Raw genomic sequence first — 72,089 nt, 5'->3', positions numbered from 1 at the left:
TTAGGGTTAGGGATGAAAGCACATAGGAGAAAGAGATATTCTTGAATAACTTTTTTTGTGAAGGTCGGAGAGACTTGGAAAGTGGTTGCATCTGGACTAATTTGGGTCCTGCGGATCGATTGGTACCATCCCCGAGCTTGTACGACCTTCGGAAGAGGTCGACCGACGAAATTCCCCCAAATCTGAGGAGATATTCTTGAATAACTTTTTTTGTGAAGGTCGGAGAGACTTGCAAGTAGGCTCTACCCCCACTAAATGGGGTAGCGCGCATCGATCGGTACCATCCTTGAGCTTCTCCGACTTTCGGAAGGGTTAGGGTTAGGGTTAGGGATGAAAGCACATAGGAGAAAGAGATATTCTTGAATAACTTTTTTTGTGAAGGTCGGAGAGACTTGCAAGTAGGCTCTACCCCCACTAAATGGGGTAGCGCGCATCGATCAGTACCATCCTTGAGCTTCTCCGACTTTTGGAAGGGTTAGGGTTAGGGTTAGGGATGAAAGCACATAGGAGAAAGAGATATTCTTGAATAACTTTTTTTGTGAAGGTCGGAGAGACTTGCAAGTAGGCTCTACCCCCACTAAATAGGGTAGCGCGCATCGATCGGTACCATCCTTGAGCTTCTCCGACTTTCGGAAGGGTTAGGGTTAGGGATGAAAGCACATAGGAGAAAGAGATATTCTTGAATAACTTTTTTTTTGAAGGTCGGAGAGACTTGCAAGTAGGCTCTACCCCCACTAAATGGGGTAGCGCGCATCGATCGGTACCATCCTTGAGCTTCTCCGACTTTCGGAAGGGTTAGGGTTAGGGTTAGGGATGAAAGCACATAGGAGAAAGAGATATTCTTGAATAACTTTTTTTGTGAAGGTCGGAGAGACTTGCAAGTAGGCTCTACCCCCACTAAATGGGGTAGCGCGCATCGATCGGTACCATCCTTGAGCTTCTCCGACTTTCGGAAGGGTTAGGGTTAGGGATGAAAGCACATAGGAGAAAGAGATATTCTTGAATAACTTTTTTTGTGAAGGTCGGAGAGACTTGAAAAGTGGTTGCATCTGGACTAATTTGGGTCCTGCGGATCGATTGGTACCATCCCCGAGCTTGTACGACCTTCGGAAGAGGTCGACCGACGAAATTCCCCCAAATCTGAGGAGATATTCTTGAATAACTTTTTTTGTGAAGGTCGGAGAGACTTGCAAGTAGGCTCTACCCCCACTAAATGGGGTTGCGCGCATCGATCGGTACCATCCTTGAGCTTCTCCGACTTTCGGAAGGGATAGGGTTAGGGTTAGGGATGAAAGCACATAGGAGAAAGAGATATTCTTGAATAACTTTTTTTGTGAAGGTCGGAGAGACTTGGAAAGTGGTTGCATCTGGACTAATTTGGGTCCTGCGGATCGATTGGTACCATCCCCGAGCTTGTACGACCTTCGGAAGAGGTCGACCGACGAAATTCCCCCAAATCTGAGGAGATATTCTTGAATAACTTTTTTTGTGAAGGTCGGAGAGACTTGCAAGTAGGCTCTACCCCCACTAAATGGGGTAGCGCGCATCGATAGGTACCATCCTTGAGCTTCTCCGACTTTCGGAAGGGTTAGGGTTAGGGTTAGGGATGAAAGCACATAGGAGAAAGAGATATTCTTGAATAACTTTTTTTGTGAAGGTCGGAGAGACTTGCAAGTAGGCTCTACCCCCACTAAATGGGGTAGCGCGCATCGATCAGTACCATCCTTGAGCTTCTCCGACTTTCGGAAGGGTTAGGGTTAGGGTTAGGGATGAAAGCACATAGGAGAAAGAGATATTCTTGAATAACTTTTTTTGTGAAGGTCGGAGAGACTTGCAAGTAGGCTCTACCCCCACTAAATGGGGTAGCGCGCATCGATCGGTACCATCCTTGAGCTTCTCCGACTTTCGGAAGGGTTAGGGTTAGGGTTAGGGATGAAAGCACATAGGAGAAAGAGATATTCTTGAATAACTTTTTTTGTGAAGGTCGGAGAGACTTGCAAGTAGGCTCTACCCCCACTAAATGGGGTAGCGCGCATCGATCGGTACCATCCTTGAGCTTCTCCGACTTTTGGAAGGGTTAGGGTTAGGGTTAGGGATGAAAGCACATAGGAGAAAGAGATATTCTTGAATAACTTTTTTTGTGAAGGTCGGAGAGACTTGCAAGTAGGCTCTACCCCCACTAAATGGGGTAGCGCGCATCGATCAGTACCATCCTTGAGCTTCTCCGACTTTCGGAAAGGTTAGGGTTAGGGTTAGGGATGAAAGCACATAGGAGAAAGAGATATTCTTGAATAACTTTTTTTGTGAAGGTCGGAGAGACTTGCAAGTAGGCTCTACCCCCACTAAATGGGGTAGCGCGCATCGATCGGTACCATCCTTGAGCTTCTCCGACTTTCGGAAGGGTTAGGGTTAGGGTTAGGGATGAAAGCACATAGGAGAAAGAGATATTCTTGAATAACTTTTTTTGTGAAGGTCGGAGAGACTTGCAAGTAGGCTCTACCCCCACTAAATGGGGTAGCGCGCATCGATCGGTACCATCCTTGAGCTTCTCCGACTTTCGGAAGGGTTAGGGTTAGGGTTAGGGATGAAAGCACATAGGAGAAAGAGATATTCTTGAATAACTTTTTTTGTGAAGGTCGGAGAGACTTGGAAAGTGGTTGCATCTGGACTAATTTGGGTCCTGCGGATCGATTGGTACCATCTCCGAGCTTGTACGACCTTCGGAAGAGGTCGACCGACGAAATTCCCCCAAATCTGAGGAGATATTCTTGAATAACTTTTTTTGTGAAGGTCGGAGAGACTTGCAAGTAGGCTCTACCCCCACTAAATGGGGTAGCGCGCATCGATCGGTACCATCCTTGAGCTTCTCCGACTTTCGGAAGGGTTAGGGTTAGGGTTAGGGATGAAAGCACATAGGAGAAAGAGATATTCTTGAATAACTTTTTTGTGAAGGTCGGAGAGACTTGCAAGTAGGCTCTACCCCCACTAAATGGGGTAGCGCGCATCGATCGGTACCATCCTTGAGCTTCTCCGACTTTTGGAAGGGTTAGGGTTAGGGTTAGGGATGAAAGCACATAGGAGAAAGAGATATTCTTGAATAACTTTTTTTGTGAAGGTCGGAGAGACTTGGAAAGTGGTTGCATCTGGACTAATTTGGGTCCTGCGGATCGATTGGTACCATCCCCGAGCTTGTACGACCTTCGGAAGAGGTCGACCGACGAAATTCCCCCAAATCTGAGGAGATATTCTTGAATAACTTTTTTTGTGAAGGTCGGAGAGACTTGCAAGTAGGCTCTACCCCCACTAAATGGGGTTGCGCGCATCGATCGGTACCATCCTTGAGCTTCTCCGACTTTCGGAAGGGTTAGGGTTAGGGTTAGGGATGAAAGCACATAGGAGAAAAAGATATTCTTGAATAACTTTTTTTGTGAAGGTCGGAGAGACTTGCAAGTAGGCTCTACCCCCACTAAATGGGGTAGCGCGCATCGATCGGTACCATCCTTGAGCTTCTCCGACTTTCGGAAGGGTTAGGGTTAGGGTTAGGGATGAAAGCACATAGGAGAAAGAGATATTCTTGAATAACTTTTTTTGTGAAGGTCGGAGAGACTTGCAAGTAGGCTCTACCCCCACTAAATGGGGTAGCGCGCATCGATCAGTACCATCCTTGAGCTTCTCCGACTTTTGGAAGGGTTAGGGTTAGGGTTAGGGATGAAAGCACATAGGAGAAAGAGATATTCTTGAATAACTTTTTTTGTGAAGGTCGGAGAGACTTGCAAGTAGGCTCTACCCCCACTAAATAGGGTAGCGCGCATCGATCGGTACCATCCTTGAGCTTCTCCGACTTTCGGAAGGGTTAGGGTTAGGGATGAAAGCACATAGGAGAAAGAGATATTCTTGAATAACTTTTTTTTTGAAGGTCGGAGAGACTTGCAAGTAGGCTCTACCCCCACTAAATGGGGTAGCGCGCATCGATCGGTACCATCCTTGAGCTTCTCCGACTTTCGGAAGGGTTAGGGTTAGGGTTAGGGATGAAAGCACATAGGAGAAAGAGATATTCTTGAATAACTTTTTTTGTGAAGGTCGGAGAGACTTGCAAGTAGGCTCTACCCCCACTAAATGGGGTAGCGCGCATCGATCGGTACCATCCTTGAGCTTCTCCGACTTTCGGAAGGGTTAGGGTTAGGGATGAAAGCACATAGGAGAAAGAGATATTCTTGAATAACTTTTTTTGTGAAGGTCGGAGAGACTTGAAAAGTAGTTGCATCTGGACTAATTTGGGTCCTGCGGATCGATTGGTACCATCCCCGAGCTTGTACGACCTTCGGAAGAGGTCGACCGACGAAATTCCCCCAAATCTGAGGAGATATTCTTGAATAACTTTTTTTGTGAAGGTCGGAGAGACTTGCAAGTAGGCTCTACCCCCACTAAATGGGGTTGCGCGCATCGATCGGTACCATCCTTGAGCTTCTCCGACTTTCGGAAGGGATAGGGTTAGGGTTAGGGATGAAAGCACATAGGAGAAAGAGATATTCTTGAATAACTTTTTTTGTGAAGGTCGGAGAGACTTGGAAAGTGGTTGCATCTGGACTAATTTGGGTCCTGCGGATCGATTGGTACCATCCCCGAGCTTGTACGACCTTCGGAAGAGGTCGACCGACGAAATTCCCCCAAATCTGAGGAGATATTCTTGAATAACTTTTTTTGTGAAGGTCGGAGAGACTTGCAAGTAGGCTCTACCCCCACTAAATGGGGTAGCGCGCATCGATCGGTACCATCCTTGAGCTTCTCCGACTTTCGGAAGGGTTAGGGTTAGGGATGAAAGCACATAGGAGAAAGAGATATTCTTGAATAACTTTTTTTGTGAAGGTCGGAGAGACTTGAAAAGTGGTTGCATCTGGACTAATTTGGGTCCTGCGGATCGATTGGTACCATCCCCGAGCTTGTACGACCTTCGGAAGAGGTCGACCGACGAAATTCCCCCAAATCTGAGGAGATATTCTTGAATAACTTTTTTTGTGAAGGTCGGAGAGACTTGCAAGTAGGCTCTACCCCCACTAAATGGGGTTGCGCGCATCGATCGGTACCATCCTTGAGCTTCTCCGACTTTCGGAAGGGATAGGGTTAGGGTTAGGGATGAAAGCACATAGGAGAAAGAGATATTCTTGAATAACTTTTTTTGTGAAGGTCGGAGAGACTTGGAAAGTGGTTGCATCTGGACTAATTTGGGTCCTGCGGATCGATTGGTACCATCCCCGAGCTTGTACGACCTTCGGAAGAGGTCGACCGACGAAATTCCCCCAAATCTGAGGAGATATTCTTGAATAACTTTTTTTGTGAAGGTCGGAGAGACTTGCAAGTAGGCTCTACCCCCACTAAATGGGGTAGCGCGCATCGATCGGTACCATCCTTGAGCTTCTCCGACTTTCGGAAGGGTTAGGGTTAGGGTTAGGGATGAAAGCACATAGGAGAAAGAGATATTCTTGAATAACTTTTTTTGTGAAGGTCGGAGAGACTTGCAAGTAGGCTCTACCCCCACTAAATGGGGTAGCGCGCATCGATCAGTACCATCCTTGAGCTTCTCCGACTTTCGGAAGGGTTAGGGTTAGGGTTAGGGATGAAAGCACATAGGAGAAAGAGATATTCTTGAATAACTTTTTTTGTGAAGGTCGGAGAGACTTGCAAGTAGGCTCTACCCCCACTAAATGGGGTAGCGCGCATCGATCGGTACCATCCTTGAGCTTCTCCGACTTTCGGAAGGGTTAGGGTTAGGGTTAGGGATGAAAGCACATAGGAGAAAGAGATATTCTTGAATAACTTTTTTTGTGAAGGTCGGAGAGACTTGCAAGTAGGCTCTACCCCCACTAAATGGGGTAGCGCGCATCGATCGGTACCATCCTTGAGCTTCTCCGACTTTTGGAAGGGTTAGGGTTAGGGTTAGGGATGAAAGCACATAGGAGAAAGAGATATTCTTGAATAACTTTTTTTGTGAAGGTCGGAGAGACTTGCAAGTAGGCTCTACCCCCACTAAATGGGGTAGCGCGCATCGATCAGTACCATCCTTGAGCTTCTCCGACTTTCGGAAAGGTTAGGGTTAGGGTTAGGGATGAAAGCACATAGGAGAAAGAGATATTCTTGAATAACTTTTTTTGTGAAGGTCGGAGAGACTTGCAAGTAGGCTCTACCCCCACTAAATGGGGTAGCGCGCATCGATCGGTACCATCCTTGAGCTTCTCCGACTTTCGGAAGGGTTAGGGTTAGGGTTAGGGATGAAAGCACATAGGAGAAAGAGATATTCTTGAATAACTTTTTTTGTGAAGGTCGGAGAGACTTGCAAGTAGGCTCTACCCCCACTAAATGGGGTAGCGCGCATCGATCGGTACCATCCTTGAGCTTCTCCGACTTTCGGAAGGGTTAGGGTTAGGGTTAGGGATGAAAGCACATAGGAGAAAGAGATATTCTTGAATAACTTTTTTTGTGAAGGTCGGAGAGACTTGGAAAGTGGTTGCATCTGGACTAATTTGGGTCCTGCGGATCGATTGGTACCATCTCCGAGCTTGTACGACCTTCGGAAGAGGTCGACCGACGAAATTCCCCCAAATCTGAGGAGATATTCTTGAATAACTTTTTTTGTGAAGGTCGGAGAGACTTGCAAGTAGGCTCTACCCCCACTAAATGGGGTAGCGCGCATCGATCGGTACCATCCTTGAGCTTCTCCGACTTTCGGAAGGGTTAGGGTTAGGGTTAGGGATGAAAGCACATAGGAGAAAGAGATATTCTTGAATAACTTTTTTTGTGAAGGTCGGAGAGACTTGCAAGTAGGCTCTACCCCCACTAAATAGGGTAGCGCGCATCGATCGGTACCATCCTTGAGCTTCTCCGACTTTCGGAAGGGTTAGGGTTAGGGATGAAAGCACATAGGAGAAAGAGATATTCTTGAATAACTTTTTTTTTGAAGGTCGGAGAGACTTGCAAGTAGGCTCTACCCCCACTAAATGGGGTAGCGCGCATCGATCGGTACCATCCTTGAGCTTCTCCGACTTTCGGAAGGGTTAGGGTTAGGGTTAGGGATGAAAGCACATAGGAGAAAGAGATATTCTTGAATAACTTTTTTTGTGAAGGTCGGAGAGACTTGCAAGTAGGCTCTACCCCCACTAAATGGGGTAGCGCGCATCGATCGGTACCATCCTTGAGCTTCTCCGACTTTCGGAAGGGTTAGGGTTAGGGATGAAAGCACATAGGAGAAAGAGATATTCTTGAATAACTTTTTTTGTGAAGGTCGGAGAGACTTGAAAAGTAGTTGCATCTGGACTAATTTGGGTCCTGCGGATCGATTGGTACCATCCCCGAGCTTGTACGACCTTCGGAAGAGGTCGACCGACGAAATTCCCCCAAATCTGAGGAGATATTCTTGAATAACTTTTTTTGTGAAGGTCGGAGAGACTTGCAAGTAGGCTCTACCCCCACTAAATGGGGTTGCGCGCATCGATCGGTACCATCCTTGAGCTTCTCCGACTTTCGGAAGGGATAGGGTTAGGGTTAGGGATGAAAGCACATAGGAGAAAGAGATATTCTTGAATAACTTTTTTTGTGAAGGTCGGAGAGACTTGGAAAGTGGTTGCATCTGGACTAATTTGGGTCCTGCGGATCGATTGGTACCATCCCCGAGCTTGTACGACCTTCGGAAGAGGTCGACCGACGAAATTCCCCCAAATCTGAGGAGATATTCTTGAATAACTTTTTTTGTGAAGGTCGGAGAGACTTGCAAGTAGGCTCTACCCCCACTAAATGGGGTAGCGCGCATCGATCGGTACCATCCTTGAGCTTCTCCGACTTTCGGAAGGGTTAGGGTTAGGGATGAAAGCACATAGGAGAAAGAGATATTCTTGAATAACTTTTTTTGTGAAGGTCGGAGAGACTTGAAAAGTGGTTGCATCTGGACTAATTTGGGTCCTGCGGATCGATTGGTACCATCCCCGAGCTTGTACGACCTTCGGAAGAGGTCGACCGACGAAATTCCCCCAAATCTGAGGAGATATTCTTGAATAACTTTTTTTGTGAAGGTCGGAGAGACTTGCAAGTAGGCTCTACCCCCACTAAATGGGGTTGCGCGCATCGATCGGTACCATCCTTGAGCTTCTCCGACTTTCGGAAGGGATAGGGTTAGGGTTAGGGATGAAAGCACATAGGAGAAAGAGATATTCTTGAATAACTTTTTTTGTGAAGGTCGGAGAGACTTGGAAAGTGGTTGCATCTGGACTAATTTGGGTCCTGCGGATCGATTGGTACCATCCCCGAGCTTGTACGACCTTCGGAAGAGGTCGACCGACGAAATTCCCCCAAATCTGAGGAGATATTCTTGAATAACTTTTTTTGTGAAGGTCGGAGAGACTTGCAAGTAGGCTCTACCCCCACTAAATGGGGTAGCGCGCATCGATCGGTACCATCCTTGAGCTTCTCCGACTTTCGGAAGGGTTAGGGTTAGGGTTAGGGATGAAAGCACATAGGAGAAAGAGATATTCTTGAATAACTTTTTTTGTGAAGGTCGGAGAGACTTGCAAGTAGGCTCTACCCCCACTAAATGGGGTAGCGCGCATCGATCAGTACCATCCTTGAGCTTCTCCGACTTTCGGAAGGGTTAGGGTTAGGGTTAGGGATGAAAGCACATAGGAGAAAGAGATATTCTTGAATAACTTTTTTTGTGAAGGTCGGAGAGACTTGCAAGTAGGCTCTACCCCCACTAAATGGGGTAGCGCGCATCGATCGGTACCATCCTTGAGCTTCTCCGACTTTCGGAAGGGTTAGGGTTAGGGTTAGGGATGAAAGCACATAGGAGAAAGAGATATTCTTGAATAACTTTTTTTGTGAAGGTCGGAGAGACTTGCAAGTAGGCTCTACCCCCACTAAATGGGGTAGCGCGCATCGATCGGTACCATCCTTGAGCTTCTCCGACTTTTGGAAGGGTTAGGGTTAGGGTTAGGGATGAAAGCACATAGGAGAAAGAGATATTCTTGAATAACTTTTTTTGTGAAGGTCGGAGAGACTTGCAAGTAGGCTCTACCCCCACTAAATGGGGTAGCGCGCATCGATCAGTACCATCCTTGAGCTTCTCCGACTTTCGGAAAGGTTAGGGTTAGGGTTAGGGATGAAAGCACATAGGAGAAAGAGATATTCTTGAATAACTTTTTTTGTGAAGGTCGGAGAGACTTGCAAGTAGGCTCTACCCCCACTAAATGGGGTAGCGCGCATCGATCGGTACCATCCTTGAGCTTCTCCGACTTTCGGAAGGGTTAGGGTTAGGGTTAGGGATGAAAGCACATAGGAGAAAGAGATATTCTTGAATAACTTTTTTTGTGAAGGTCGGAGAGACTTGCAAGTAGGCTCTACCCCCACTAAATGGGGTAGCGCGCATCGATCGGTACCATCCTTGAGCTTCTCCGACTTTCGGAAGGGTTAGGGTTAGGGTTAGGGATGAAAGCACATAGGAGAAAGAGATATTCTTGAATAACTTTTTTTGTGAAGGTCGGAGAGACTTGGAAAGTGGTTGCATCTGGACTAATTTGGGTCCTGCGGATCGATTGGTACCATCTCCGAGCTTGTACGACCTTCGGAAGAGGTCGACCGACGAAATTCCCCCAAATCTGAGGAGATATTCTTGAATAACTTTTTTTGTGAAGGTCGGAGAGACTTGCAAGTAGGCTCTACCCCCACTAAATGGGGTAGCGCGCATCGATCGGTACCATCCTTGAGCTTCTCCGACTTTCGGAAGGGTTAGGGTTAGGGTTAGGGATGAAAGCACATAGGAGAAAGAGATATTCTTGAATAACTTTTTTTGTGAAGGTCGGAGAGACTTGCAAGTAGGCTCTACCCCCACTAAATGGGGTAGCGCGCATCGATCGGTACCATCCTTGAGCTTCTCCGACTTTTGGAAGGGTTAGGGTTAGGGTTAGGGATGAAAGCACATAGGAGAAAGAGATATTCTTGAATAACTTTTTTTGTGAAGGTCGGAGAGACTTGGAAAGTGGTTGCATCTGGACTAATTTGGGTCCTGCGGATCGATTGGTACCATCCCCGAGCTTGTACGACCTTCGGAAGAGGTCGACCGACGAAATTCCCCCAAATCTGAGGAGATATTCTTGAATAACTTTTTTTGTGAAGGTCGGAGAGACTTGCAAGTAGGCTCTACCCCCACTAAATGGGGTTGCGCGCATCGATCGGTACCATCCTTGAGCTTCTCCGACTTTCGGAAGGGTTAGGGTTAGGGTTAGGGATGAAAGCACATAGGAGAAAAAGATATTCTTGAATAACTTTTTTTGTGAAGGTCGGAGAGACTTGCAAGTAGGCTCTACCCCCACTAAATGGGGTAGCGCGCATCGATCGGTACCATCCTTGAGCTTCTCCGACTTTCGGAAGGGTTAGGGTTAGGGTTAGGGATGAAAGCACATAGGAGAAAGAGATATTCTTGAATAACTTTTTTTGTGAAGGTCGGAGAGACTTGCAAGTAGGCTCTACCCCCACTAAATGGGGTAGCGCGCATCGATCAGTACCATCCTTGAGCTTCTCCGACTTTTGGAAGGGTTAGGGTTAGGGTTAGGGATGAAAGCACATAGGAGAAAGAGATATTCTTGAATAACTTTTTTTGTGAAGGTCGGAGAGACTTGCAAGTAGGCTCTACCCCCACTAAATAGGGTAGCGCGCATCGATCGGTACCATCCTTGAGCTTCTCCGACTTTCGGAAGGGTTAGGGTTAGGGATGAAAGCACATAGGAGAAAGAGATATTCTTGAATAACTTTTTTTTTGAAGGTCGGAGAGACTTGCAAGTAGGCTCTACCCCCACTAAATGGGGTAGCGCGCATCGATCGGTACCATCCTTGAGCTTCTCCGACTTTCGGAAGGGTTAGGGTTAGGGTTAGGGATGAAAGCACATAGGAGAAAGAGATATTCTTGAATAACTTTTTTTGTGAAGGTCGGAGAGACTTGCAAGTAGGCTCTACCCCCACTAAATGGGGTAGCGCGCATCAATCGGTACCATCCTTGAGCTTCTCCGACTTTCGGAAGGGTTAGGGTTAGGGATGAAAGCACATAGGAGAAAGAGATATTCTTGAATAACTTTTTTTGTGAAGGTCGGAGAGACTTGAAAAGTGGTTGCATCTGGACTAATTTGGGTCCTGCGGATCGATTGGTACCATCCCCGAGCTTGTACGACCTTCGGAAGAGGTCGACCGACGAAATTCCCCCAAATCTGAGGAGATATTCTTGAATAACTTTTTTTGTGAAGGTCGGAGAGACTTGCAAGTAGGCTCTACCCCCACTAAATGGGGTTGCGCGCATCGATCGGTACCATCCTTGAGCTTCTCCGACTTTCGGAAGGGATAGGGTTAGGGTTAGGGATGAAAGCACATAGGAGAAAGAGATATTCTTGAATAACTTTTTTTGTGAAGGTCGGAGAGACTTGGAAAGTGGTTGCATCTGGACTAATTTGGGTCCTGCGGATCGATTGGTACCATCCCCGAGCTTGTACGACCTTCGGAAGAGGTCGACCGACGAAATTCCCCCAAATCTGAGGAGATATTCTTGAATAACTTTTTTTGTGAAGGTCGGAGAGACTTGCAAGTAGGCTCTACCCCCACTAAATGGGGTAGCGCGCATCGATAGGTACCATCCTTGAGCTTCTCCGACTTTCGGAAGGGTTAGGGTTAGGGATGAAAGCACATAGGAGAAAGAGATATTCTTGAATAACTTTTTTTGTGAAGGTCGGAGAGACTTGCAAGTAGGCTCTACCCCCACTAAATGGGGTAGCGCGCATCGATCAGTACCATCCTTGAGCTTCTCCGACTTTCGGAAGGGTTAGGGTTAGGGTTAGGGATGAAAGCACATAGGAGAAAGAGATATTCTTGAATAACTTTTTTTGTGAAGGTCGGAGAGACTTGCAAGTAGGCTCTACCCCCACTAAATGGGGTAGCGCGCATCGATCGGTACCATCCTTGAGCTTCTCCGACTTTCGGAAGGGTTAGGGTTAGGGTTAGGGATGAAAGCACATAGGAGAAAGAGATATTCTTGAATAACTTTTTTTGTGAAGGTCGGAGAGACTTGCAAGTAGGCTCTACCCCCACTAAATGGGGTAGCGCGCATCGATCGGTACCATCCTTGAGCTTCTCCGACTTTTGGAAGGGTTAGGGTTAGGGTTAGGGATGAAAGCACATAGGAGAAAGAGATATTCTTGAATAACTTTTTTTGTGAAGGTCGGAGAGACTTGCAAGTAGGCTCTACCCCCACTAAATGGGGTAGCGCGCATCGATCAGTACCATCCTTGAGCTTCTCCGACTTTCGGAAAGGTTAGGGTTAGGGTTAGGGATGAAAGCACATAGGAGAAAGAGATATTCTTGAATAACTTTTTTTGTGAAGGTCGGAGAGACTTGCAAGTAGGCTCTACCCCCACTAAATGGGGTAGCGCGCATCGATCGGTACCATCCTTGAGCTTCTCCGACTTTCGGAAGGGTTAGGGTTAGGGTTAGGGATGAAAGCACATAGGAGAAAGAGATATTCTTGAATAACTTTTTTTGTGAAGGTCGGAGAGACTTGCAAGTAGGCTCTACCCCCACTAAATGGGGTAGCGCGCATCGATCGGTACCATCCTTGAGCTTCTCCGACTTTCGGAAGGGTTAGGGTTAGGGTTAGGGATGAAAGCACATAGGAGAAAGAGATATTCTTGAATAACTTTTTTTGTGAAGGTCGGAGAGACTTGGAAAGTGGTTGCATCTGGACTAATTTGGGTCCTGCGGATCGATTGGTACCATCTCCGAGCTTGTACGACCTTCGGAAGAGGTCGACCGACGAAATTCCCCCAAATCTGAGGAGATATTCTTGAATAACTTTTTTTGTGAAGGTCGGAGAGACTTGCAAGTAGGCTCTACCCCCACTAAATGGGGTAGCGCGCATCGATCGGTACCATCCTTGAGCTTCTCCGACTTTCGGAAGGGTTAGGGTTAGGGTTAGGGATGAAAGCACATAGGAGAAAGAGATATTCTTGAATAACTTTTTTTGTGAAGGTCGGAGAGACTTGCAAGTAGGCTCTACCCCCACTAAATGGGGTAGCGCGCATCGATCGGTACCATCCTTGAGCTTCTCCGACTTTTGGAAGGGTTAGGGTTAGGGTTAGGGATGAAAGCACATAGGAGAAAGAGATATTCTTGAATAACTTTTTTTGTGAAGGTCGGAGAGACTTGGAAAGTGGTTGCATCTGGACTAATTTGGGTCCTGCGGATCGATTGGTACCATCCCCGAGCTTGTACGACCTTCGGAAGAGGTCGACCGACGAAATTCCCCCAAATCTGAGGAGATATTCTTGAATAACTTTTTTTGTGAAGGTCGGAGAGACTTGCAAGTAGGCTCTACCCCCACTAAATGGGGTTGCGCGCATCGATCGGTACCATCCTTGAGCTTCTCCGACTTTCGGAAGGGTTAGGGTTAGGGTTAGGGATGAAAGCACATAGGAGAAAAAGATATTCTTGAATAACTTTTTTTGTGAAGGTCGGAGAGACTTGCAAGTAGGCTCTACCCCCACTAAATGGGGTAGCGCGCATCGATCGGTACCATCCTTGAGCTTCTCCGACTTTCGGAAGGGTTAGGGTTAGGGTTAGGGATGAAAGCACATAGGAGAAAGAGATATTCTTGAATAACTTTTTTTGTGAAGGTCGGAGAGACTTGGAAAGTGGTTGCATCTGGACTAATTTGGGTCCTGCGGATCGATTGGTACCATCCCCGAGCTTGTACGACCTTCGGAAGAGGTCGACCGACGAAATTCCCCCAAATCTGAGGAGATATTCTTGAATAACTTTTTTTGTAAAGGTCGGAGAGACTTGCAAGTAGGCTCTACCCCCACTAAATGGGGTTGCGCGCATCGATCGGTACCATCCTTGAGCTTCTCCGACTTTCGGAAGGGTTAGGGTTAGGGTTAGGGATGAAAGCACATAGGAGAAAGAGATATTCTTGAATAACTTTTTTTGTGAAGGTCGGAGAGACTTGCAAGTAGGCTCTACCCCCACTAAATGGGGTAGCGCGCATCGATCGGTACCATCCTTGAGCTTCTCCGACTTTCGGAAGGGTTAGGGTTAGGGTTAGGGATGAAAGCACATAGGAGAAAGAGATATTCTTGAATAACTTTTTTTGTGAAGGTCGGAGAGACTTGCAAGTAGGCTCTACCCCCACTAAATGGGGTAGCGCGCATCGATCGGTACCATCCTTGAGCTTCTCCGACTTTCGGAAGGGTTAGGGTTAGGGTTAGGGATGAAAGCACATAGGAGAAAGAGATATTCTTGAATAACTTTTTTTGTGAAGGTCGGAGAGACTTGGAAAGTGGTTGCATCTGGACTAATTTGGGTCCTGCAGATCGATTGGTACCATCCCCGAGCTTGTACGACCTTCGGAAAAGGTCGACCGACGAAATTCCCCCAAATCTGAGGAGATATTCTTGAATAACTTTTTTTGTGAAGGTCGGAGAGACTTTCAGGTAGGCTCTACCCCCACTAAATGGGGTAGCGCGCATCGATCGGTACCATCCTTGAGCTTCTCCGACTTTCGGAAGGGTTAGGGTTAGGGTTAGGGATGAAAGCACATAGGAGAAAGAGATATTCTTGAATAACTTTTTTTGTGAAGGTCGGAGAGACTTGGAAAGTGGTTGCATCTGGACTAATTTGGGTCCTGCAGATCGATTGGTACCATCCCCGAGCTTGTACGACCTTCGGAAAAGGTCGACCGACGAAATTCCCCCAAATCTGAGGAGATATTCTTGAATAACTTTTTTTGTGAAGGTCGGAGAGACTTTCAGGTAGGCTCTACCCCCACTAAATGGGGTAGCGCGCATCGATCGGTACCATCCTTGAGCTTCTCCGACTTTCGGAAGGGTTAGGGTTAGGGTTAGGGATGAAAGCACATAGGAGAAAGAGATATTCTTGAATAACTTTTTTTGTGAAGGTCGGAGAGACTTGCAAGTAGGCTCTACCCCCACTAAATGGGGTAGCGCGCATCGATCGGTACCATCCTTGAGCTTCTCCGACTTTCGGAAGGGTTAGGGTTAGGGTTAGGGATGAAAGCACATAGGAGAAAGAGATATTCTTGAATAACTTTTTTTGTGAAGGTCGGAGAGACTTGGAAAGTGGTTGCATCTGGACTAATTTGGGTCCTGCGGATCGATTGGTACCATCCCCGAGCTTGTACGACCTTCGGAAGAGGTCGACCGACGAAATTCCCCCAAATCTGAGGAGATATTCTTGAATAACTTTTTTTGTGAAGGTCGGAGAGACTTGCAAGTAGGCTCTACCCCCACTAAATGGGGTAGCGCGCATCGATCGGTACCATCCTTGAGCTTCTCCGACTTTCGGAAGGGTTAGGGTTAGGGATGAAAGCACATAGGAGAAAGAGATATTCTTGAATAACTTTTTTTGTGAAGGTCGGAGAGACTTGCAAGTAGGCTCTACCCCCACTAAATGGGGTAGCGCGCATCGATCGGTACCATCCTTGAGCTTCTCCGACTTTCGGAAGGGTTAGGGTTAGGGTTAGGGATGAAAGCACATAGGAGAAAAAGATATTCTTGAATAACTTTTTTTGTGAAGGTCGGAGAGACTTGCAAGTAGGCTCTACCCCCACTAAATGGGGTAGCGCGCATCGATCGGTACCATCCTTGAGCTTCTCCGACTTTCGGAAGGGTTAGGGTTAGGGTTAGGGATGAAAGCACATAGGAGAAAGAGATATTCTTGAATAACTTTTTTTGTGAAGGTCGGAGAGACTTGCAAAGTGGTTGCATCTGGACTAATTTGGGTCCTGCGGATCGATTGGTACCATCCCCGAGCTTGTACGACCTTCGGAAGAGGTCGACCGACGAAATTCCCCCAAATCTGAGGAGATATTCTTGAATAACTTTTTTTGTGAAGGTCGGAGAGACTTGCAAGTAGGCTCTACCCCCACTAAATAGGGTAGCGCGCATCGATCGGTACCATCCTTGAGCTTCTCCGACTTTCGGAAGGGTTAGGGTTAGGGATGAAAGCACATAGGAGAAAGAGATATTCTTGAATAACTTTTTTTTTGAAGGTCGGAGAGACTTGCAAGTAGGCTCTACCCCCACTAAATGGGGTAGCGCGCATCGATCGGTACCATCCTTGAGCTTCTCCGACTTTCGGAAGGGTTAGGGTTAGGGTTAGGGATGAAAGCACATAGGAGAAAGAGATATTCTTGAATAACTTTTTTTGTGAAGGTCGGAGAGACTTGCAAGTAGGCTCTACCCCCACTAAATGGGGTAGCGCGCATCGATCGGTACCATCCTTGAGCTTCTCCGACTTTCGGAAGGGTTAGGGTTAGGGATGAAAGCACATAGGAGAAAGAGATATTCTTGAATAACTTTTTTTGTGAAGGTCGGAGAGACTTGAAAAGTGGTTGCATCTGGACTAATTTGGGTCCTGCGGATCGATTGGTACCATCCCCGAGCTTGTACGACCTTCGGAAGAGGTCGACCGACGAAATTCCCCCAAATCTGAGGAGATATTCTTGAATAACTTTTTTTGTGAAGGTCGGAGAGACTTGCAAGTAGGCTCTACCCCCACTAAATGGGGTTGCGCGCATCGATCAATACCATCCTTGAGCTTCTCCGACTTTCGGAAGGGATAGGGTTAGGGTTAGGGATGAAAGCACATAGGAGAAAGAGATATTCTTGAATAACTTTTTTTGTGAAGGTCGGAGAGACTTGGAAAGTGGTTGCATCTGGACTAATTTGGGTCCTGCGGATCGATTGGTACCATCCCCGAGCTTGTACGACCTTCGGAAGAGGTCGACCGACGAAATTCCCCCAAATCTGAGGAGATATTCTTGAATAACTTTTTTTGTGAAGGTCGGAGAGACTTGCAAGTAGGCTCTACCCCCACTAAATGGGGTAGCGCGCATCGATAGGTACCATCCTTGAGCTTCTCCGACTTTCGGAAGGGTTAGGGTTAGGGTTAGGGATGAAAGCACATAGGAGAAAGAGATATTCTTGAATAACTTTTTTTGTGAAGGTCGGAGAGACTTGCAAGTAGGCTCTACCCCCACTAAATGGGGTAGCGCGCATCGATCAGTACCATCCTTGAGCTTCTCCGACTTTCGGAAGGGTTAGGGTTAGGGTTAGGGATGAAAGCACATAGGAGAAAGAGATATTCTTGAATAACTTTTTTTGTGAAGGTCGGAGAGACTTGCAAGTAGGCTCTACCCCCACTAAATGGGGTAGCGCGCATCGATCGGTACCATCCTTGAGCTTCTCCGACTTTCGGAAGGGTTAGGGTTAGGGTTAGGGATGAAAGCACATAGGAGAAAGAGATATTCTTGAATAACTTTTTTTGTGAAGGTCGGAGAGACTTGCAAGTAGGCTCTACCCCCACTAAATGGGGTAGCGCGCATCGATCGGTACCATCCTTGAGCTTCTCCGACTTTTGGAAGGGTTAGGGTTAGGGTTAGGGATGAAAGCACATAGGAGAAAGAGATATTCTTGAATAACTTTTTTTGTGAAGGTCGGAGAGACTTGCAAGTAGGCTCTACCCCCACTAAATGGGGTAGCGCGCATCGATCAGTACCATCCTTGAGCTTCTCCGACTTTCGGAAAGGTTAGGGTTAGGGTTAGGGATGAAAGCACATAGGAGAAAGAGATATTCTTGAATAACTTTTTTTGTGAAGGTCGGAGAGACTTGCAAGTAGGCTCTACCCCCACTAAATGGGGTAGCGCGCATCGATCGGTACCATCCTTGAGCTTCTCCGACTTTCGGAAGGGTTAGGGTTAGGGTTAGGGATGAAAGCACATAGGAGAAAGAGATATTCTTGAATAACTTTTTTTGTGAAGGTCGGAGAGACTTGCAAGTAGGCTCTACCCCCACTAAATGGGGTAGCGCGCATCGATCGGTACCATCCTTGAGCTTCTCCGACTTTCGGAAGGGTTAGGGTTAGGGATGAAAGCACATAGGAGAAAGAGATATTCTTGAATAACTTTTTTTGTGAAGGTCGGAGAGACTTGCAAGTAGGCTCTACCCCCACTAAATGGGGTAGCGCGCATAGATCGGTACCATCCTTGAGCTTCTCCGACTTTCGGAAGGGTTAGGGTTAGGGTTAGGGATGAAAGCACATAGGAGAAAGAGATATTCTTGAATAACTTTTTTTGTGAAGGTCGGAGAGACTTGGAAAGTGGTTGCATCTGGACTAATTTGGGTCCTGCGGATCGATTGGTACCATCCCCGAGCTTGTACGACCTTCGGAAGAGGTCGACCGACGAAATTCCCCCAAATCTGAGGAGATATTCTTGAATAACTTTTTTTGTAAAGGTCGGAGAGACTTGCAAGTAGGCTCTACCCCCACTAAATGGGGTTGCGCGCATCGATCGGTACCATCCTTGAGCTTCTCCGACTTTCGGAAGGGTTAGGGTTAGGGTTAGGGATGAAAGCACATAGGAGAAAGAGATATTCTTGAATAACTTTTTTTGTGAAGGTCGGAGAGACTTGCAAGTAGGCTCTACCCCCACTAAATGGGGTAGCGCGCATCGATCGGTACCATCCTTGAGCTTCTCCGACTTTCGGAAGGGTTAGGGTTAGGGTTAGGGATGAAAGCACATAGGAGAAAAAGATATTCTTGAATAACTTTTTTTGTGAAGGTCGGAGAGACTTGCAAGTAGGCTCTACCCCCACTAAATGGGGTAGCGCGCATCGATCGGTACCATCCTTGAGCTTCTCCGACTTTCGGAAGGGTTAGGGTTAGGGTTAGGGATGAAAGCACATAGGAGAAAGAGATATTCTTGAATAACTTTTTTTGTGAAGGTCGGAGAGACTTGCAAAGTGGTTGCATCTGGACTAATTTGGGTCCTGCGGATCGATTGGTACCATCCCCGAGCTTGTACGACCTTCGGAAGAGGTCGACCGACGAAATTCCCCCAAATCTGAGGAGATATTCTTGAATAACTTTTTTTGTGAAGGTCGGAGAGACTTGCAAGTAGGCTCTACCCCCACTAAATGGGGTTGCGCGCATCGATCGGTACCATCCTTGAGCTTCTCCGACTTTCGGAAGGGTTAGGGTTAGGGTTAGGGATGAAAGCACATAGGAGAAAGAGATATTCTTGAATAACTTTTTTTGTGAAGGTCGGAGAGACTTGCAAGTAGGCTCTACCCCCACTAAATGGGGTAGCGCGCATCGATCGGTACCATCCTTGAGCTTCTCCGACTTTCGGAAGGGTTAGGGTTAGGGTTAGGGATGAAAGCACATAGGAGAAAGAGATATTCTTGAATAACTTTTTTTGTGAAGGTCGGAGAGACTTGCAAGTAGGCTCTACCCCCACTAAATGGGGTAGCGCGCATCGATCGGTACCATCCTTGAGCTTCTCCGACTTTCGGAAGGGTTAGGGTTAGGGTTAGGGATGAAAGCACATAGGAGAAAGAGATATTCTTGAATAACTTTTTTTGTGAAGGTCGGAGAGACTTGGAAAGTGGTTGCATCTGGACTAATTTGGGTCCTGCAGATCGATTGGTACCATCCCCGAGCTTGTACGACCTTCGGAAAAGGTCGACCGACGAAATTCCCCCAAATCTGAGGAGATATTCTTGAATAACTTTTTTTGTGAAGGTCGGAGAGACTTTCAGGTAGGCTCTACCCCCACTAAATGGGGTAGCGCGCATCGATCGGTACCATCCTTGAGCTTCTCCGACTTTCGGAAGGGTTAGGGTTAGGGTTAGGGATGAAAGCACATAGGAGAAAGAGATATTCTTGAATAACTTTTTTTGTGAAGGTCGGAGAGACTTGGAAAGTGGTTGCATCTGGACTAATTTGGGTCCTGCGGATCGATTGGTACCATCCCCGAGCTTGTACGACCTTCGGAAGAGGTCGACCGACGAAATTCCCCCAAATCTGAGGAGATATTCTTGAATAACTTTTTTTGTGAAGGTCGGAGAGACTTGCAAGTAGGCTCTACTTCCACTAAATGGGGTAGCGCGCATCGATCGGTACCATCCTTGAGCTTCTCCGACTTTCGGAAGGGTTAGGGTTAGGGTTAGGGATGAAAGCACATAGGAGAAAGAGATATTCTTGAATAACTTTTTTTGTGAAGGTCGGAGAGACTTGCAAGTAGGCTCTACCCCCACTAAATGGAGTAGCGCGCATCGATCGGTACCATCCTTGAGCTTCTCCGACTTTCGGAAGGGTTAGGGTTAGGGTTAGGGATGAAAGCACATAGGAGAAAGAGATATTCTTGAATAACTTTTTTTGTGAAGGTCGGAGAGACTTGGAAAGTGGTTGCATCTGGACTAATTTGGGTCCTGCGGATCGATTGGTACCATCCCCGAGCTTGTACGACCTTCGGAAGAGGTCGACCGACGAAATTCCCCCAAATCTGAGGAGATATTCTTGAATAACTTTTTTTGTGAAGGTCGGAGAGACTTGCAAGTAGGCTCTACCCCCACTAAATGGGGTAGCGCGCATCGATCGGTACCATCCTTGAGCTTCTCCGACTTTCGGAAGGGTTAGGGTTAGGGTTAGGGATGAAAGCACATAGGAGAAAGAGATATTCTTGAATAACTTTTTTTGTGAAGGTCGGAGAGACTTGCAAGTAGGCTCTACCCCCACTAAATGGGGTAGCGCGCATCGATCGGTACCATCCTTGAGCTTCTCCGACTTTCGGAAGGGTTAGGGTTAGGGATGAAAGCACATAGGAGAAAGAGATATTCTTGAATAACTTTTTTTGTGAAGGTCGGAGAGACTTGGAAAGTGGTTGCATCTGGACTAATTTGGGTCCTGCGGATCGATTGGTACCATCCCCGAGCTTGTACGACCTTCGGAAGAGGTCGACCGACGAAATTCCCCCAAATCTGAGGAGATATTCTTGAATAACTTTTTTTGTGAAGGTCGGAGAGACTTGCAAGTAGGCTCTACTTCCACTAAATGGGGTAGCGCGCATCGATCGGTACCATCCTTGAGCTTCTCCGACTTTCGGAAGGGTTAGGGTTAGGGTTAGGGATGAAAGCACATAGGAGAAAGAGATATTCTTGAATAACTTTTTTTGTGAAGGTCGGAGAGACTTGCAAGTAGGCTCTACCCCCACTAAATGGAGTAGCGCGCATCGATCGGTACCATCCTTGAGCTTCTCCGACTTTCGGAAGGGTTAGGGTTAGGGTTAGGGATGAAAGCACATAGGAGAAAGAGATATTCTTGAATAACTTTTTTTGTGAAGGTCGGAGAGACTTGGAAAGTGGTTGCATCTGGACTAATTTGGGTCCTGCGGATCGATTGGTACCATCCCCGAGCTTGTACGACCTTCGGAAGAGGTCGACCGACGAAATTCCCCCAAATCTGAGGAGATATTCTTGAATAACTTTTTTTGTGAAGGTCGGAGAGACTTGCAAGTAGGCTCTACCCCCACTAAATGGGGTAGCGCGCATCGATCGGTACCATCCTTGAGCTTCTCCGACTTTCGGAAGGGTTAGGGTTAGGGTTAGGGATGAAAGCACATAGGAGAAAGAGATATTCTTGAATAACTTTTTTTGTGAAGGTCGGAGAGACTTGCAAGTAGGCTCTACCCCCACTAAATGGGGTAGCGCGCATCGATCGGTACCATCCTTGAGCTTCTCCGACTTTCGGAAGGGTTAGGGTTAGGGTTAGGGATGAAAGCACATAGGAGAAAGAGATATTCTTGAATAACTTTTTTTGTGAAGGTCGGAGAGACTTGGAAAGTGGTTGCATCTGGACTAATTTGGGTCCTGCGGATCGATTGGTACCATCCCCGAGCTTGTACGACCTTCGGAAGAGGTCGACCGACGAAATTCCCCCAAATCTGAGGAGATATTCTTGAATAACTTTTTTTGTGAAGGTCGGAGAGACTTGCAAGTAGGCTCTACCCCCACTAAATGGGGTAGCGCGCATAGATCGGTACCATCCTTGAGCTTCTCCGACTTTCGGAAGGGTTAGGGTTAGGGTTAGGGATGAAAGCACATAGGAGAAAGAGATATTCTTGAATAACTTTTTTTGTGAAGGTCAGAGAGACTTGCAAGTAGGCTCTACCCCCACTAAATGGGGTAGCGCGCATCGATCGGTACCATCCTTGAGCTTCTCCGACTTTCGGAAGGGTTAGGGTTAGGGTTAGGGATGAAAGCACATAGGAGAAAGAGATATACTTGAATAACTTTTTTTGTGAAGGTCGGAGAGACTTGGAAAGTGGTTGCATCTGGACTAATTTGGGTCCTGCAGATCGATTGGTACCATCCCCGAGCTTGTACGACCTTCGGAATAGGTCGACCGACGAAATTCCCCCAAATCTGAGGAGATATTCTTGAATAACTTTTTTTGTGAAGGTCGGAGAGACTTGCAAGTAGGCTATACCCCCACTAAATGGGGTAGCGCGCATCGATCGGTACCATCCTTGAGCTTCTCCGACTTTCGGAAGGGTTAGGGTTAGGGTTAGGGATGAAAGCACATAGGAGAAAGAGATATTCTTGAATAACTTTTTTTGTGAAGGTCGGAGAGACTTGGAAAGTGGTTGCATCTGGACTAATTTGGGTCCTGCAGATCGATTGGTACCATCCCCGAGCTTGTACGACCTTCGGAAGAGGTCGACCGACGAAATTCCCCCAAATCTGAGGAGATATTCTTGAATAACTTTTTTTGTGAAGGTCGGAGAGACTTGCAAGTAGGCTCTACCCCCACTAAATGGGGTAGCGCGCATCGATCGGTACCATCCGTGAGCTTCTCCGACTTTCGGAAGGGTTAGGGTTAGGGTTAGGGATGAAAGCACATAGGAGAAAGAGATATTCTTGAATAACTTTTTTTGTGAAGGTCGGAGAGACTTGCAAGTAGGCTCTACCCCCACTAAATGGGGTAGCGCGCATCGATCGGTACCATCCTTGAGCTTCTCCGACTTTCGGAAGGGTTAGGGTTAGGGATGAAAGCACATAGGAGAAAGAGATATTCTTGAATAACTTTTTTTGTGAAGGTCGGAGAGACTTGCAAGTAGGCTCTACCCCCACTAAATGGCGTAGCGCGCATCGATCGGTACCATCCTTGAGCTTCTCCGACTTTCGGAAGGGTTAGGGTTAGGGATGAAAGCACATAGGAGAAAGAGATATTCTTGAATAACTTTTTTTGTGAAGGTCGGAGAGACTTGCAAGTAGGCTCTACCCCCACTAAATGGGGTAGCGCGCATCGATCGGTACCATCCTTGAGCTTCTCCGACTTTCGGAAGGGTTAGGGTTAGGGTTAGGGATGAAAGCACATAGGAGAAAGAGATATTCTTGAATAACTTTTTTTGTGAAGGTCGGAGAGACTTGCAAGTAGGCTCTACCCCCACTAAATGGGGTAGCGCGCATCGATCGGTACCATCCTTGAGCTTCTCCGACTTTCGGAAGGGTTAGGGTTAGGGTTAGGGATGAAAGCACATAGGAGAAAGAGATATTCTTGAATAACTTTTTTTGTGAAGGTCGGAGAGACTTGGAAAGTGGTTGCATCTGGACTAATTTGGGTCCTGCGGATCGATTGGTACCATCCCCGAGCTTGTACGACCTTCGGAAGAGGTCGACCGACGAAATTCCCCCAAATCTGAGGAGATATTCTTGAATAACTTTTTTTGTGAAGGTCGGAGAGACTTGCAAGTAGGCTATACCCCCACTAAATGGGGTTGCGCGCATCGATCGGTACCATCCTTGAGCTTCTCCGACTTTCGGAAGGGATAGGGTTAGGGTTAGGGATGAAAGCACATAGGAGAAAGAGATATTCTTGAATAACTTTTTTTGTGAAGGTCGGAGAGACTTGGAAAGTGGTTGCATCTGGACTAATTTGGGTCCTGCGGATCGATTGGTACCATCCCCGAGCTTGTACGACCTTCGGAAGAGGTCGACCGACGAAATTCCCCCAAATCTGAGGAGATATTCTTGAATAACTTTTTTTGTGAAGGTCGGAGAGACTTGCAAGTAGGCTCTACCCCCACTAAATGGGGTTGCGCGCATCGATCGGTACCATCCTTGAGCTTCTCCGACTTTCGGAAGGGTTAGGGTTAGGGTTAGGGATGAAAGCACATAGGAGAAAGAGATATTCTTGAATAACTTTTTTTGTGAAGGTCGGAGAGACTTGCAAGTAGGCTCTACCCCCACTAAATGGGGTAGCGCGCATCGATCGGTACCATCCTTGAGCTTCTCCGACTTTCGGAAGGGTTAGGGTTAGGGTTAGGGATGAAAGCACATAGGAGAAAGAGATATTCTTGAATAACTTTTTTTGTGAAGGTCGGAGAGACTTGCAAGTAGGCTCTACCCCCACTAAATGGGGTTGCGCGCATCGATCGGTACCATCCTTGAGCTTCTCCGACTTTCGGAAGGGTTAGGGTTAGGGTTAGGGATGAAAGCACATAGGAGAAAGAGATATTCTTGAATAACTTTTTTTGTGAAGGTCGGAGAGACTTGGAAAGTGGTTGCATCTGGACTAATTTGGGTCCTGCGGATCGATTGGTACCATCCCCGAGCTTGTACGACCTTCGGAAGAGGTCGACCGACGAAATTCCCCCAAATCTGAGGAGATATTCTTGAATAACTTTTTTTGTGAAGGTCGGAGAGACTTGCAAGTAGGCTCTACCCCCACTAAATGGGGTAGCGCGCATCGATCGGTACCATCCTTGAGCTTCTCCGACTTTCGGAAGGGTTAGGGTTAGGGTTAGGGATGAAAGCACATAGGAGAAAGAGATATTCTTGAATAACTTTTTTTGTGAAGGTCGGAGAGACTTGGAAAGTGGTTGCATCTGGACTAATTTGGGTCCTGCGGATCGATTGGTACCATCCCCGAGCTTGTACGACCTTCGGAAGAGGTCGACCGACGAAATTCCCCCAAATCTGAGGAGATATTCTTGAATAACTTTTTTTGTGAAGGTCGGAGAGACTTTCAGGTAGGCTCTACCCCCACTAAATGGGGTAGCGCGCATCGATCGGTACCATCCTTGAGCTTCTCCGACTTTCGGAAGGGTTAGGGTTAGGGTTAGGGATGAAAGCACATAGGAGAAAGAGATATTCTTGAATAACTTTTTTTGTGAAGGTCGGAGAGACTTGCAAGTAGGCTCTACCCCCACTAAATGGGGTAGCGCGCATCGATCGGTACCATCCTTGAGCTTCTCCGACTTTCGGAAGGGTTAGGGTTAGGGTTAGGGATGAAAGCACATAGGAGAAAGAGATATTCTTGAATAACTTTTTTTGTGAAGGTCGGAGAGACTTGGAAAGTGGTTGCATCTGAACTAATTTGGGTCCTGCGGATCGATTGGTACCATCCCCGAGCTTGTACGACCTTCGGAAGAGGTCGACCGACGAAATTCCCCCAAATCTGAGGAGATATTCTTGAATAACTTTTTTTGTGAAGGTCGGAGAGACTTGCAAGTAGGCTCTACCCCCACTAAATGGGGTAGCGCGCATCGATCGGTACCATCCTTGAGCTTCTCCGACTTTCGGAAGGGTTAGGGTTAGGGTTAGGGATGAAAGCACATAGGAGAAAGAGATATTCTTGAATAACTTTTTTTGTGAAGGTCGGAGAGACTTGCAAGTAGGCTCTACCCCCACTAAATGGAGTAGCGCGCATCGATCGGTACCATCCTTGAGCTTCTCCGACTTTCGGAAGGGTTAGGGTTAGGGTTAGGGATGAAAGCACATAGGAGAAAGAGATATTCTTGAATAACTTTTTTTGTGAAGGTCGGAGAGACTTGGAAAGTGGTTGCATCTGGACTAATTTGGGTCCTGCGGATCGATTGGTACCATCCCCGAGCTTGTACGACCTTCGGAAGAGGTCGACCGACGAAATTCCCCCAAATCTGAGGAGATATTCTTGAATAACTTTTTTTGTGAAGGTCGGAGAGACTTGCAAGTAGGCTCTACCCCCACTAAATGGGGTAGCGCGCATCGATCGGTACCATCCTTGAGCTTCTCCGACTTTCGGAAGGGTTAGGGTTAGGGTTAGGGATGAAAGCACATAGGAGAAAGAGATATTCTTGAATAACTTTTTTTGTGAAGGTCGGAGAGACTTGGAAAGTGGTTGCATCTGGACTAATTTGGGTCCTGCGGATCGATTGGTACCATCCCCGAGCTTGTACGACCTTCGGAAGAGGTCGACCGACGAAATTCCCCCAAATCTGAGGAGATATTCTTGAATAACTTTTTTTGTGAAGGTCGGAGAGACTTGCAAGTAGGCTATACCCCCACTAAATGGGGTTGCGCGCATCGATCGGTACCATCCTTGAGCTTCTCCGACTTTCGGAAGGGATAGGGTTAGGGTTAGGGATGAAAGCACATAGGAGAAAGAGATATTCTTGAATAACTTTTTTTGTGAAGGTCGGAGAGACTTGGAAAGTGGTTGCATCTGGACTAATTTGGGTCCTGCGGATCGATTGGTACCATCCCCGAGCTTGTACGACCTTCGGAAGAGGTCGACCGACGAAATTCCCCCAAATCTGAGGAGATATTCTTGAATAACTTTTTTTGTGAAGGTCGGAGAGACTTGCAAGTAGGCTCTACCCCCACTAAATGGGGTTGCGCGCATCGATCGGTACCATCCTTGAGCTTCTCCGACTTTCGGAAGGGTTAGGGTTAGGGTTAGGGATGAAAGCACATAGGAGAAAGAGATATTCTTGAATAACTTTTTTTGTGAAGGTCGGAGAGACTTGCAAGTAGGCTCTACCCCCACTAAATGGAGTAGCGCGCATCGATCGGTACCATCCTTGAGTTTCTCCGACTTTCGGAAGGGTTAGGGTTAGGGTTAGGGATGAAAGCACATAGGAGAAAGAGATATTCTTGAATAACTTTTTTTGTGAAGGTCGGAGAGACTTGGAAAGTGGTTGCATCTGGACTAATTTGGGTCCTGCGGATCGATTGGTACCATCCCCGAGCTTGTACGACCTTCGGAAGAGGTCGACCGACGAAATTCCCCCAAATCTGAGGAGATATTCTTGAATAACTTTTTTTGTGAAGGTCGGAGAGACTTGCAAGTAGGCTCTACTCCCACTAAATGGGGTAGCGCGCATCGATCGGTACCATCCTTGAGCTTCTCCGACTTTCGGAAGGGTTAGGGTTAGGGTTAGGGATGAAAGCACATAGGAGAAAGAGATATTCTTGAATAACTTTTTTTGTGAAGGTCGGAGAGACTTGGAAAGTGGTTGCATCTGGACTAATTTGGGTCCTGCGGATCGATTGGTACCATCCCCGAGCTTGTACGACCTTCGGAAGAGGTCGACCGACGAAATTCCCCCAAATCTGAGGAGATATTCTTGAATAACTTTTTTTGTGAAGGTCGGAGAGACTTTCAGGTAGGCTCTACCCCCACTAAATGGCGTAGCGCGCATCGATCGGTACCATCCTTGAGCTTCTCCGACTTTCGGAAGGGTTAGGGTTAGGGTTAGGGATGAAAGCACATAGGAGAAAGAGATATTCTTGAATAACTTTTTTTGTGAAGGTCGGAGAGACTTGCAAGTAGGCTCTACCCCCACTAAATGGGGTAGCGCGCATCGATCGGTACCATCCTTGAGCTTCTCCGACTTTCGGAAGGGTTAGGGTTAGGGTTAGGGATGAAAGCACATAGGAGAAAGAGATATTCTTGAATAACTTTTTTTGTGAAGGTCGGAGAGACTTGGAAAGTGGTTGCATCTGAACTAATTTGGGTCCTGCGGATCGATTGGTACCATCCCCGAGCTTGTACGACCTTCGGAAGAGGTCGACCGACGAAATTCCCCCAAATCTGAGGAGATATTCTTGAATAACTTTTTTTGTGAAGGTCGGAGAGACTTGCAAGTAGGCTCTACCCCCACTAAATGGGGTAGCGCGCATCGATCGGTACCATCCTTGAGCTTCTCCGACTTTCGGAAGGGTTAGGGTTAGGGTTAGGGATGAAAGCACATAGGAGAAAGAGATATTCTTGAATAACTTTTTTTGTGAAGGTCGGAGAGACTTGCAAGTAGGCTCTACCCCCACTAAATGGAGTAGCGCGCATCGATCGGTACCATCCTTGAGCTTCTCCGACTTTCGGAAGGGTTAGGGTTAGGGTTAGGGATGAAAGCACATAGGAGAAAGAGATATTCTTGAATAACTTTTTTTGTGAAGGTCGGAGAGACTTGGAAAGTGGTTGCATCTGGACTAATTTGGGTCCTGCGGATCGATTGGTACCATCCCCGAGCTTGTACGACCTTCGGAAGAGGTCGACCGACGAAATTCCCCCAAATCTGAGGAGATATTCTTGAATAACTTTTTTTGTGAAGGTCGGAGAGACTTGCAAGTAGGCTCTACCCCCACTAAATGGGGTAGCGCGCATCGATCGGTACCATCCTTGAGCTTCTCCGACTTTCGGAAGGGTTAGGGTTAGGGTTAGGGATGAAAGCACATAGGAGAAAGAGATATTCTTGAATAACTTTTTTTGTGAAGGTCGGAGAGACTTGCAAGTAGGCTCTACCCCCACTAAATGGGGTAGCGCGCATCGATCGGTACCATCCTTGAGCTTCTCCGACTTTCGGAAGGGTTAGGGTTAGGGTTAGGGATGAAAGCACATAGGAGAAAGAGATATTCTTGAATAACTTTTTTTGTGAAGGTCGGAGAGACTTGGAAAGTGGTTGCATCTGAACTAATTTGGGTCCTGCGGATCGATTGGTACCATCCCCGAGCTTGTACGACCTTCGGAAGAGGTCGACCGACGAAATTCCCCCAAATCTGAGGAGATATTCTTGAATAACTTTTTTTGTGAAGGTCGGAGAGACTTGCAAGTAGGCTGTACCCCCACTAAATGGGGTAGCGCGCATCGATCGGTACCATCCTTGAGCTTCTCCGACTTTCGGAAGGGTTAGGGTTAGGGTTAGGGATGAAAGCACATAGGAGAAAGAGATATTCTTGAATAACTTTTTTTGTGAAGGTCGGAGAGACTTGCAAGTAGGCTCTACCCCCACTAAATGGAGTAGCGCGCATCGATCGGTACCATCCTTGAGCTTCTCCGACTTTCGGAAGGGTTAGGGTTAGGGTTAGGGATGAAAGCACATAGGAGAAAGAGATATTCTTGAATAACTTTTTTTGTGAAGGTCGGAGAGACTTGGAAAGTGGTTGCATCTGGACTAATTTGGGTCCTGCGGATCGATTGGTACCATCCCCGAGCTTGTACGACCTTCGGAAGAGGTCGACCGACGAAATTCCCCCAAATCTGAGGAGATATTCTTGAATAACTTTTTTTGTGAAGGTCGGAGAGACTTGCAAGTAGGCTCTACCCCCACTAAATGGGGTAGCGCGCATCGATCGGTACCATCCTTGAGCTTCTCCGACTTTCGGAAGGGTTAGGGTTAGGGTTAGGGATGAAAGCACATAGGAGAAAGAGATATTCTTGAATAACTTTTTTTGTGAAGGTCGGAGAGACTTGCAAGTAGGCTCTACCCCCACTAAATGGGGTAGCGCGCATCGATCGGTACCATCCTTGAGCTTCTCCGACTTTCGGAAGGGTTAGGGTTAGGGTTAGGGATGAAAGCACATAGGAGAAAGAGATATTCTTGAATAACTTTTTTTGTGAAGGTCGGAGAGACTTGGAAAGTGGTTGCATCTGAACTAATTTGGGTCCTGCGGATCGATTGGTACCATCCCCGAGCGTGTACGACCTTCGGAAGAGGTCGACCGACGAAATTCCCCCAAATCTGAGGAGATATTCTTGAATAACTTTTTTTGTGAAGGTCGGAGAGACTTGCAAGTAGGCTCTACCCCCACTAAATGGGGTAGCGCGCATCGATCGGTACCATCCTTGAGCTTCTCCGACTTTCGGAAGGGTTAGGGTTAGGGTTAGGGATGAAAGCACATAGGAGAAAGAGATATTCTTGAATAACTTTTTTTGTGAAGGTCGGAGAGACTTGCAAGTAGGCTCTACCCCCACTAAATGGAGTAGCGCGCATCGATCGGTACCATCCTTGAGCTTCTCCGACTTTCGGAAGGGTTAGGGTTAGGGTTAGGGATGAAAGCACATAGGAGAAAGAGATATTCTTGAATAACTTTTTTTGTGAAGGTCGGAGAGACTTGGAAAGTGGTTGCATCTGGACTAATTTGGGTCTTGCGGATCGATTGGTACCATCCCCGAGCTTGTACGACCTTCGGAAGAGGTCGACCGACGAAATTCCCCCAAATCTGAGGAGATATTCTTGAATAACTTTTTTTGTGAAGGTCGGAGAGACTTGCAAGTAGGCTCTACCCCCACTAAATGGGGTAACGCGCATCGATCGGTACCATCCTTGAGCTTCTCCGACTTTCGGAAGGGTTAGGGTTAGGGTTAGGGATGAAAGCACATAGGAGAAAGAGATATTCTTGAATAACTTTTTTTGTGAAGGTCGGAGAGACTTGGAAAGTGGTTGCATCTGGACTAATTTGGGTCCTGCGGATCGATTGGTACCATCCCCGAGCTTGTACGACCTTCGGAAGAGGTCGACCGACGAAATTCCCCCAAATCTGAGGAGATATTCTTGAATAACTTTTTTTGTGAAGGTCGGAGAGACTTGCAAGTAGGCTATACCCCCACTAAATGGGGTTGCGCGCATCGATCGGTACCATCCTTGAGCTTCTCCGACTTTCGGAAGGGATAGGGTTAGGGTTAGGGATGAAAGCACATAGGAGAAAGAGATATTCTTGAATAACTTTTTTTGTGAAGGTCGGAGAGACTTGGAAAGTGGTTGCATCTGGACTAATTTGGGTCCTGCGGATCGATTGGTACCATCCCCGAGCTTGTACGACCTTCGGAAGAGGTCGACCGACGAAATTCCCCCAAATCTGAGGAGATATTCTTGAATAACTTTTTTTGTGAAGGTCGGAGAGACTTGCAAGTAGGCTCTACCCCCACTAAATGGGGTTGCGCGCATCGATCGGTACCATCCTTGAGCTTCTCCGACTTTCGGAAGGGTTAGGGTTAGGGTTAGGGATGAAAGCACATAGGAGAAAGAGATATTCATGAATAACTTTTTTTGTGAAGGTCGGAGAGACTTGCAAGTAGGCTCTACCCCCACTAAATGGAGTAGCGCGCATCGATCGGTACCATCCCTGAGCTTCTCCGACTTTCGGAAGGGTTAGGGTTAGGGTTAGGGATGAAAGCACATAGGAGAAAGAGATATTCTTGAATAACTTTTTTTGTGAAGGTCGGAGAGACTTGGAAAGTGGTTGCATCTGGACTAATTTGGGTCCTGCGGATCGATTGGTACCATCCCCGAGCTTGTACGACCTTCGGAAGAGGTCGACCGACGAAATTCCCCCAAATCTGAGGAGATATTCTTGAATAACTTTTTTTGTGAAGGTCGGAGAGACTTGCAAGTAGGCTCTACCCCCACTAAATGGGGTAGCGCGCATCGATCGGTACCATCCTTGAGCTTCTCCGACTTTCGGAAGGGTTAGGGTTAGGGTTAGGGATGAAAGCACATAGGAGAAAGAGATATTCTTGAATAACTTTTTTTGTGAAGGTCGGAGAGACTTGGAAAGTGGTTGCATCTGGACTAATTTGGGTCCTGCGGATCGATTGGTACCATCCCCGAGCTTGTACGACCTTCGGAAGAGGTCGACCGACGAAATTCCCCCAAATCTGAGGAGATATTCTTGAATAACTTTTTTTGTGAAGGTCGGAGAGACTTGCAAGTAGGCTATACCCCCACTAAATGGGGTTGCGCGCATCGATCGGTACCATCCTTGAGCTTCTCCGACTTTCGGAAGGGATAGGGTTAGGGTTAGGGATGAAAGCACATAGGAGAAAGAGATATTCTTGAATAACTTTTTTTGTGAAGGTCGGAGAGACTTGGAAAGTGGTTGCATCTGGACTAATTTGGGTCCTGCGGATCGATTGGTACCATCCCCGAGCTTGTACGACCTTCGGAAGAGGTCGACCGACGAAATTCCCCCAAATCTGAGGAGATATTCTTGAATAACTTTTTTTGTGAAGGTCGGAGAGACTTGCAAGTAGGCTCTACCCCCACTAAATGGGGTTGCGCGCATCGATCGGTACCATCCTTGAGCTTCTCCGACTTTCGGAAGGGTTAGGGTTAGGGTTAGGGATGAAAGCACATAGGAGAAAGAGATATTCTTGAATAACTTTTTTTGTGAAGGTCGGAGAGACTTGCAAGTAGGCTCTACCCCCACTAAATGGGGTTGCGCGCATCGATCGGTACCATCCTTGAGCTTCTCCGACTTTTGGAAGGGTTAGGGTTAGGGTTAGGGATGAAAGCACATAGGAGAAAGAGATATTCTTGAATAACTTTTTTTGTGAAGGTCGGAGAGACTTGGAAAGTGGTTGCATCTGGACTAATTTGGGTCCTGCGGATCGATTGGTACCATCCCCGAGCTTGTACGACCTTCGGAAGAGGTCGACCGACGAAATTCCCCCAAATCTGAGGAGATATTCTTGAATAACTTTTTTTGTGAAGGTCGGAGAGACTTGCAAGTAGGCTCTACCCCCACTAAATGGGGTAGCGCGCATCGATCGGTACCATCCTTGAGCTTCTCCGACTTTCGGAAGGGTTAGGGTTAGGGTTAGGGATGAAAGCACATAGGAGAAAGAGATATTCTTGAATAACTTTTTTTGTGAAGGTCGGAGAGACTTGCAAGTAGGCTCTACCCCCACTAAATGGGGTAGCGCACATCGATCGGTACCATCTTTGAGCTTCTCCGACTTTCGGAAGGGTTAGGGTTAGGGTTAGGGATGAAAGCACATAGGAGAAAGAGATATTCTTGAATAACTTTTTTTGTGAAGGTCGGAGAGACTTGGAAAGTGGTTGCATCTGGACTAATTTGGGTCCTGCGGATCGATTGGTACCATCCCCGAGCTTGTACGACCTTCGGAAGAGGTCGACCGACGAAATTCCCCCAAATCTGAGGAGATATTCTTGAATAACTTTTTTTGTGAAGGTCGGAGAGACTTGCAAGTAGGCTATACCCCCACTAAATGGGGTTGCGCGCATCGATCGGTACCATCCTTGAGCTTCTCCGACTTTCGGAAGGGATAGGGTTAGGGTTAGGGATGAAAGCACATAGGAGAAAGAGATATTCTTGAATAACTTTTTTTGTGAAGGTCGGAGAGACTTGGAAAGTGGTTGCATCTGGACTAATTTGGGTCCTGCGGATCGATTGGTACCATCCCCGAGCTTGTACGACCTTCGGAAGAGGTCGACCGACGAAATTCCCCCAAATCTGAGGAGATATTCTTGAATAACTTTTTTTGTGAAGGTCGGAGAGACTTGCAAGTAGGCTCTACCCCCACTAAATGGGGTAGCGCGCATCGATCGGTACCATCCTTGAGCTTCTCCGACTTTCGGAAGGGTTAGGGTTAGGGTTAGGGATGAAAGCACATAGGAGAAAGAGATATTCTTGAATAACTTTTTTTGTGAAGGTCGGAGAGACTTGCAAGTAGGCTCTACCCCCACTAAATGGGGTAGCGCGCATCGATCGGTACCATCCTTGAGCTTCTCCGACTTTCGGAAGGGTTAGGGTTAGGGATGAAAGCACATAGGAGAAAGAGATATTCTTGAATAACTTTTTTTGTGAAGGTCGAAGAGACTTGGAAAGTGGTTGCATCTGGACTAATTTGGGTCCTGCGGATCGATTGGTACCATCCCCGAGCTTGTACGACCTTCGGAAGAGGTCGACCGACGAAATTCCCCCAAATCTGAGGAGATATTCTTGAATAACTTTTTTTGTGAAGGTCGGAGAGACTTGCAAGTAGGCTCTACCCCCACTAAATGGGGTAGCGCGCATCGATCGGTACCATCCTTGAGCTTCTCCGACTTTCGGAAGGGTTAGGGTTAGGGTTAGGGATGAAAGCACATAGGAGAAAGAGATATTCTTGAATAACTTTTTTTGTGAAGGTCGGAGAGACTTGGAAAGTGGTTGCATCTGGACTAATTTGGGTCCTGCGGATCGATTGGTACCATCCCCGAGCTTGTACGACCTTCGGAAGAGGTCGACCGACGAAATTCCCCCAAATCTGAGGAGATATTCTTGAATAACTTTTTTTGTGAAGGTCGGAGAGACTTGCAAGTAGGCTATACCCCCACTAAATGGGGTTGCGCGCATCGATCGGTACCATCCTTGAGCTTCTCCGACTTTCGGAAGGGATAGGGTTAGGGTTAGGGATGAAAGCACATAGGAGAAAGAGATATTCTTGAATAACTTTTTTTGTGAAGGTCGGAGAGACTTGGAAAGTGGTTGCATCTGGACTAATTTGGGTCCTGCGGATCGATTGGTACCATCCCCGAGCTTGTACGACCTTCGGAAGAGGTCGACCGACGAAATTCCCCCAAATCTGAGGAGATATTCTTGAATAACTTTTTTTGTGAAGGTCGGAGAGACTTGCAAGTAGGCTCTACCCCCACTAAATGGGGTTGCGCGCATCGATCGGTACCATCCTTGAGCTTCTCCGACTTTCGGAAGGGTTAGGGTTAGGGTTAGGGATGAAAGCACATAGGAGAAAGAGATATTCTTGAATAACTTTTTTTGTGAAGGTCGGAGAGACTTGCAAGTAGGCTCTACCCCCACTAAATGGGGTTGCGCGCATCGATCGGTACCATCCTTGAGCTTCTCCGACTTTCGGAAGGGTTAGGGTTAGGGTTAGGGATGAAAGCACATAGGAGAAAGAGATATTCTTGAATAACTTTTTTTGTGAAGGTCGGAGAGACTTGGAAAGTGGTTGCATCTGGACTAATTTGGGTCCTGCGGATCGATTGGTACCATCCCCGAGCTTGTACGACCTTCGGAAGAGGTCGACCGACGAAATTCCCCCAAATCTGAGGAGATATTCTTGAATAACTTTTTTTGTGAAGGTCGGAGAGACTTGCAAGTAGGCTCTACCCCCACTAAATGGGGTAGCGCGCATCGATCGGTACCATCCTTGAGCTTCTCCGACTTTCGGAAGGGTTAGGGTTAGGGTTAGGGATGAAAGCACATAGGAGAAAGAGATATTCTTGAATAACTTTTTTTGTGAAGGTCGGAGAGACTTGCAAGTAGGCTCTACCCCCACTAAATGGGGTAGCGCACATCGATCGGTACCATCTTTGAGCTTCTCCGACTTTCGGAAGGGTTAGGGTTAGGGTTAGGGATGAAAGCACATAGGAGAAAGAGATATTCTTGAATAACTTTTTTTGTGAAGGTCGGAGAGACTTGGAAAGTGGTTGCATCTGGACTAATTTGGGTCCTGCGGATCGATTGGTACCATCCCCGAGCTTGTACGACCTTCGGAAGAGGTCGACCGACGAAATTCCCCCAAATCTGAGGAGATATTCTTGAATAACTTTTTTTGTGAAGGTCGGAGAGACTTGCAAGTAGGCTATACCCCCACTAAATGGGGTTGCGCGCATCGATCGGTACCATCCTTGAGCTTCTCCGACTTTCGGAAGGGATAGGGTTAGGGTTAGGGATGAAAGCACATAGGAGAAAGAGATATTCTTGAATAACTTTTTTTGTGAAGGTCGGAGAGACTTGGAAAGTGGTTGCATCTGGACTAATTTGGGTCCTGCGGATCGATTGGTACCATCCCCGAGCTTGTACGACCTTCGGAAGAGGTCGACCGACGAAATTCCCCCAAATCTGAGGAGATATTCTTGAATAACTTTTTTTGTGAAGGTCGGAGAGACTTGCAAGTAGGCTCTACCCCCACTAAATGGGGTAGCGCGCATCGATCGGTACCATCCTTGAGCTTCTCCGACTTTCGGAAGGGTTAGGGTTAGGGTTAGGGATGAAAGCACATAGGAGAAAGAGATATTCTTGAATAACTTTTTTTGTGAAGGTCGGAGAGACTTGCAAGTAGGCTCTACCCCCACTAAATGGGGTAGCGCGCATCGATCGGTACCATCCTTGAGCTTCTCCGACTTTCGGAAGGGTTAGGGTTAGGGATGAAAGCACATAGGAGAAAGAGATATTCTTGAATAACTTTTTTTGTGAAGGTCGAAGAGACTTGGAAAGTGGTTGCATCTGGACTAATTTGGGTCCTGCGGATCGATTGGTACCATCCCCGAGCTTGTACGACCTTCGGAAGAGGTCGACCGACGAAATTCCCCCAAATCTGAGGAGATATTCTTGAATAACTTTTTTTGTGAAGGTCGGAGAGACTTGCAAGTAGGCTCTACCCCCACTAAATGGGGTAGCGCGCATCGATCGGTACCATCCTTGAGCTTCTCCGACTTTCGGAAGGGTTAGGGTTAGGGTTAGGGATGAAAGCACATAGGAGAAAGAGATATTCTTGAATAACTTTTTTTGTGAAGGTCGGAGAGACTTGCAAGTAGGCTCTACCCCCACTAAATGGGGTAGCGCGCATCGATCGGTACCATCCTTGAGCTTCTCCGACTTTCGGAAGGGTTAGGGTTAGGGTTAGGGATGAAAGCACATAGGAGAAAGAGATATTCTTGAATAACTTTTTTTGTGAAGGTCGGAGAGACTTGCAAGTAGGCTATACCCCCACTAAATGGGGTTGCGCGCATCGATCGGTACCATCCTTGAGCTTCTCCGACTTTCGGAAGGGATAGGGTTAGGGTTAGGGATGAAAGCACATAGGAGAAAGAGATATTCTTGAATAACTTTTTTTGTGAAGGTCGGAGAGACTTGGAAAGTGGTTGCATCTGGACTAATTTGGGTCCTGCGGATCGATTGGTACCATCCCCGAGCTTGTACGACCTTCGGAAGAGGTCGACCGACGAAATTCCCCCAAATCTGAGGAGATATTCTTGAATAACTTTTTTTGTGAAGGTCGGAGAGACTTGCAAGTAGGCTCTACCCCCACTAAATGGGGTTGCGCGCATCGATCGGTACCATCCTTGAGCTTCTCCGACTTTCGGAAGGGTTAGGGTTAGGGTTAGGGATGAAAGCACATAGGAGAAAGAGATATTCTTGAATAACTTTTTTTGTGAAGGTCGGAGAGACTTGCAAGTAGGCTCTACCCCCACTAAATGGGGTAGCGCGCATCGATCGGTACCATCCTTGAGCTTCTCCGACTTTCGGAAGGGTTAGGGTTAGGGTTAGGGATGAAAGCACATAGGAGAAAGAGATATTCTTGAATAACTTTTTTTGTGAAGGTCGGAGAGACTTGCAAGTAGGCTCTACCCCCACTAAATGGGGTTGCGCGCATCGATCGGTACCATCCTTGAGCTTCTCCGACTTTCGGAAGGGTTAGGGTTAGGGATGAAAGCACATAGGAGAAAGAGATATTCTTGAATAACTTTTTTTGTGAAGGTCGGAGAGACTTGGAAAGTGGTTGCATCTGGACTAATTTGGGTCCTGCGGATCGATTGGTACCATCCCCGAGCTTGTACGACCTTCGGAAGAGGTCGACCGACGAAATTCCCCCAAATCTGAGGAGATATTCTTGAATAACTTTTTTTGTGAAGGTCGGAGAGACTTGCAAGTAGGCTCTACCCCCACTAAATGGGGTAGCGCACATCGATCGGTACCATCCTTGAGCTTCTCCGACTTTCGGAAGGGTTAGGGTTAGGGTTAGGGATGAAAGCACATAGGAGAAAGAGATATTCTTGAATAACTTTTTTTGTGAAGGTCGGAGAGACTTGCAAGTAGGCTCTACCCCCACTAAATGGGGAAGCGCACATCGATCGGTACCATCCTTGAGCTTCTCCGACTTTCGGAAGGGTTAGGGTTAGGGTTAGGGATGAAAGCACATAGGAGAAAGAGATATTCTTGAATAACTTTTTTTGTGAAGGTCGGAGAGACTTGGAAAGTGGTTGCATCTGGACTAATTTGGGTCCTGCGGATCGATTGGTACCATCCCCGAGCTTGTACGACCTTCGGAAGAGGTCGACCGACGAAATTCCCCCAAATCTGAGGAGATATTCTTGAATAACTTTTTTTGTGAAGGTCGGAGAGACTTGCAAGTAGGCTATACCCCCACTAAATGGGGTTGCGCGCATCGATCGGTACCATCCTTGAGCTTCTCCGACTTTCGGAAGGGATAGGGTTAGGGTTAGGGATGAAAGCACATAGGAGAAAGAGATATTCTTGAATAATTTTTTTTGTGAAGGTCGGAGAGACTTGGAAAGTGGTTGCATCTGGACTAATTTGGGTCCTGCGGATCGATTGGTACCATCCCCGAGCTTGTACGACCTTCGGAAGAGGTCGACCGACGAAATTCCCCCAAATCTGAGGAGATATTCTTGAATAACTTTTTTTGTGAAGGTCGGAGAGACTTGCAAGTAGGCTCTACCCCCACTAAATGGGGTAGCGCGCATCGATCGGTACCATCCTTGAGCTTCTCCGACTTTCGGAAGGGTTAGGGTTAGGGTTAGGGATGAAAGCACATAGGAGAAAGAGATATTCTTGAATAACTTTTTTTGTGAAGGTCGGAGAGACTTGCAAGTAGGCTCTACCCCCACTAAATGGGGTAGCGCGCATCGATCGGTACCATCCTTGAGCTTCTCCGACTTTCGGAAGGGTTAGGGTTAGGGTTAGGGATGAAAGCACATAGGAGAAAGAGATATTCTTGAATAACTTTTTTTGTGAAGGTCGGAGAGACTTGGAAAGTGGTTGCATCTGGACTAATTTGGGTCCTGCAGATCGATTGGTACCATCCCCGAGCTTGTACGACCTTCGGAAGAGGTCGACCGACGAAATTCCCCCAAATCTGAGGAGATATTCTTGAATAACTTTTTTTGTGAAGGTCGGAGAGACTTGCAAGTAGGCTCTACCCCCACTAAATGGGGTAGCGCGCATCGATCGGTACCATCCTCGAGCTTCTCCGACTTTCGGAAGGGTTAGGGTTAGGGTTAGGGATGAAAGCACATAGGAGAAAGAGATATTCTTGAATAACTTTTTTTGTGAAGGTCGGAGAGACTTGCAAGTAGGCTCTACCCCCACTAAATGGGGTAGCGCGCATCGATCGGTACCATCCTTGAGCTTCTCCGACTTTCGGAAGGGTTAGGGTTAGGGATGAAAGCACATAGGAGAAAGAGATATTCTTGAATAACTTTTTTTGTGAAGGTCGAAGAGACTTGGAAAGTGGTTGCATCTGGACTAATTTGGGTCCTGCGGATCGATTGGTACCATCCCCGAGCTTGTACGACCTTCGAAAGAGGTCGACCGACGAAATTCCCCCAAATCTGAGGAGATATTCTTGAATAACTTTTTTTGTGAAGGTCGGAGAGACTTGCAAGTAGGCTCTACCCCCACTAAATGGGGTAGCGCGCATCGATCGGTACCATCCTTGAGCTTCTCCGACTTTCGGAAGGGTTAGGGTTAGGGTTAGGGATGAAAGCACATAGGAGAAAGAGATATTCTTGAATAACTTTTTTTGTGAAGGTCGGAGAGACTTGCAAGTAGGCTCTACCCCCACTAAATGGGGTAGCGCGCATCGATCGGTACCATCCTTGAGCTTCTCCGACTTTCGGAAGGGTTAGGGTTAGGGTTAGGGATGAAAGCACATAGGAGAAAGAGATATTCTTGAATAACTTTTTTTGTGAAGGTCGGAGAGACTTGGAAAGTGGTTGCATCTGGACTAATTTGGGTCCTGCAGATCGATTGGTACCATCCCCGAGCTTGTACGACCTTCGGAAGAGGTCGACCGACGAAATTCCCCCAAATCTGAGGAGATATTCTTGAATAACTTTTTTTGTGAAGGTCGGAGAGACTTGCAAGTAGGCTATACCCCCACTAAATGGGGTTGCGCGCATCGATCGGTACCATCCTTGAGCTTCTCCGACTTTCGGAAGGGATAGGGTTAGGGTTAGGGATGAAAGCACATAGGAGAAAGAGATATTCTTGAATAACTTTTTTTGTGAAGGTCGGAGAGACTTGGAAAGTGGTTGCATCTGGACTAATTTGGGTCCTGCGGATCGATTGGTACCATCCCCGAGCTTGTACGACCTTCGGAAGAGGTCGACCGACGAAATTCCCCCAAATCTGAGGAGATATTCTTGAATAACTTTTTTTGTGAAGGTCGGAGAGACTTGCAAGTAGGCTCTACCCCCACTAAATGGGGTTGCGCGCATCGATCGGTACCATCCTTGAGCTTCTCCGACTTTCGGAAGGGTTAGGGTTAGGGTTAGGGATGAAAGCACATAGGAGAAAGAGATATTCTTGAATAACTTTTTTCGTGAAGGTCGGAGAGACTTGCAAGTAGGCTCTACCCCCACTAAATGGGGTAGCGCGCATCGATCGGTACCATCCTTGAGCTTCTCCGACTTTCGGAAGGGTTAGGGTTAGGGTTAGGGATGAAAGCACATAGGAGAAAGAGATATTCTTGAATAACTTTTTTTGTGAAGGTCGGAGAGACTTGCAAGTAGGCTCTACCCCCACTAAATGGGGTTGCGCGCATCGATCGGTACCATCCTTGAGCTTCTCCGACTTTCGGAAGGGTTAGGGTTAGGGTTAGGGATGAAAGCACATAGGAGAAAGAGATATTCTTGAATAACTTTTTTTGTGAAGGTCGGAGAGACTTGGAAAGTGGTTGCATCTGGACTAATTTGGGTCCTGCGGATCGATTGGTACCATCCCCGAGCTTGTACGACCTTCGGAAGAGGTCGACCGACGAAATTCCCCCAAATCTGAGGAGATATTCTTGAATAACTTTTTTTGTGAAGGTCGGAGAGACTTGCAAGTAGGCTCTACCCCCACTAAATGGGGTAGCGCGCATCGATCGGTACCATCCTTGAGCTTCTCCGACTTTCGGAAGGGTTAGGGTTAGGGTTAGGGATGAAAGCACATAGGAGAAAGAGATATTCTTGAATAACTTTTTTTGTGAAGGTCGGAGAGACTTGCAAGTAGGCTCTACCCCCACTAAATGGGGTAGCGCACATCGATCGGTACCATCCTTGAGCTTCTCCGACTTTCGGAAGGGTTAGGGTTAGGGTTAGGGATGAAAGCACATAGGAGAAAGAGATATTCTTGAATAACTTTTTTTGTGAAGGTCGGAGAGACTTGGAAAGTGGTTGCATCTGGACTAATTTGGGTCCTGCGGATCGATTGGTACCATCCCCGAGCTTGTACGACCTTCGGAAGAGGTCGACCGACGAAATTCCCCCAAATCTGAGGAGATATTCTTGAATAACTTTTTTTGTGAAGGTCGGAGAGACTTGCAAGTAGGCTATACCCCCACTAAATGGGGTTGCGCGCATCGATCGGTACCATCCTTGAGCTTCTCCGACTTTCGGAAGGGATAGGGTTAGGGTTAGGGATGAAAGCACATAGGAGAAAGAGATATTCTTGAATAACTTTTTTTGTGAAGGTCGGAGAGACTTGGAAAGTGGTTGCATCTGGACTAATTTGGGTCCTGCGGATCGATTGGTACCATCCCCGAGCTTGTACGACCTTCGGAAGAGGTCAACCGACGAAATTCCCCCAAATCTGAGGAGATATTCTTGAATAACTTTTTTTGTGAAGGTCGGAGAGACTTGCAAGTAGGCTCTACCCCCACTAAATGGGGTAGCGCGCATCGATCGGTACCATCCTTGAGCTTCTCCGACTTTCGGAAGGGTTAGGGTTAGGGTTAGGGATGAAAGCACATAGGAGAAAGAGATATTCTTGAATAACTTTTTTTGTGAAGGTCGGAGAGACTTGGAAAGTGGTTGCATCTGGACTAATTTGGGTCCTGCGGATCGATTGGTACCATCCCCGAGCTTGTACGACCTTCGGAAGAGGTCGACCGACGAAATTCCCCCAAATCTGAGGAGATATTCTTGAATAACTTTTTTTGTGAAGGTCGGAGAGACTTGCAAGTAGGCTATACCCCCACTAAATGGGGTTGCGCGCATCGATCGGTACCATCCTTGAGCTTCTCCGACTTTCGGAAGGGATAGGGTTAGGGTTAGGGATGAAAGCACATAGGAGAAAGAGATATTCTTGAATAACTTTTTTTGTGAAGGTCGGAGAGACTTGAAAAGTGGTTGCATCTGGACTAATTTGGGTCCTGCGGATCGATTGGTACCATCCCCGAGCTTGTACGACCTTCGGAAGAGGTCGACCGACGAAATTCCCCCAAATCTGAGGAGATATTCTTGAATAACTTTTTTTGTGAAGGTCGGAGAGACTTGCAAGTAGGCTCTACCCCCACTAAATGGGGTAGCGCGCATCGATCGGTACCATCCTTGAGCTTCTCCGACTTTCGGAAGGGTTAGGGTTAGGGTTAGGGATGAAAGCACATAGGAGAAAGAGATATTCTTGAATAACTTTTTTTGTGAAGGTCGGAGAGACTTGGAAAGTGGTTGCATCTGGACTAATTTGGGTCCTGCGGATCGATTGGTACCATCCCCGAGCTTGTACGACCTTCGGAAGAGGTCGACCGACGAAATTCCCCCAAATCTGAGGAGATATTCTTGAATAACTTTTTTTGTGAAGGTCGGAGAGACTTGCAAGTAGGCTATACCCCCACTAAATGGGGTTGCGCGCATCGATCGGTACCATCCTTGAGCTTCTCCGACTTTCGGAAGGGATAGGGTTAGGGTTAGGGATGAAAGCACATAGGAGAAAGAGATATTCTTGAATAACTTTTTTTGTGAAGGTCGGAGAGACTTGGAAAGTGGTTGCATCTGGACTAATTTGGGTCCTGCGGATCGATTGGTACCATCCCCGAGCTTGTACGACCTTCGGAAGAGGTCGACCGACGAAATTCCCCCAAATCTGAGGAGATATTCTTGAATAACTTTTTTTGTGAAGGTCGGAGAGACTTGCAAGTAGGCTCTACCCCCACTAAATGGGGTAGCGCGCATCGATCGGTACCATCCTTGAGCTTCTCCGACTTTCGGAAGGGTTAGGGTTAGGGTTAGGGATGAAAGCACATAGGAGAAAGAGATATTCTTGAATAACTTTTTTTGTGAAGGTCGGAGAGACTTGCAAGTAGGCTCTACCCCCACTAAATGGGGTAGCGCACATCGATCGGTACCATCCTTGAGCTTCTCCGACTTTCGGAAGGGTTAGGGTTAGGGTTAGGGATGAAAGCACATAGGAGAAAGAGATATTCTTGAATAACTTTTTTTGTGAAGGTCGGAGAGACTTGGAAAGTGGTTGCATCTGGACTAATTTGGGTCCTGCGGATCGATTGGTACCATCCCCGAGCTTGTACGACCTTCGGAAGAGGTCGACCGACGAAATTCCCCCAAATCTGAGGAGATATTCTTGAATAACTTTTTTTGTGAAGGTCGGAGAGACTTGCAAGTAGGCTATACCCCCACTAAATGGGGTTGCGCGCATCGATCGGTACCATCCTTGAGCTTCTCCGACTTTCGGAAGGGATAGGGTTAGGGTTAGGGATGAAAGCACATAGGAGAAAGAGATATTCTTGAATAACTTTTTTTGTGAAGGTCGGAGAGACTTGAAAAGTGGTTGCATCTGGACTAATTTGGGTCCTGCGGATCGATTGGTACCATCCCCGAGCTTGTACGACCTTCGGAAGAGGTCGACCGACGAAATTCCCCCAAATCTGAGGAGATATTCTTGAATAACTTTTTTTGTGAAGGTCGGAGAGACTTGCAAGTAGGCTCTACCCCCACTAAATGGGGTAGCGCGCATCGATCGGTACCATCCTTGAGCTTCTCCGACTTTCGGAAGGGTTAGGGTTAGGGTTAGGGATGAAAGCACATAGGAGAAAGAGATATTCTTGAATAACTTTTTTTGTGAAGGTCGGAGAGACTTGGAAAGTGGTTGCATCTGGACTAATTTGGGTCCTGCGGATCGATTGGTACCATCCCCGAGCTTGTACGACCTTCGGAAGAGGTCGACCGACGAAATTCCCCCAAATCTGAGGAGATATTCTTGAATAACTTTTTTTGTGAAGGTCGGAGAGACTTGCAAGTAGGCTATACCCCCACTAAATGGGGTTGCGCGCATCGATCGGTACCATCCTTGAGCTTCTCCGACTTTCGGAAGGGATAGGGTTAGGGTTAGGGATGAAAGCACATAGGAGAAAGAGATATTCTTGAATAACTTTTTTTGTGAAGGTCGGAGAGACTTGGAAAGTGGTTGCATCTGGACTAATTTGGGTCCTGCGGATCGATTGGTACCATCCCCGAGCTTGTACGACCTTCGGAAGAGGTCGACCGACGAAATTCCCCCAAATCTGAGGAGATATTCTTGAATAACTTTTTTTGTGAAGGTCGGAGAGACTTGCAAGTAGGCTCTACCCCCACTAAATGGGGTAGCGCGCATCGATCGGTACCATCCTTGAGCTTCTCCGACTTTCGGAAGGGTTAGGGTTAGGGTTAGGGATGAAAGCACATAGGAGAAAGAGATATTCTTGAATAACTTTTTTTGTGAAGGTCGGAGAGACTTGCAAGTAGGCTCTACCCCCACTAAATGGGGTAGCGCACATCGATCGGTACCATCCTTGAGCTTCTCCGACTTTCGGAAGGGTTAGGGTTAGGGTTAGGGATGAAAGCACATAGGAGAAAGAGATATTCTTGAATAACTTTTTTTGTGAAGGTCGGAGAGACTTGGAAAGTGGTTGCATCTGGACTAATTTGGGTCCTGCGGATCGATTGGTACCATCCCCGAGCTTGTACGACCTTCGGAAGAGGTCGACCGACGAAATTCCCCCAAATCTGAGGAGATATTCTTGAATAACTTTTTTTGTGAAGGTCGGAGAGACTTGCAAGTAGGCTATACCCCCACTAAATGGGGTTGCGCGCATCGATCGGTACCATCCTTGAGCTTCTCCGACTTTCGGAAGGGATAGGGTTAGGGTTAGGGATGAAAGCACATAGGAGAAAGAGATATTCTTGAATAACTTTTTTTGTGAAGGTCGGAGAGACTTGAAAAGTGGTTGCATCTGGACTAATTTGGGTCCTGCGGATCGATTGGTACCATCCCCGAGCTTGTACGACCTTCGGAAGAGGTCGACCGACGAAATTCCCCCAAATCTGAGGAGATATTCTTGAATAACTTTTTTTGTGAAGGTCGGAGAGACTTGCAAGTAGGCTCTACCCCCACTAAATGGGGTAGCGCGCATCGATCGGTACCATCCTTGAGCTTCTCCGACTTTCGGAAGGGTTAGGGTTAGGGTTAGGGATGAAAGCACATAGGAGAAAGAGATATTCTTGAATAACTTTTTTTGTGAAGGTCGGAGAGACTTGGAAAGTGGTTGCATCTGGACTAATTTGGGTCCTGCGGATCGATTGGTACCATCTCCGAGCTTGTACGACCTTCGGAAGAGGTCGACCGACGAAATTCCCCCAAATCTGAGGAGATATTCTTGAATAACTTTTTTTGTGAAGGTCGGAGAGACTTGCAAGTAGGCTATACCCCCACTAAATGGGGTTGCGCGCATCGATCGGTACCATCCTTGAGCTTCTCCGACTTTCGGAAGGGATAGGGTTAGGGTTAGGGATGAAAGCACATAGGAGAAAGAGATATTCTTGAATAACTTTTTTTTTGAAGGTCGGAGAGACTTGGAAAGTGGTTGCATCTGGACTAATTTGGGTCCTGCGGATCGATTGGTACCATCCCCGAGCTTGTACGACCTTCGGAAGAGGTCGACCGACGAAATTCCCCCAAATCTGAGGAGATATTCTTGAATAACTTTTTTTGTGAAGGTCGGAGAGACTTGCAAGTAGGCTCTACCCCCACTAAATGGGGTTGCGCGCATCGATCGGTACCATCCTTGAGCTTCTCCGACTTTCGGAAGGGTTAGGGTTAGGGTTAGGGATGAAAGCACATAGGAGAAAGAGATATTCTTGAATAACTTTTTTTGTGAAGGTCGGAGAGACTTGCAAGTAGGCTCTACCCCCACTAAATGGGGTAGCGCGCATCGATCGGTACCATCCTTGAGCTTCTCCGACTTTCGGAAGGGTTAGGGTTAGGGTTAGGGATGAAAGCACATAGGAGAAAGAGATATTCTTGAATAACTTTTTTTGTGAAGGTCGGAGAGACTTGCAAGTAGGCTCTACCCCCACTAAATGGGGTTGCGCGCATCGATCGGTACCATCCTTGAGCTTCTCCGACTTTCGGAAGGGTTAGGGTTAGGGTTAGGGATGAAAGCACATAGGAGAAAGAGATATTCTTGAATAACTTTTTTTGTGAAGGTCGGAGAGACTTGGAAAGTGGTTGCATCTGGACTAATTTGGGTCCTGCAGATCGATTGGTACCATCCCCGAGCTTGTACGACCTTCGGAAGAGGTCGACCGACGAAATTCCCCCAAATCTGAGGAGATATTCTTGAATAACTTTTTTTGTGAAGGTCGGAGAGACTTGCAAGTAGGCTCTACCCCCACTAAATGGGGTAGCGCACATCGATCGGTACCATCCTTGAGCTTATCCGACTTTCGGAAGGGTTAGGGTTAGGGTTAGGGATGAAAGCACATAGGAGAAAGAGATATTCTTGAATAACTTTTTTTGTGAAGGTCGGAGAGACTTGCAAGTAGGCTCTACCCCCACTAAATGGGGTAGCGCACATCGATCGGTACCATCCTTGAGCTTCTCCGACTTTCGGAAGGGTTAGGGTTAGGGTTAGGGATGAAAGCACATAGGAGAAAGAAATATTCTTGAATAACTTTTTTTGTGAAGGTCGGAGAGACTTGGAAAGTGGTTGCATCTGGACTAATTTGGGTCCTGCGGATCGATTGGTACCATCCCCGAGCTTGTACGACCTTCGGAAGAGGTCGACCGACGAAATTCCCCCAAATCTGAGGAGATATTCTTGAATAACTTTTTTTGTGAAGGTCGGAGAGACTTGCAAGTAGGCTATACCCCCACTAAATGGGGTTGCGCGCATCGATCGGTACCATCCTTGAGCTTCTCCGACTTTCGGAAGGGATAGGGTTAGGGTTAGGGATGAAAGCACATAGGAGAAAGAGATATTCTTGAATAACTTTTTTTGTGAAGGTCGGAGAGACTTGCAAGTAGGCTCTACCCCCACTAAATGGGGTAGCGCGCATCGATCGGTACCATCCTTGAGCTTCTCCGACTTTCAGAAGGGTTAGGGTTAGGGTTAGGGATGAAAGCACATAGGAGAAAGAGATATTCTTGAATAACTTTTTTTGTGAAGGTCGGAGAGACTTGCAAGTAGGCTCTACCCCCACTAAATGGGGTAGCGCGCATCGATCGGTACCATCCTTGAGCTTCTCCGACTTTCGGAAGGGTTAGGGTTAGGGTTAGGGATGAAAGCACATAGGAGAAAGAGATATTCTTGAATAACTTTTTTTGTGAAGGTCGGAGAGACTTGGAAAGTGGTTGCATCTGGACTAATTTGGGTCCTGCGGATCGATTGGTACCATCCCCGAGCTTGTACGACCTTCGAAAGAGGTCGACCGACGAAATTCCCCCAAATCTGAGGAGATATTCTTGAATAACTTTTTTTGTGAAGGTCGGAGAGACTTGCAAGTAGGCTATACCCCCACTAAATGGGGTTGCGCGCATCGATCGGTACCATCCTTGAGCTTCTCCGACTTTTGGAAGGGATAGGGTTAGGGTTAGGGATGAAAGCACATAGGAGAAAGAGATATTCTTGAATAACTTTTTTTGTGAAGGTCGGAGAGACTTGGAAAGTGGTTGCATCTGGACTATATTGGGTCCTGCAGATCGATTGGTACCATCCCCGAGCTTGTACGACCTTCGGAAGAGGTCGACCGACGAAATTCCCCCAAATCTGAGGAGATATTCTTGAATAACTTTTTTTGTGAAGGTCGGAGAGACTTGCAAGTAGGCTTTACCCCCACTAAATGGGGTTGCGCGCATCGATCGGTACCATCCTTGAGCTTCTCCGACTTTCGGAAGGGTTAGGGTTAGGGTTAGGGATGAAAGCACATAGGAGAAAGAGATATTCTTGAATAACTTTTTTTGTGAAGGTCGGAGAGACTTGCAAGTAGGCTCTACCCCCACTAAATGGGGTAGCGCGCATCGATCGGTACCATCCTTGAGCTTCTCCGACTTTCGGAAGGGTTAGGGTTAGGGTTAGGGATGAAAGCACATAGGAGAAAGAGATATTCTTGAATAACTTTTTTTGTGAAGGTCGGAGAGACTTGGAAAGTGGTTGCATCTGGACTAATTTGGGTCCTGCGGATCGATTGGTACCATCCCCGAGCTTGTACGACCTTCGGAAGAGGTCGACCGACGAAATTCCCCCAAATCTGAGGAGATATTCTTGAATAACTTTTTTTGTGAAGGTCGGAGAGACTTGCAAGTAGGCTCTACCCCCACTAAATGGGGTAGCGCGCATCGATCGGTACCATCCTTGAGCTTCTCCGACTTTCGGAAGGGTTAGGGTTAGGGTTAGGGATGAAAGCACATAGGAGAAAGAGATATTCTTGAATAACTTTTTTTGTGAAGGTCGGAGAGACTTGCAAGTAGGCTCTACCCCCACTAAATGGGGTAGCGCACATCGATCGGTACCATCCTTGAGCTTCTCCGACTTTCGGAAGGGTTAGGGTTAGGGTTAGGGTTAGGGATGAAAGCACATAGGAGAAAGAGATATTCTTGAATAACTTTTTTTGTGAAGGTCGGAGAGACTTGGAAAGTGGTTGCATCTGGACTAATTTGGGTCCTGCGGATCGATTGGTACCATCCCCGAGCTTGTACGACCTTCGGAAGAGGTCGACCGACGAAATTCCCCCAAATCTGAGGAGATATTCTTGAATAACTTTTTTTGTGAAGGTCGGAGAGACTTGCAAGTAGGCTATACCCCCACTAAATGGGGTTGCGCGCATCGATCGGTACCATCCTTGAGCTTCTCCGACTTTCGGAAGGGATAGGGTTAGGGTTAGGGATGAAAGCACATAGGAGAAAGAGATATTCTTGAATAACTTTTTTTGTGAAGGTCGGAGAGACTTGGAAAGTGGTTGCATCTGGACTAATTTGGGTCCTGCGGATCGATTGGTACCATCCCCGAGCTTGTACGACCTTCGGAAGAGGTCGACCGACGAAATTCCCCCAAATCTGAGGAGATATTCTTGAATAACTTTTTTTGTGAAGGTCGGAGAGACTTGCAAGTAGGCTCTACCCCCACTAAATGGGGTAGCGCGCATCGATCGGTACCATCCTTGAGCTTCTCCGACTTTCGGAAGGGTTAGGGTTAGGGATGAAAGCACATAGGAGAAAGAGATATTCTTGAATAACTTTTTTTGTGAAGGTCGGAGAGACTTGCAAGTAGGCTCTACCCCCACTAAATGGGGTAGCGCACATCGATCAGTACCATCCTTGAGCTTCTCCGACTTTCGGAAGGGTTAGGGTTAGGGTTAGGGATGAAAGCACATAGGAGAAAGAGATATTCTTGAATAACTTTTTTTGTGAAGGTCGGAGAGACTTGGAAAGTGGTTGCATCTGGACTAATTTGGGTCCTGCGGATCGATTGGTACCATCCCCGAGCTTGTACGACCTTCGGAAGAGGTCGACCGACGAAATTCCCCCAAATCTGAGGAGATATTCTTGAATAACTTTTTTTGTGAAGGTCGGAGAGACTTGCAAGTAGGCTCTACCCCCACTAAATGGGGTAGCGCGCATCGATCAGTACCATCCTTGAGCTTCTCCGACTTTCGGAAGGGTTAGGGTTAGGGTTAGGGATGAAAGCACATAGGAGAAAGAGATATTCTTGAATAACTTTTTTTGTGAAGGTCGGAGAGACTTGCAAGTAGGCTCTACCCCCACTAAATGGGGTAGCGCGCATCGATCGGTACCATCCTTGAGCTTCTCCGACTTTCGGAAGGGTTAGGGTTAGGGTTAGGGATGAAAGCACATAGGAGAAAGAGATATTCTTGAATAACTTTTTTTGTGAAGGTCGGAGAGACTTGGAAAGTGGTTGCATCTGGACTAATTTGGGTCCTGCGGATCGATTGGTACCATCCCCGAGCTTGTACGACCTTCGGAAGAGGTCGACCGACGAAATTCCCCCAAATCTGAGGAGATATTCTTGAATAACTTTTTTTGTGAAGGTCGGAGAGACTTGCAAGTAGGCTATACCCCCACTAAATGGGGTTGCGCGCATCGATCGGTACCATCCTTGAGCTTCTCCGACTTTCGGAAGGGATAGGGTTAGGGTTAGGGATGAAAGCACATAGGAGAAAGAGATATTCTTGAATAACTTTTTTTGTGAAGGTCGGAGAGACTTGGAAAGTGGTTGCATCTGGACTAATTTGGGTCCTGCGGATCGATTGGTACCATCCCCGAGCTTGTACGACCTTCGGAAGAGGTCGACCGACGAAATTCCCCCAAATCTGAGGAGATATTCTTGAATAACTTTTTTTGTGAAGGTCGGAGAGACTTGCAAGTAGGCTCTACCCCCACTAAATGGGGTTGCGCGCATCGATCGGTACCATCCTTGAGCTTCTCCGACTTTCGGAAGGGTTAGGGTTAGGGTTAGGGATGAAAGCACATAGGAGAAAGAGATATTCTTGAATAACTTTTTTTGTGAAGGTCGGAGAGACTTGCAAGTAGGCTCTACCCCCACTAAATGGGGTAGCGCGCATCGATCGGTACCATCCTTGAGCTTCTCCGACTTTCGGAAGGGTTAGGGTTAGGGTTAGGGATGAAAGCACATAGGAGAAAGAGATATTCTTGAATAACTTTTTTTGTGAAGGTCGGAGAGACTTGCAAGTAGGCTCTACCCCCACTAAATGGGGTTGCGCGCATCGATCGGTACCATCCTTGAGCTTCTCCGACTTTCGGAAGGGTTAGGGTTAGGGTTAGGGATGAAAGCACATAGGAGAAAGAGATATTCTTGAATAACTTTTTTTGTGAAGGTCGGAGAGACTTGGAAAGTGGTTGCATCTGGACTAATTTGGGTCCTGCGGATCGATTGGTACCATCCCCGAGCTTGTACGACCTTCGGAAGAGGTCGACCGACGAAATTCCCCCAAATCTGAGGAGATATTCTTGAATAACTTTTTTTGTGAAGGTCGGAGAGACTTGCAAGTAGGCTCTACCCCCACTAAATGGGGTAGCGCGCATCGATCGGTACCATCCTTGAGCTTCTCCGACTTTCGGAAGGGTTAGGGTTAGGGTTAGGGATGAAAGCACATAGGAGAAAGAGATATTCTTGAATAACTTTTTTTGTGAAGGTCGGAGAGACTTGCAAGTAGGCTCTACCCCCACTAAATGGGGTAGCGCACATCGATCGGTACCATCCTTGAGCTTCTCCGACTTTCGGAAGGGTTAGGGTTAGGGTTAGGGATGAAAGCACATAGGAGAAAGAGATATTCTTGAATAACTTTTTTTGTGAAGGTCGGAGAGACTTGGAAAGTGGTTGCATCTGGACTAATTTGGGTCCTGCGGATCGATTGGTACCATCCCCGAGCTTGTACGACCTTCGGAAGAGGTCGACCGACGAAATTCCCCCAAATCTGAGGAGATATTCTTGAATAACTTTTTTTGTGAAGGTCGGAGAGACTTGCAAGTAGGCTATACCCCCACTAAATGGGGTTGCGCGCATCGATCGGTACCATCCTTGAGCTTCTCCGACTTTCGGAAGGGATAGGGTTAGGGTTAGGGATGAAAGCACATAGGAGAAAGAGATATTCTTGAATAACTTTTTTTGTGAAGGTCGGAGAGACTTGGAAAGTGGTTGCATCTGGACTAATTTGGGTCCTGCGGATCGATTGGTACCATCCCCGAGCTTGTACGACCTTCGGAAGAGGTCGACCGACGAAATTCCCCCAAATCTGAGGAGATATTCTTGAATAACTTTTTTTGTGAAGGTCGGAGAGACTTGCAAGTAGGCTCTACCCCCACTAAATGGGGTAGCGCGCATCGATTGGTACCATCCTTGAGCTTCTCCGACTTTCGGAAGGGTTAGGGTTAGGGTTAGGGATGAAAGCACATAGGAGAAAGAGATATTCTTGAATAACTTTTTTTGTGAAGGTCGGAGAGACTTGCAAGTAGGCTCTACCCCCACTAAATGGGGTAGCGCACATCGATCAGTACCATCCTTGAGCTTCTCCGACTTTCGGAAGGGTTAGGGTTAGGGTTAGGGATGAAAGCACATAGGAGAAAGAGATATTCTTGAATAACTTTTTTTGTGAAGGTCGGAGAGACTTGGAAAGTGGTTGCATCTGGACTAATTTGGGTCCTGCGGATCGATTGGTACCATCCCCGAGCTTGTACGACCTTTGGAAGAGGTCGACCGACGAAATTCCCCCAAATCTGAGGAGATATTCTTGAATAACTTTTTTTGTGAAGGTCGGAGAGACTTGCAAGTAGGCTATACCCCCACTAAATGGGGTTGCGCGCATCGATCGGTACCATCCTTGAGCTTCTCCGACTTTCGGAAGGGATAGGGTTAGGGTTAGGGATGAAAGCACATAGGAGAAAGAGATATTCTTGAATAACTTTTTTTGTGAAGGTCGGAGAGACTTGGAAAGTGGTTGCATCTGGACTAATTTGGGTCCTGCGGATCGATTGGTACTATCCCCGAGCTTGTACGACCTTCGGAAGAGGTCGACCGACGAAATTCCCCCAAATCTGAGGAGATATTCTTGAATAACTTTTTTTGTGAAGGTCGGAGAGACTTGCAAGTAGGCTCTACCCCCACTAAATGGGGTAGCGCGCATCGATCGGTACCATCCTTGAGCTTCTCCGACTTTCGGAAGGGTTAGGGTTAGGGTTAGGGATGAAAGCACATAGGAGAAAGAGATATTCTTGAATAACTTTTTTTGTGAAGGTCGGAGAGACTTGCAAGTAGGCTCTACCCCCACTAAATGGGGTAGCGCACATCGATCGGTACCATCCTTGAGCTTCTCCGACTTTCGGAAGGGTTAGGGTTAGGGTTAGGGATGAAAGCACATAGGAGAAAGAGATATTCTTGAATAACTTTTTTTGTGAAGGTCGGAGAGACTTGGAAAGTGGTTGCATCTGGACTAATTTGGGTCCTGCGGATCGATTGGTACCATCCCCGAGCTTGTACGACCTTCGGAAGAGGTCGACCGACGAAATTCCCCCAAATCTGAGGAGATATTCTTGAATAACTTTTTTTGTGAAGGTCGGAGAGACTTGCAAGTAGGCTATACCCCCACTAAATGGGGTTGCGCGCATCGATCGGTACCATCCTTGAGCTTCTCCGACTTTCGGAAGGGATAGGGTTAGGGTTAGGGATGAAAGCACATAGGAGAAAGAGATATTCTTGAATAACTTTTTTTGTGAAGGTCGGAGAGACTTGGAAAGTGGTTGCATCTGGACTAATTTGGGTCCTGCGGATCGATTGGTACCATCCCCGAGCTTGTACGACCTTCGGAAGAGGTCGACCGACGAAATTCCCCCAAATCTGAGGAGATATTCTTGAATAACTTTTTTTGTGAAGGTCGGAGAGACTTGCAAGTAGGCTCTACCCCCACTAAATGGGGTAGCGCGCATCGATCGGTACCATCCTTGAGCTTCTCCGACTTTCGGAAGGGTTAGGGTTAGGGATGAAAGCACATAGGAGAAAGAGATATTCTTGAATAACTTTTTTTGTGAAGGTCGGAGAGACTTGCAAGTAGGCTCTACCCCCACTAAATGGGGTAGCGCACATCGATCAGTACCATCCTTGAGCTTCTCCGACTTTCGGAAGGGTTAGGGTTAGGGTTAGGGATGAAAGCACATAGGAGAAAGAGATATTCTTGAATAACTTTTTTTGTGAAGGTCGGAGAGACTTGGAAAGTGGTTGCATCTGGACTAATTTGGGTCCTGCGGATCGATTGGTACCATCCCCGAGCTTGTACGACCTTCGGAAAAGGTCGACCGACGAAATTCCCCCAAATCTGAGGAGATATTCTTGAATAACTTTTTTTGTGAAGGTCGGAGAGACTTGCAAGTAGGCTATACCCCCACTAAATGGGGTTGCGCGCATCGATCGGTACCATCCTTGAGCTTCTCCGACTTTCGGAAGGGATAGGGTTAGGGTTAGGGATGAAAGCACATAGGAGAAAGAGATATTCTTGAATAACTTTTTTTGTGAAGGTCGGAGAGACTTGGAAAGTGGTTGCATCTGGACTAATTTGGGTCCTGCAGATCGATTGGTACCATCCCCGAGCTTGTACGACCTTCGGAAGAGGTCGACCGACGAAATTCCCCCAAATCTGAGGAGATATTCTTGAATAACTTTTTTTGTGAAGGTCGGAGAGACTTGCAAGTAGGCTCTACCCCCACTAAATGGGGTAGCGCGCATCGATCGGTACCATCCTTGAGCTTCTCCGACTTTCGGAAGGGTTAGGGTTAGGGTTAGGGATGAAAGCACATAGGAGAAAGAGATATTCTTGAATAACTTTTTTTGTGAAGGTCGGAGAGACTTGCAAGTAGGCTCTACCCCCACTAAATGGGGTAGCGCACATCGATCGGTACCATCCTTGAGCTTCTCCGACTTTCGGAAGGGTTAGGGTTAGGGTTAGGGATGAAAGCACATAGGAGAAAGAGATATTCTTGAATAACTTTTTTTGTGAAGGTCGGAGAGACTTGGAAAGTGGTTGCATCTGGACTAATTTGGGTCCTGCGGATCGATTGGTACCATCCCCGAGCTTGTACGACCTTCGGAAGAGGTCGACCGACGAAATTCCCCCAAATCTGAGGAGATATTCTTGAATAACTTTTTTTGTGAAGGTCGGAGAGACTTGCAAGTAGGCTATACCCCCACTAAATGGGGTTGCGCGCATCGATCGGTACCATCCTTGAGCTTCTCCGACTTTCGGAAGGGATAGGGTTAGGGTTAGGGATGAAAGCACATAGGAGAAAGAGATATTCTTGAATAACTTTTTTTGTGAAGGTCGGAGAGACTTGGAAAGTGGTTGCATCTGGACTAATTTGGGTCCTGCGGATCGATTGGTACCATCCCCGAGCTTGTACGACCTTCGGAAGAGGTCGACCGACGAAATTCCCCCAAATCTGAGGAGATATTCTTGAATAACTTTTTTTGTGAAGGTCGGAGAGACTTGCAAGTAGGCTCTACCCCCACTAAATGGGGTAGCGCGCATCGATCGGTACCATCCTTGAGCTTCTCCGACTTTCGGAAGGGTTAGGGTTAGGGTTAGGGATGAAAGCACATAGGAGAAAGAGATATTCTTGAATAACTTTTTTTGTGAAGGTCGGAGAGACTTGCAAGTAGGCTCTACCCCCACTAAATGGGGTAGCGCACATCGATCAGTACCATCCTTGAGCTTCTCCGACTTTCGGAAGGGTTAGGGTTAGGGTTAGGGATGAAAGCACATAGGAGAAAGAGATATTCTTGAATAACTTTTTTTGTGAAGGTCGGAGAGACTTGGAAAGTGGTTGCATCTGGACTAATTTGGGTCCTGCGGATCGATTGGTACCATCCCCGAGCTTGTACGACCTTCGGAAAAGGTCGACCGACGAAATTCCCCCAAATCTGAGGAGATATTCTTGAATAACTTTTTTTGTGAAGGTCGGAGAGACTTGCAAGTAGGCTATACCCCCACTAAATGGGGTTGCGCGCATCGATCGGTACCATCCTTGAGCTTCTCCGACTTTCGGAAGGGATAGGGTTAGGGTTAGGGATGAAAGCACATAGGAGAAAGAGATATTCTTGAATAACTTTTTTTGTGAAGGTCGGAGAGACTTGGAAAGTGGTTGCATCTGGACTAATTTGGGTCCTGCGGATCGATTGGTACCATCCCCGAGCTTGTACGACCTTCGGAAGAGGTCGACCGACGAAATTCCCCCAAATCTGAGGAGATATTCTTGAATAACTTTTTTTGTGAAGGTCGGAGAGACTTGCAAGTAGGCTATACCCCCACTAAATGGGGTTGCGCGCATCGATCGGTACCATCCTTGAGCTTCTCCGACTTTCGGAAGGGATAGGGTTAGGGTTAGGGATGAAAGCACATAGGAGAAAGAGATATTCTTGAATAACTTTTTTTGTGAAGGTCGGAGAGACTTGGAAAGTGGTTGCATCTGGACTAATTTGGGTCCTGCGGATCGATTGGTACCATCCCCGAGCTTGTACGACCTTCGGAAGAGGTCGACCGACGAAATTCCCCCAAATCTGAGGAGATATTCTTGAATAACTTTTTTTGTGAAGGTCGGAGAGACTTGCAAGTAGGCTCTACCCCCACTAAATGGGGTAGCGCGCATCGATCGGTACCATCCTTGAGCTTCTCCGACTTTCGGAAGGGTTAGGGTTAGGGTTAGGGATGAAAGCACATAGGAGAAAGAGATATTCTTGAATAACTTTTTTTGTGAAGGTCGGAGAGACTTGCAAGTAGGCTCTACCCCCACTAAATGGGGTAGCGCACATCGATCAGTACCATCCTTGAGCTTCTCCGACTTTCGGAAGGGTTAGGGTTAGGGTTAGGGATGAAAGCACATAGGAGAAAGAGATATTCTTGAATAACTTTTTTTGTGAAGGTCGGAGAGACTTGGAAAGTGGTTGCATCTGGACTAATTTGGGTCCTGCGGATCGATTGGTACCATCCCCGAGCTTGTACGACCTTCGGAAAAGGTCGACCGACGAAATTCCCCCAAATCTGAGGAGATATTCTTGAATAACTTTTTTTGTGAAGGTCGGAGAGACTTGCAAGTAGGCTATACCCCCACTAAATGGGGTTGCGCGCATCGATCGGTACCATCCTTGAGCTTCTCCGACTTTCGGAAGGGATAGGGTTAGGGTTAGGGATGAAAGCACATAGGAGAAAGAGATATTCTTGAATAACTTTTTTTGTGAAGGTCGGAGAGACTTGGAAAGTGGTTGCATCTGGACTAATTTGGGTCCTGCGGATCGATTGGTACCATCCCCGAGCTTGTACGACCTTCGGAAGAGGTCGACCGACGAAATTCCCCCAAATCTGAGGAGATATTCTTGAATAACTTTTTTTGTGAAGGTCGGAGAGACTTGCAAGTAGGCTCTACCCCCACTAAATGGGGTAGCGCGCATCGATCGGTACCATCCTTGAGCTTCTCCGACTTTCGGAAGGGTTAGGGTTAGGGTTAGGGATGAAAGCACATAGGAGAAAGAGATATTCTTGAATACCTTTTTTTGTGAAGGTCGGAGAGACTTGCAAGTAGGCTCTACCCCCACTAAATGGGGTAGCGCACATCGATCGGTACCATCCTTGAGCTTCTCCGACTTTCGGAAGGGTTAGGGTTAGGGTTAGGGATGAAAGCACATAGGAGAAAGAGATATTCTTGAATAACTTTTTTTGTGAAGGTCGGAGAGACTTGGAAAGTGGTTGCATCTGGACTAATTTGGGTCCTGCGGATCGATTGGTACCATCCCCGAGCTTGTACGACCTTCGGAAGAGGTCGACCGACGAAATTCCCCCAAATCTGAGGAGATATTCTTGAATAACTTTTTTTGTGAAGGTCGGAGAGACTTGCAAGTAGGCTATACCCCCACTAAATGGGGTTGCGCGCATCGATCGGTACCATCCTTGAGCTTCTCCGACTTTCGGAAGGGATAGGGTTAGGGTTAGGGATGAAAGCACATAGGAGAAAGAGATATTCTTGAATAACTTTTTTTGTGAAGGTCGGAGAGACTTGGAAAGTGGTTGCATCTGGACTAATTTGGGTCCTGCGGATCGATTGGTACCATCCCCGAGCTTGTACGACCTTCGGAAGAGGTCGACCGACGAAATTCCCCCAAATCTGAGGAGATATTCTTGAATAACTTTTTTTGTGAAGGTCGGAGAGACTTGCAAGTAGGCTATACCCCCACTAAATGGGGTTGCGCGCATCGATCGGTACCATCCTTGAGCTTCTCCGACTTTCGGAAGGGATAGGGTTAGGGTTAGGGATGAAAGCACATAGGAGAAAGAGATATTCTTGAATAACTTTTTTTGTGAAGGTCGGAGAGACTTGGAAAGTGGTTGCATCTGGACTAATTTGGGTCCTGCGGATCGATTGGTACCATCCCCGAGCTTGTACGACCTTCGGAAGAGGTCGACCGACGAAATTCCCCCAAATCTGAGGAGATATTCTTGAATAACTTTTTTTGTGAAGGTCGGAGAGACTTGCAAGTAGGCTCTACCCCCACTAAATGGGGTAGCGCGCATCGATCGGTACCATCCTTGAGCTTCTCCGACTTTCGGACGGGTTAGGGTTAGGGTTAGGGATGAAAGCACATAGGAGAAAGAGATATTCTTGAATAACTTTTTTTGTGAAGGTCGGAGAGACTTGCAAGTAGGCTCTACCCCCACTAAATGGGGTAGCGCGCATCGATCGGTACCATCCTTGAGCTTCTCCGACTTTTGGAAGGGTTAGGGTTAGGGTTAGGGATGAAAGCACATAGGAGAAAGAGATATTCTTGAATAACTTTTTTTGTGAAGGTCGGAGAGACTTGCAAGTAGGCTCTACCCCCACTAAATGGGGTAGCGCGCATCGATCGGTACCATCCTTGAGCTTCTCCGACTTTCGGAAGGGTTAGGGTTAGGGTTAGGGATGAAAGCACATAGGAGAAAGAGATATTCTTGAATAACTTTTTTTGTGAAGGTCGGAGAGACTTGCAAGTAGGCTCTACCCCCACTAAATGGGGTAGCGCGCATCGATCGGTACCATCCTTGAGCTTCTCCGACTTTCGAAAGGGTTAGGGTTAGGGTTAGGGATGAAAGCACATAGGAGAAAGAGATATTCTTGAATAACTTTTTTTGTGAAGGTCGGAGAGACTTGCAAGTAGGCTCTACCCCCACTAAATGGGGTAGCGCGCATCGATCGGTACCATCCTTGAGCTTCTCCGACTTTCGGAAGGGTTAGGGTTAGGGTTAGGGATGAAAGCACATAGGAGAAAGAGATATTCTTGAATAACTTTTTTTGTGAAGGTCGGAGAGACTTGGAAAGTGGTTGCATCTGGACTAATTTGGGTCCTGCGGATCGATTGGTACCATCCCCGAGCTTGTACGACCTTCGGAAGAGGTCGACCGACGAAATTCCCCCAAATCTGAGGAGATATTCTTGAATAACTTTTTTTGTGAAGGTCGGAGAGACTTGCAAGTAGGCTATACCCCCACTAAATGGGGTTGCGCGCATCGATCGGTACCATCCTTGAGCTTCTCCGACTTTCGGAAGGGATAGGGTTAGGGTTAGGGATGAAAGCACATAGGAGAAAGAGATATTCTTGAATAACTTTTTTTGTGAAGGTCGGAGAGACTTGGAAAGTGGTTGCATCTGGACTAATTTGGGTCCTGCGGATCGATTGGTACCATCCCCGAGCTTGTACGACCTTCGGAAGAGGTCGACCGACGAAATTCCCCCAAATCTGAGGAGATATTCTTGAATAACTTTTTTTGTGAAGGTCGGAGAGACTTGCAAGTAGGCTCTACCCCCACTAAATGGGGTAGCGCGCATCGATCGGTACCATCCTTGAGCTTCTCCGACTTTCGGAAGGGTTAGGGTTAGGGTTAGGGATGAAAGCACATAGGAGAAAGAGATATTCTTGAATAACTTTTTTTGTGAAGGTCGGAGAGACTTGCAAGTAGGCTCTACCCCCACTAAATGGGGTAGCGCACATCGATCGGTACCATCCTTGAGCTTCTCCGACTTTCGGAAGGGTTAGGGTTAGGGTTAGGGATGAAAGCACATAGGAGAAAGAGATATTCTTGAATAACTTTTTTTGTGAAGGTCGGAGAGACTTGGAAAGTGGTTGCATCTGGACTAATTTGGGTCCTGCGGATCGATTGGTACCATCCCCGAGCTTGTACGACCTTCGGAAGAGGTCGACCGACGAAATTCCCCCAAATCTGAGGAGATATTCTTGAATAACTTTTTTTGTGAAGGTCGGAGAGACTTGCAAGTAGGCTATACCCCCACTAAATGGGGTTGCGCGCATCGATCGGTACCATCCTTGAGCTTCTCCGACTTTCGGAAGGGATAGGGTTAGGGTTAGGGATGAAAGCACATAGGAGAAAGAGATATTCTTGAATAACTTTTTTTGTGAAGGTCGGAGAGACTTGAAAAGTGGTTGCATCTGGACTAATTTGGGTCCTGCGGATCGATTGGTACCATCCCCGAGCTTGTACGACCTTCGGAAGAGGTCGACCGACGAAATTCCCCCAAATCTGAGGAGATATTCTTGAATAACTTTTTTTGTGAAGGTCGGAGAGACTTGCAAGTAGGCTCTACCCCCACTAAATGGGGTAGCGCGCATCGATCGGTACCATCCTTGAGCTTCTCCGACTTTCGGAAGGGTTAGGGTTAGGGTTAGGGATGAAAGCACATAGGAGAAAGAGATATTCTTGAATAACTTTTTTTGTGAAGGTCGGAGAGACTTGGAAAGTGGTTGCATCTGGACTAATTTGGGTCCTGCGGATCGATTGGTACCATCCCCGAGCTTGTACGACCTTCGGAAGAGGTCGACCGACGAAATTCCCCCAAATCTGAGGAGATATTCTTGAATAACTTTTTTTGTGAAGGTCGGAGAGACTTGCAAGTAGGCTATACCCCCACTAAATGGGGTTGCGCGCATCGATCGGTACCATCCTTGAGCTTCTCCGACTTTCGGAAGGGATAGGGTTAGGGTTAGGGATGAAAGCACATAGGAGAAAGAGATATTCTTGAATAACTTTTTTTGTGAAGGTCGGAGAGACTTGGAAAGTGGTTGCATCTGGACTAATTTGGGTCCTGCGGATCGATTGGTACCATCCCCGAGCTTGTACGACCTTCGGAAGAGGTCGACCGACGAAATTCCCCCAAATCTGAGGAGATATTCTTGAATAACTTTTTTTGTGAAGGTCGGAGAGACTTGCAAGTAGGCTCTACCCCCACTAAATGGGGTAGCGCGCATCGATCGGTACCATCCTTGAGCTTCTCCGACTTTCGGAAGGGTTAGGGTTAGGGTTAGGGATGAAAGCACATAGGAGAAAGAGATATTCTTGAATAACTTTTTTTGTGAAGGTCGGAGAGACTTGCAAGTAGGCTCTACCCCCACTAAATGGGGTAGCGCACATCGATCGGTACCATCCTTGAGCTTCTCCGACTTTCGGAAGGGTTAGGGTTAGGGTTAGGGATGAAAGCACATAGGAGAAAGAGATATTCTTGAATAACTTTTTTTGTGAAGGTCGGAGAGACTTGGAAAGTGGTTGCATCTGGACTAATTTGGGTCCTGCGGATCGATTGGTACCATCCCCGAGCTTGTACGACCTTCGGAAGAGGTCGACCGACGAAATTCCCCCAAATCTGAGGAGATATTCTTGAATAACTTTTTTTGTGAAGGTCGGAGAGACTTGCAAGTAGGCTATACCCCCACTAAATGGGGTTGCGCGCATCGATCGGTACCATCCTTGAGCTTCTCCGACTTTCGGAAGGGATAGGGTTAGGGTTAGGGATGAAAGCACATAGGAGAAAGAGATATTCTTGAATAACTTTTTTTGTGAAGGTCGGAGAGACTTGAAAAGTGGTTGCATCTGGACTAATTTGGGTCCTGCGGATCGATTGGTACCATCCCCGAGCTTGTACGACCTTCGGAAGAGGTCGACCGACGAAATTCCCCCAAATCTGAGGAGATATTCTTGAATAACTTTTTTTGTGAAGGTCGGAGAGACTTGCAAGTAGGCTCTACCCCCACTAAATGGGGTAGCGCGCATCGATCGGTACCATCCTTGAGCTTCTCCGACTTTCGGAAGGGTTAGGGTTAGGGTTAGGGATGAAAGCACATAGGAGAAAGAGATATTCTTGAATAACTTTTTTTGTGAAGGTCGGAGAGACTTGGAAAGTGGTTGCATCTGGACTAATTTGGGTCCTGCGGATCGATTGGTACCATCCCCGAGCTTGTACGACCTTCGGAAGAGGTCGACCGACGAAATTCCCCCAAATCTGAGGAGATATTCTTGAATAACTTTTTTTGTGAAGGTCGGAGAGACTTGCAAGTAGGCTATACCCCCACTAAATGGGGTTGCGCGCATCGATCGGTACCATCCTTGAGCTTCTCCGACTTTCGGAAGGGATAGGGTTAGGGTTAGGGATGAAAGCACATAGGAGAAAGAGATATTCTTGAATAACTTTTTTTGTGAAGGTCGGAGAGACTTGGAAAGTGGTTGCATCTGGACTAATTTGGGTCCTGCGGATCGATTGGTACCATCCCCGAGCTTGTACGACCTTCGGAAGAGGTCGACCGACGAAATTCCCCCAAATCTGAGGAGATATTCTTGAATAACTTTTTTTGTGAAGGTCGGAGAGACTTGCAAGTAGGCTATACCCCCACTAAATGGGGTTGCGCGCATCGATCGGTACCATCCTTGAGCTTCTCCGACTTTCGGAAGGGATAGGGTTAGGGTTAGGGATGAAAGCACATAGGAGAAAGAGATATTCTTGAATAACTTTTTTTGTGAAGGTCGGAGAGACTTGAAAAGTGGTTGCATCTGGACTAATTTGGGTCCTGCGGATCGATTGGTACCATCCCCGAGCTTGTACGACCTTCGGAAGAGGTCGACCGACGAAATTCCCCCAAATCTGAGGAGATATTCTTGAATAACTTTTTTTGTGAAGGTCGGAGAGACTTGCAAGTAGGCTCTACCCCCACTAAATGGGGTAGCGCGCATCGATCGGTACCATCCTTGAGCTTCTCCGACTTTCGGAAGGGTTAGGGTTAGGGTTAGGGATGAAAGCACATAGGAGAAAGAGATATTCTTGAATAACTTTTTTTGTGAAGGTCGGAGAGACTTGGAAAGTGGTTGCATCTGGACTAATTTGGGTCCTGCGGATCGATTGGTACCATCCCCGAGCTTGTACGACCTTCGGAAGAGGTCGACCGACGAAATTCCCCCAAATCTGAGGAGATATTCTTGAATAACTTTTTTTGTGAAGGTCGGAGAGACTTGCAAGTAGGCTATACCCCCACTAAATGGGGTTGCGCGCATCGATCGGTACCATCCTTGAGCTTCTCCGACTTTCGGAAGGGATAGGGTTAGGGTTAGGGATGAAAGCACATAGGAGAAAGAGATATTCTTGAATAACTTTTTTTGTGAAGGTCGGAGAGACTTGGAAAGTGGTTGCATCTGGACTAATTTGGGTCCTGCGGATCGATTGGTACCATCCCCGAGCTTGTACGACCTTCGGAAGAGGTCGACCGACGAAATTCCCCCAAATCTGAGGAGATATTCTTGAATAACTTTTTTTGTGAAGGTCGGAGAGACTTGCAAGTAGGCTCTACCCCCACTAAATGGGGTAGCGCGCATCGATCGGTACCATCCTTGAGCTTCTCCGACTTTCGGAAGGGTTAGGGTTAGGGTTAGGGATGAAAGCACATAGGAGAAAGAGATATTCTTGAATAACTTTTTTTGTGAAGGTCGGAGAGACTTGCAAGTAGGCTCTACCCCCACTAAATGGGGTAGCGCACATCGATCGGTACCATCCTTGAGCTTCTCCGACTTTCGGAAGGGTTAGGGTTAGGGTTAGGGATGAAAGCACATAGGAGAAAGAGATATTCTTGAATAACTTTTTTTGTGAAGGTCGGAGAGACTTGGAAAGTGGTTGCATCTGGACTAATTTGGGTCCTGCGGATCGATTGGTACCATCCCCGAGCTTGTACGACCTTCGGAAGAGGTCGACCGACGAAATTCCCCCAAATCTGAGGAGATATTCTTGAATAACTTTTTTTGTGAAGGTCGGAGAGACTTGCAAGTAGGCTATACCCCCACTAAATGGGGTTGCGCGCATCGATCGGTACCATCCTTGAGCTTCTCCGACTTTCGGAAGGGATAGGGTTAGGGTTAGGGATGAAAGCACATAGGAGAAAGAGATATTCTTGAATAACTTTTTTTGTGAAGGTCGGAGAGACTTGAAAAGTGGTTGCATCTGGACTAATTTGGGTCCTGCGGATCGATTGGTACCATCCCCGAGCTTGTACGACCTTCGGAAGAGGTCGACCGACGAAATTCCCCCAAATCTGAGGAGATATTCTTGAATAACTTTTTTTGTGAAGGTCGGAGAGACTTGCAAGTAGGCTCTACCCCCACTAAATGGGGTAGCGCGCATCGATCGGTACCATCCTTGAGCTTCTCCGACTTTCGGAAGGGTTAGGGTTAGGGTTAGGGATGAAAGCACATAGGAGAAAGAGATATTCTTGAATAACTTTTTTTGTGAAGGTCGGAGAGACTTGGAAAGTGGTTGCATCTGGACTAATTTGGGTCCTGCGGATCGATTGGTACCATCTCCGAGCTTGTACGACCTTCGGAAGAGGTCGACCGACGAAATTCCCCCAAATCTGAGGAGATATTCTTGAATAACTTTTTTTGTGAAGGTCGGAGAGACTTGCAAGTAGGCTATACCCCCACTAAATGGGGTTGCGCGCATCGATCGGTACCATCCTTGAGCTTCTCCGACTTTCGGAAGGGATAGGGTTAGGGTTAGGGATGAAAGCACATAGGAGAAAGAGATATTCTTGAATAACTTTTTTTTTGAAGGTCGGAGAGACTTGGAAAGTGGTTGCATCTGGACTAATTTGGGTCCTGCGGATCGATTGGTACCATCCCCGAGCTTGTACGACCTTCGGAAGAGGTCGACCGACGAAATTCCCCCAAATCTGAGGAGATATTCTTGAATAACTTTTTTTGTGAAGGTCGGAGAGACTTGCAAGTAGGCTCTACCCCCACTAAATGGGGTTGCGCGCATCGATCGGTACCATCCTTGAGCTTCTCCGACTTTCGGAAGGGTTAGGGTTAGGGTTAGGGATGAAAGCACATAGGAGAAAGAGATATTCTTGAATAACTTTTTTTGTGAAGGTCGGAGAGACTTGCAAGTAGGCTCTACCCCCACTAAATGGGGTAGCGCGCATCGATCGGTACCATCTTTGAGCTTCTCCGACTTTCGGAAGGGTTAGGGTTAGGGTTAGGGATGAAAGCACATAGGAGAAAGAGATATTCTTGAATAACTTTTTTTGTGAAGGTCGGAGAGACTTGCAAGTAGGCTCTACCCCCACTAAATGGGGTTGCGCGCATCGATCGGTACCATCCTTGAGCTTCTCCGACTTTCGGAAGGGTTAGGGTTAGGGTTAGGGATGAAAGCACATAGGAGAAAGAGATATTCTTGAATAACTTTTTTTGTGAAGGTCGGAGAGACTTGGAAAGTGGTTGCATCTGGACTAATTTGGGTCCTGCGGATCGATTGGTACCATCCCCGAGCTTGTACGACCTTCGGAAGAGGTCGACCGACGAAATTCCCCCAAATCTGAGGAGATATTCTTGAATAACTTTTTTTGTGAAGGTCGGAGAGACTTGCAAGTAGGCTCTACCCCCACTAAATGGGGTAGCGCACATCGATCGGTACCATCCTTGAGCTTATCCGACTTTCGGAAGGGTTAGGGTTAGGGTTAGGGATGAAAGCACATAGGAGAAAGAGATATTCTTGAATAACTTTTTTTGTGAAGGTCGGAGAGACTTGCAAGTAGGCTCTACCCCCACTAAATGGGGTAGCGCACATCGATCGGTACCATCCTTGAGCTTCTCCGACTTTCGGAAGGGTTAGGGTTAGGGTTAGGGATGAAAGCACATAGGAGAAAGAAATATTCTTGAATAACTTTTTTTGTGAAGGTCGGAGAGACTTGGAAAGTGGTTGCATCTGGACTAATTTGGGTCCTGCGGATCGATTGGTACCATCCCCGAGCTTGTACGACCTTCGGAAGAGGTCGACCGACGAAATTCCCCCAAATCTGAGGAGATATTCTTGAATAACTTTTTTTGTGAAGGTCGGAGAGACTTGCAAGTAGGCTATACCCCCACTAAATGGGGTTGCGCGCATCGATCGGTACCATCCTTGAGCTTCTCCGACTTTCGGAAGGGATAGGGTTAGGGTTAGGGATGAAAGCACATAGGAGAAAGAGATATTCTTGAATAACTTTTTTTGTGAAGGTCGGAGAGACTTGCAAGTAGGCTCTACCCCCACTAAATGGGGTAGCGCGCATCGATCGGTACCATCCTTGAGCTTCTCCGACTTTCAGAAGGGTTAGGGTTAGGGTTAGGGATGAAAGCACATAGGAGAAAGAGATATTCTTGAATAACTTTTTTTGTGAAGGTCGGAGAGACTTGCAAGTAGGCTCTACCCCCACTAAATGGGGTAGCGCGCATCGATCGGTACCATCCTTGAGCTTCTCCGACTTTCGGAAGGGTTAGGGTTAGGGTTAGGGATGAAAGCACATAGGAGAAAGAGATATTCTTGAATAACTTTTTTTGTGAAGGTCGGAGAGACTTGGAAAGTGGTTGCATCTGGACTAATTTGGGTCCTGCGGATCGATTGGTACCATCCCCGAGCTTGTACGACCTTCGAAAGAGGTCGACCGACGAAATTCCCCCAAATCTGAGGAGATATTCTTGAATAACTTTTTTTGTGAAGGTCGGAGAGACTTGCAAGTAGGCTATACCCCCACTAAATGGGGTTGCGCGCATCGATCGGTACCATCCTTGAGCTTCTCCGACTTTCGGAAGGGATAGGGTTAGGGTTAGGGATGAAAGCACATAGGAGAAAGAGATATTCTTGAATAACTTTTTTTGTGAAGGTCGGAGAGACTTGGAAAGTGGTTGCATCTGGACTATATTGGGTCCTGCAGATCGATTGGTACCATCCCCGAGCTTGTACGACCTTCGGAAGAGGTCGACCGACGAAATTCCCCCAAATCTGAGGAGATATTCTTGAATAACTTTTTTTGTGAAGGTCGGAGAGACTTGCAAGTAGGCTTTACCCCCACTAAATGGGGTTGCGCGCATCGATCGGTACCATCCTTGAGCTTCTCCGACTTTCGGAAGGGTTAGGGTTAGGGTTAGGGATGAAAGCACATAGGAGAAAGAGATATTCTTGAATAACTTTTTTTGTGAAGGTCGGAGAGACTTGCAAGTAGGCTCTACCCCCACTAAATGGGGTAGCGCGCATCGATCGGTACCATCCTTGAGCTTCTCCGACTTTCGGAAGGGTTAGGGTTAGGGTTAGGGATGAAAGCACATAGGAGAAAGAGATATTCTTGAATAACTTTTTTTGTGAAGGTCGGAGAGACTTGGAAAGTGGTTGCATCTGGACTAATTTGGGTCCTGCGGATCGATTGGTACCATCCCCGAGCTTGTACGACCTTCGGAAGAGGTCGACCGACGAAATTCCCCCAAATCTGAGGAGATATTCTTGAATAACTTTTTTTGTGAAGGTCGGAGAGACTTGCAAGTAGGCTCTACCCCCACTAAATGGGGTAGCGCGCATCGATCGGTACCATCCTTGAGCTTCTCCGACTTTCGGAAGGGTTAGGGTTAGGGTTAGGGATGAAAGCACATAGGAGAAAGAGATATTCTTGAATAACTTTTTTTGTGAAGGTCGGAGAGACTTGCAAGTAGGCTCTACCCCCACTAAATGGGGTAGCGCACATCGATCGGTACCATCCTTGAGCTTCTCCGACTTTCGGAAGGGTTAGGGTTAGGGTTAGGGTTAGGGATGAAAGCACATAGGAGAAAGAGATATTCTTGAATAACTTTTTTTGTGAAGGTCGGAGAGACTTGGAAAGTGGTTGCATCTGGACTAATTTGGGTCCTGCGGATCGATTGGTACCATCCCCGAGCTTGTACGACCTTCGGAAGAGGTCGACCGACGAAATTCCCCCAAATCTGAGGAGATATTCTTGAATAACTTTTTTTGTGAAGGTCGGAGAGACTTGCAAGTAGGCTATACCCCCACTAAATGGGGTTGCGCGCATCGATCGGTACCATCCTTGAGCTTCTCCGACTTTCGGAAGGGATAGGGTTAGGGTTAGGGATGAAAGCACATAGGAGAAAGAGATATTCTTGAATAACTTTTTTTGTGAAGGTCGGAGAGACTTGGAAAGTGGTTGCATCTGGACTAATTTGGGTCCTGCGGATCGATTGGTACCATCCCCGAGCTTGTACGACCTTCGGAAGAGGTCGACCGACGAAATTCCCCCAAATCTGAGGAGATATTCTTGAATAACTTTTTTTGTGAAGGTCGGAGAGACTTGCAAGTAGGCTCTACCCCCACTAAATGGGGTAGCGCGCATCGATCGGTACCATCCTTGAGCTTCTCCGACTTTCGGAAGGGTTAGGGTTAGGGATGAAAGCACATAGGAGAAAGAGATATTCTTGAATAACTTTTTTTGTGAAGGTCGGAGAGACTTGCAAGTAGGCTCTACCCCCACTAAATGGGGTAGCGCACATCGATCAGTACCATCCTTGAGCTTCTCCGACTTTCGGAAGGGTTAGGGTTAGGGTTAGGGATGAAAGCACATAGGAGAAAGAGATATTCTTGAATAACTTTTTTTGTGAAGGTCGGAGAGACTTGGAAAGTGGTTGCATCTGGACTAATTTGGGTCCTGCGGATCGATTGGTACCATCCCCGAGCTTGTACGACCTTCGGAAGAGGTCGACCGACGAAATTCCCCCAAATCTGAGGAGATATTCTTGAATAACTTTTTTTGTGAAGGTCGGAGAGACTTGCAAGTAGGCTCTACCCCCACTAAATGGGGTAGCGCGCATCGATCAGTACCATCCTTGAGCTTCTCCGACTTTCGGAAGGGTTAGGGTTAGGGTTAGGGATGAAAGCACATAGGAGAAAGAGATATTCTTGAATAACTTTTTTTGTGAAGGTCGGAGAGACTTGCAAGTAGGCTCTACCCCCACTAAATGGGGTAGCGCGCATCGATCGGTACCATCCTTGAGCTTCTCCGACTTTCGGAAGGGTTAGGGTTAGGGTTAGGGATGAAAGCACATAGGAGAAAGAGATATTCTTGAATAACTTTTTTTGTGAAGGTCGGAGAGACTTGGAAAGTGGTTGCATCTGGACTAATTTGGGTCCTGCGGATCGATTGGTACCATCCCCGAGCTTGTACGACCTTCGGAAGAGGTCGACCGACGAAATTCCCCCAAATCTGAGGAGATATTCTTGAATAACTTTTTTTGTGAAGGTCGGAGAGACTTGCAAGTAGGCTATACCCCCACTAAATGGGGTTGCGCGCATCGATCGGTACCATCCTTGAGCTTCTCCGACTTTCGGAAGGGATAGGGTTAGGGTTAGGGATGAAAGCACATAGGAGAAAGAGATATTCTTGAATAACTTTTTTTGTGAAGGTCGGAGAGACTTGGAAAGTGGTTGCATCTGGACTAATTTGGGTCCTGCGGATCGATTGGTACCATCCCCGAGCTTGTACGACCTTCGGAAGAGGTCGACCGACGAAATTCCCCCAAATCTGAGGAGATATTCTTGAATAACTTTTTTTGTGAAGGTCGGAGAGACTTGCAAGTAGGCTCTACCCCCACTAAATGGGGTTGCGCGCATCGATCGGTACCATCCTTGAGCTTCTCCGACTTTCGGAAGGGTTAGGGTTAGGGTTAGGGATGAAAGCACATAGGAGAAAGAGATATTCTTGAATAACTTTTTTTGTGAAGGTCGGAGAGACTTGCAAGTAGGCTCTACCCCCACTAAATGGGGTAGCGCGCATCGATCGGTACCATCCTTGAGCTTCTCCGACTTTCGGAAGGGTTAGGGTTAGGGTTAGGGATGAAAGCACATAGGAGAAAGAGATATTCTTGAATAACTTTTTTTGTGAAGGTCGGAGAGACTTGCAAGTAGGCTCTACCCCCACTAAATGGGGTTGCGCGCATCGATCGGTACCATCCTTGAGCTTCTCCGACTTTCGGAAGGGTTAGGGTTAGGGTTAGGGATGAAAGCACATAGGAGAAAGAGATATTCTTGAATAACTTTTTTTGTGAAGGTCGGAGAGACTTGGAAAGTGGTTGCATCTGGACTAATTTGGGTCCTGCGGATCGATTGGTACCATCCCCGAGCTTGTACGACCTTCGGAAGAGGTCGACCGACGAAATTCCCCCAAATCTGAGGAGATATTCTTGAATAACTTTTTTTGTGAAGGTCGGAGAGACTTGCAAGTAGGCTCTACCCCCACTAAATGGGGTAGCGCGCATCGATCGGTACCATCCTTGAGCTTCTCCGACTTTCGGAAGGGTTAGGGTTAGGGTTAGGGATGAAAGCACATAGGAGAAAGAGATATTCTTGAATAACTTTTTTTGTGAAGGTCGGAGAGACTTGCAAGTAGGCTCTACCCCCACTAAATGGGGTAGCGCACATCGATCGGTACCATCCTTGAGCTTCTCCGACTTTCGGAAGGGTTAGGGTTAGGGTTAGGGATGAAAGCACATAGGAGAAAGAGATATTCTTGAATAACTTTTTTTGTGAAGGTCGGAGAGACTTGGAAAGTGGTTGCATCTGGACTAATTTGGGTCCTGCGGATCGATTGGTACCATCCCCGAGCTTGTACGACCTTCGGAAGAGGTCGACCGACGAAATTCCCCCAAATCTGAGGAGATATTCTTGAATAACTTTTTTTGTGAAGGTCGGAGAGACTTGCAAGTAGGCTATACCCCCACTAAATGGGGTTGCGCGCATCGATCGGTACCATCCTTGAGCTTCTCCGACTTTCGGAAGGGATAGGGTTAGGGTTAGGGATGAAAGCACATAGGAGAAAGAGATATTCTTGAATAACTTTTTTTGTGAAGGTCGGAGAGACTTGGAAAGTGGTTGCATCTGGACTAATTTGGGTCCTGCGGATCGATTGGTACCATCCCCGAGCTTGTACGACCTTCGGAAGAGGTCGACCGACGAAATTCCCCCAAATCTGAGGAGATATTCTTGAATAACTTTTTTTGTGAAGGTCGGAGAGACTTGCAAGTAGGCTCTACCCCCACTAAATGGGGTAGCGCGCATCGATTGGTACCATCCTTGAGCTTCTCCGACTTTCGGAAGGGTTAGGGTTAGGGTTAGGGATGAAAGCACATAGGAGAAAGAGATATTCTTGAATAACTTTTTTTGTGAAGGTCGGAGAGACTTGCAAGTAGGCTCTACCCCCACTAAATGGGGTAGCGCACATCGATCAGTACCATCCTTGAGCTTCTCCGACTTTCGGAAGGGTTAGGGTTAGGGTTAGGGATGAAAGCACATAGGAGAAAGAGATATTCTTGAATAACTTTTTTTGTGAAGGTCGGAGAGACTTGGAAAGTGGTTGCATCTGGACTAATTTGGGTCCTGCGGATCGATTGGTACCATCCCCGAGCTTGTACGACCTTTGGAAGAGGTCGACCGACGAAATTCCCCCAAATCTGAGGAGATATTCTTGAATAACTTTTTTTGTGAAGGTCGGAGAGACTTGCAAGTAGGCTATACCCCCACTAAATGGGGTTGCGCGCATCGATCGGTACCATCCTTGAGCTTCTCCGACTTTCGGAAGGGATAGGGTTAGGGTTAGGGATGAAAGCACATAGGAGAAAGAGATATTCTTGAATAACTTTTTTTGTGAAGGTCGGAGAGACTTGGAAAGTGGTTGCATCTGGACTAATTTGGGTCCTGCGGATCGATTGGTACTATCCCCGAGCTTGTACGACCTTCGGAAGAGGTCGACCGACGAAATTCCCCCAAATCTGAGGAGATATTCTTGAATAACTTTTTTTGTGAAGGTCGGAGAGACTTGCAAGTAGGCTCTACCCCCACTAAATGGGGTAGCGCGCATCGATCGGTACCATCCTTGAGCTTCTCCGACTTTCGGAAGGGTTAGGGTTAGGGTTAGGGATGAAAGCACATAGGAGAAAGAGATATTCTTGAATAACTTTTTTTGTGAAGGTCGGAGAGACTTGCAAGTAGGCTCTACCCCCACTAAATGGGGTAGCGCACATCGATCGGTACCATCCTTGAGCTTCTCCGACTTTCGGAAGGGTTAGGGTTAGGGTTAGGGATGAAAGCACATAGGAGAAAGAGATATTCTTGAATAACTTTTTTTGTGAAGGTCGGAGAGACTTGGAAAGTGGTTGCATCTGGACTAATTTGGGTCCTGCGGATCGATTGGTACCATCCCCGAGCTTGTACGACCTTCGGAAGAGGTCGACCGACGAAATTCCCCCAAATCTGAGGAGATATTCTTGAATAACTTTTTTTGTGAAGGTCGGAGAGACTTGCAAGTAGGCTATACCCCCACTAAATGGGGTTGCGCGCATCGATCGGTACCATCCTTGAGCTTCTCCGACTTTCGGAAGGGATAGGGTTAGGGTTAGGGATGAAAGCACATAGGAGAAAGAGATATTCTTGAATAACTTTTTTTGTGAAGGTCGGAGAGACTTGGAAAGTGGTTGCATCTGGACTAATTTGGGTCCTGCGGATCGATTGGTACCATCCCCGAGCTTGTACGACCTTCGGAAGAGGTCGACCGACGAAATTCCCCCAAATCTGAGGAGATATTCTTGAATAACTTTTTTTGTGAAGGTCGGAGAGACTTGCAAGTAGGCTCTACCCCCACTAAATGGGGTAGC

The sequence above is a fragment of the Limanda limanda genome, unplaced genomic scaffold (assembly GCF_963576545.1).
Source record: "Limanda limanda unplaced genomic scaffold, fLimLim1.1 SCAFFOLD_39, whole genome shotgun sequence".
NCBI lineage: Eukaryota > Metazoa > Chordata > Actinopteri > Pleuronectiformes > Pleuronectidae > Limanda > Limanda limanda.
This window is presented reverse-complemented; position numbering follows the sequence as displayed.